General features: G+C 34.5%; 1 protein-coding gene across 1 annotated transcript; it reads right to left on the reverse strand.

Moving 5' to 3' along the window:
- Positions 1–1,996: 1,996 nt before the first annotated feature.
- Positions 1,997–49,183, reverse strand: EXOC5 (exocyst complex component 5; the record flags this gene model as incomplete). Its single annotated transcript, XM_080707154.1, has 18 exons — positions 1,997–2,185; positions 2,770–2,985; positions 3,175–3,283; positions 9,063–9,149; positions 11,114–11,234; positions 12,820–12,928; positions 25,700–25,847; positions 27,970–28,179; positions 29,080–29,162; positions 30,428–30,568; positions 30,662–30,706; positions 32,927–33,036; positions 34,928–34,956; positions 37,656–37,720; positions 43,706–43,900; positions 45,829–45,976; positions 47,145–47,239; positions 49,178–49,183. 18 exons carry the CDS (start codon positions 49,181–49,183, stop codon positions 1,997–1,999), a joined length of 2,106 nt encoding a protein of 701 aa, XP_080563280.1.
- Between the last annotated feature and the right edge of the window lie 8,419 nt (positions 49,184–57,602).

A 57,602-nucleotide genomic window follows, 5' to 3' on the forward strand; every position in this document is an offset into this window, starting at 1 on the left:
TTGTTTATTGAGCATTAATGTTAACACTTCTAAATTAGGTATTCACTTATGAGTTTTCTTTGCCACTGTCCTGTCAATGGACATAATGAAAAATATTGCACAGAACTCAAGCATGGAAATGATAATTAACAAAATATCTAACCAACAAGTATATTCTTTACATTTAAAAAATTAATCCAAACAAAATAATCTGAAGCACTTTTCTGATTTAGAAGTCTTAAAATGTTCTCATGTTTTATTTGAGATTTTTTCTTTTCTTTCTTTCTTTCTTTTTTTTTTTTTTTTTTTTTTTTTTTTTTACAAATTGACACTGTACAAAGAGTTCAAATGGCCAGTAAAACTACTGCCTTAAAATTGTTGGCTTTAAGTAACAGAGGTATAATTTGAATTCACATCAGAGCTTTCTAAAATGGCAATAGTACAAGCATATGATTTCTTCTGATATTCAAAACCTGTTCTAGCTCTCCCTTTGGCTAAATAATACAAATCTGGAAAGCCTTCTAAAGCTGCCACCATGTCCTAAAATGCTTAGACGAGAGCTGACATACTTTGTTTCTCTTGCTTATCTTGATAACACTGGGCTAAAAAGAAAATGAAGAAAATTCAGTCAATAGTAACTATAACCAGTAGTTAGCTTTGGACCTGGAAAGTTTGGTAAAGTTGATGACCATTCAAAATCAGGTTCTCAGAAGAAAAGTAGTTTTCCAAATTAGGCCCAAAAGCCTACATTAAAGAAAAAAAGCCAAGAAGGAATTGAACATTAAATTATATATGTTTTATGGTTCCTACAAGACTATAAACAATATAATAGAAGCTGAAACTCTGTATGTGATTTAGAATGCATTCTCACAGAGCAAGTTTAAAGTAATGGCCTAGATTTTTGCTTGATGCTTAAAATTTTGTAAGTGATTTATTATGTCACCATATTAAGCCAATTCAATTAACTATATTCAAGTAGGATTAACTCCAGAAATGCTTTAAAAAAGGACAATGAAAGAATCTATATATCTGAAAGGTAACCAGATTTTGCAAAGCCTGTCTCCAAATTTAGAATATTTAACATTATCTATCAATTCCCAATTCCTCTTAAAATAGAAAACTACCTGCATGTTAGACATACCATCAAGTTTAGCATTAAGAAAGAAACCTTAAAGAACTGCATTATTGCTAAACATTGCAATTTCTCATATGCACCAGGTACACTATATCTCACTTTTTTTACTTCCCTTATAATATTAAAATAATAAATATGGTCCTTTAGTAAGGTCCTCAACATTATCTTAAGTGAAATATAAAATAAGGTAGTTTTATTAATTCCTTGCTAGAATTGGCTTAAGAGCTAATTTATCAAATAAGAAGTAAACTTTTTTACCCAAAAAGCAGATATATTCTGATCCACTTCTAATATCTAAAACATTTTATAATTTTAGTTTAGTTAATAACATTTTTTAGAATAGTATTGTACCTCAAAAAAAATCCAATTAACCAACTACAGAAATTATGCTCATTAACCTTTTGAAAGAGGAATAAAGTTGTCTAGGAAAGCCTAAAATAATCCAATTAACAATTACCAGTGCTGAAAAGGTCATTAAAAATCAATGAATAATAAAAGTGGTCTGCTGTATTTCACTTATTATTAGTTTAAAATTGGAAGGTAACATTTCCAGGTGGAATACACTACAGAATAGAACACTGGTAAAATTTCATCTGCTTTCTGATACCAACATCTTCCAAGATGAAAAAACAGTGATATGTGGTTTTACGTCATTGTAAATTTATAAGTTCAAGAATGAAATTAAAATTTAACTTAGCAGGAAAATAAAAATAGAGCTAGGATGTCCAAATTTCAACAAAACCCCAAAGGTAAATATGGCTGCTGTTTTCTTCCAAAGAATCATTTTTCCATAAAATGTTGGCTGTGTCATAAGGAATCTCCTGTGCTTTCGATCAATCGAGGCCTGCTGAAGTACAACATATTTCCTTTGTAAATTCAACCTCAGCTGAAGTGTCGAGCAAGGCGGGCAGATCTATAGTCAGCACGAAGTTGTACGAAGGAGTGAAGTATATTCTTGTCCAAATTAGCAAGTTGTTCTCCTGAGCAGACTTGCTTTAAATTATCTGGGGCAACTACCAGAAGATTGCAAAGTGCATGCAAAGTATCAAGAAGATGTAATACCATTGGAATCTAAATGGAGAAAAAGAGAAAAAAAAAACAAAATATTTTTCCATTTTGTAATTAGTTTCGCAAATTTTTACATAGTGCTATTAAGAGTTTACTAGTACGGAAAGAACTCAAAACAGAATATTTTAAAGATTCTAAAGAGTTAAAACTCAAAAGATTTTATTAGTTATAAAAAACTATGAACTTTTAAAAGATTCATATTATGTCAATTTTCTCAATGCTATGTAATTGGTAGACTTGAATCAGTTACCATTAACATAGCACTTTTATTATATAATTTAAAACTTCATAGTGACATAAATGAAGAAAGAATATTATTTTCCTAATGTGTAACATAAAACATTAGCGATGGGTATCAATAAGGCCATTTGGACTGTGCAATATGATCTTGTCTAAAATAAAGCACAAAAAATGTGTTAATGCTGAATATTTCAGAACAATTTTCCAGGCAGGGTGTGATAGATTATCTCATTACAATATCAATAAAAGTCAAACTTTTAAAAATAATTACATATCAATACAGATTTTTAATGGTCTGATTTATGTTCCTAACCTTATCTGCAAGTTTCATATTTATATATACATACCTTGAAGTCATTGGCACACTTCCTATATTCAGCTACATCACAAATTGCTGACATGCCACCCATACAATTGTAGGAATATTGTTGAAGATGCTCATAAATAAGTCGATGAAAACGTACTCCAAGTTCCATCAAAACTGTATCCACATTTTTTCCATCCATGGAATTTTTAATCTTCTCCACTTGTTTTCTTACATATGCACAGACTTTTGCACAGGCCTGTAAAAGTTTGTAAACACTTATTATATAAATATGAATGTCATTTTAGCTAAGGACAAAATGTATGTAGTTTCTCATTAATCTCTATTAAAGAAGAAATGAAGAACATAATAAGTACACTGATGAAAATGTTAATATAGTATTAAAAAGCAGATATGTTTACTAGCAAATTGAATAAGCTTTACTCACATTAGTGTATTGAGACAAAACACTGTTTTCATCTTCTGGCTTAAAATCTGTTTTCTTTTGTTCTGCAGCCAAGATATGCTTCATTTGTCCAATCATACAATTTAGTGTCCTACAGAAATGACAATACAATATTTGATCCACATACATATTCAACATTTACATTATTTGTACTAAGTTAAATTAAAATTATTTTATTTCATATCACCATAAAATTATTTGCTATTGGTAAACTTTGTAGTTTAAGAAAAATTAATTCTGGGTCTTGATATAAAAATCATGGTTTCATTAATTTCCTACTCAAAACAGAGGGCAAATATTCTTTATTTAAGGAAATATTAAAGATATTAGAAGCCTGTCACTTATTTTTCCTTTATAATTAAGCATCTTCAAAAGCAAAACCAGACAAAGAATGTATAGGAGGTGGGGAAATTGGCTTGCGAAGAATAGCTAAGGTGTGAAAGAGCAGGCAGGAACATGAGTCTCATTGTCTTACAGGACAATCAGAAAAATGAAGAAATGAGAGAATGGGTTTGTAATGGTACCAATGATATAGAGGTTAAGTGATCTTCCCCAAAAGCAAGCAGCAATTCAGCTATGGGAATGAAAGAAACTGCAATGATCTAGAGCTTAGGGTCTATAAGATGGAAGAAATTATTTTAGGGTAAATATAAAGCACCAATTCAAGAGATGAACCAAATGATTAAAGCACAGTAATTAATGAAGTGAAGTTAGAAAGTTTTAATAGATAACTTGATAGATATAATACATAGTTTTATTGTATATAAATCTTAATATAATAAGACTGACATAAAATGAAGAGATTAAAGGACAGAGGTCTTATTGAGGTCAGAAAACAGGTACATACAGAATTAAGAAGCTGGAAAAATAAGCTGGACACAGTAGCACATGATTATAATTCCATGCTTGGAAGACTGAGGCAGGATAACTAGGGTTGGAAGCCACCCTTAATAATTTAGTGAAACCCTCAGCAAATTAGTGAGACCCTTTCAAAATAAAAAGATTTTTAAAAGGGCTAGTGTTATAGCTCAAGGTAGAATTTCCCTGGGTTCAATGAAGGAGGAGGAGAAAAAAAAACAAACAAACACAGGAGGTTGTAAGTAAAGAAGAGGACACTCAGGCTTCAGGTTTTTGTTACCAATGGTAACAAGGCCTAGTGGGACAGAGGAGTAGATATTTAAGTGGAGATGATCAATAAAATGAATGACACACATGGACATAGGAAGAACCCAATTTAAAGTTAAAAATTCTGAGACATATGCTAATCCTTAGTAAATGTAGGGCACTAATACAAAAGACTGAAAGGTGGTAACAAAAAAAGCGAAGATGTGAGTTTCAAAGCTAAAAGCCTTTGGGCCTAATGTCTAGACATCTTTCTTTAAAGATATCTTCAGGAATGCTTGTGAATCACGGTCGTGTTCTAAAGATCTCCAGAGACCACAGTACCTTCAATGTAGTAAATAATGTAAAGATCTTATAATTAAGACTTATATGAAAAGAAAACTTATCCAATTTACTAATAATACAGAAAATATACATTTCATATGCTTTGAAAGCTTAACATATATATCTAACTTTCCTACCTCCCAAAAGTGGTTTTTCAGATATTCCAATGTATGTTTTACAGAGACAGAAAAAAAAAAAATCATATGAAACCCACACGAAAAAATCCTGAATGGCCAAAACAATCTTGAGCAAGAAGAAACTGGAAGCATCAATGCTTCCTGATTTTAAAACATATTATAAAGCTACAGAAATTAAAACAGATTCTCTTTTGGTATTGGCGTAAAAACAGACACATGGACCACTGAAACAGACCACTGAGCCCAGAAATAAATACATGAATTTACAACCAACTAATCTTTGACAAAAATGCCAATGACACACAAAAGGGAAAGAACAACTTCTTTGTTCAATGATGCTGTGAAAACTGGTTGTCAACAAAGAGTAAAACCAGATCTTTATCACAGAATATAGACAAAATCAACTCAACACAGATTAAAAGACATTAATGTGAGATCTTAAGCTATAAAACTACTAAAAGAAAACACAAGGAAAAGCTTGAGATTGATCCTAACAATGATTTTTTTGGATATGATCACAGAAGCACAGATAGCAAAAGCAAGAATATATAACTGAGAGTGCATTACTAGGGTTTCTGCCCAACTCAGCAAAGAAATAACCAAGAGGGTTAGGAAGACAACCTAAGAGTAGGAGAAAATATTTGCAAACTACACATTCTCATAAGAGAACATATAAGGAGTTCAAAAAACTCAAATAATACAAATTTATAAAGGGTAAAGGCCAAACGGGTAGTCGCAAACCTGTAATCCTAGTACTTGGGAGGCTGAGACAAGAGAATCAGAGTAGGAGGCCAGACTCAGCAATTTAGTGAGACCCTGTTTTAAAATTAAAAAAAGAGATAGAGCTATAGCTTAGAGGTAAATGAGAAATAAGAAAACACAGCCAGGCGTGGTGGCACACACTTGTAATCCCAGTACTTGGGAGGCTGAGATAGGAGGATCGTGCCAGTTTGAAGCCAGCCTCAGCTACTTAGTGAGGCTCTCAGCAACTTAGTGAGACCCTGTTTCCAAATAAAATATAAAACAGATCTGGGAGTGTAGCCCAGAGGTAGAAAGCCTCTGGGTTCCATCCCCAGCACCACACACAGACACACACACATACACAGTAGAGATATTTCTCTGAAGAAGACATACTAATAGCCAGTAAGAATATAAAAAGGTGTGTAATATCATTAGTCATCAGTGAACTGAAAATCAAAAACATCATGAAATATCATTTTACACACCTGTCAGGATGGCTATTATCAAAAAGACAAGAGTAGTATACTAAATGTGGCTAGGATACAAACAAAATGGAACTCTTGTACACTATGGTGGGAATATAAGTTGATAGAGTCATTATGATATGGCAGTTTTTCAAAACAAACAGAACTACCATATGATCCAGCAAACCTGCTATCAGTATGTACCCAAAATAAATGAAATTAGTATCTCAAAGTGATATCTGCTCTCTTTGGTTCATTGTAACATTATTCACAATAACCAAGATAAAGAAACACATAAACATTTGAAGAAGGATGAATGGATAAAAAAAATGTGGTCTATTTTACACAATGAAGTACTACTGAGCCTTAATAAGCAAGGAAAACCTGCCCTATGTGACAACATAGATGATCCTGGAGGACACTAGTTTAAGTGAAATAAGTCCAAAACAGAAAGACAAACACTACATGATTTCATTCATAGGTATAATCCAAAAAGTCAAACTCAGAGGTACAGAGTAGAATGGTTGGTTGACAAGGGCTAAGGGCAGGAGGTGGTGGAGGAAGTAAGAATACAGGGTACAAAGTTTCAGTTATGTAGGATGGATAAGCTATGGAGATCCAATGCGCAGCATGATGACTATCACTAACCATGCTGCATTCATCCTTTTAGTTTGCTGAGAGAATAGACCACGCATGTTCTCACCACCACGTTTGGTGTCAGAAACACCTAATTTGCTTTATCATGGTGTTCACTTCACAAAGTGAATATACATCAGAACATCATGCTGTATACCTTAAAGACAAACAGATTTTTAACTGTCAATTATACTTCCAAAAAGATGAAAAAAATAAAGGAGACAAGGTTTTAGGATTTTTTTAAACTATTCCTCAGTAAACTAGTTTGAACAATTAATTCTCTATCATACTTACTTTTCAGTTTTATTTTTCTTTCCTTTTACTATCACATAGCATATGGTAGTTCTCAATATTAGTCAAAGGTCAACTGGGAGATGAGTTGAAAGTAATTTCTGTGTGTGTGTGTGGGGGGGGTAATGGGGATGGAACTCTGGGCTTTTTACCTCTGGGCTACACTCTTAGACCAATTTTATGCTTTATTTGGAAACAGGATCTCACTAAGTTGCTGAGAACATCACTAAGTAGCTGAGGCTGTTTTCAAACCTGCGAGATCCTCCTGTCTCAGCCTCTCAAGTACTGGGATTACAAGTGTGCACCACTACACCCAGCTGAGTTGAAAGTAATTTGTTACTATTAATAAAGTACAAATGATTTACACTTTCAAACAGTACTATCAAAAACTTGCATCCAGATATGCTTTCTTGAATAAAAGAAAGTAAAAGTACAGTAAATAAGTCATCTCCAAGCCGGGCATGGTGGTGTACCCTTGTAATCCCAGTACTTGAGAAGCTGAGACAGGAAAATTGCAGGTTCAAGGCCAGCCTCCTGAATGCTGGGATTATGAGCGTGCACCACCATGCCCAGCAGTATTCTAGTTCTATTTTTAATTTTTTTTCCCCTGTGGTACTGAGGAAGGAACCCAGGGGCCTTCTACCTCTGGGCTATAGCCTGAGACCTATTTTATATTTTATTTGGAAACAGGGTCTCACTAAGTTGCTGAGAGCCTCACTAAGTAGCTGAGGCTGGCTTTGAACCTGTGCAATCCTCCTGTCTCAGCCTCCCAAGTAAAGGGATTACAAACATGAGTAAACATACCCGACTTAGCATGGGCTTTAGAATTAAGAGTTCCAGCTCTACCACCAATAACTTTGTGATCTTCAGCAAATTATTTCTGTAAGTCTCTACATTTCCTCATTTGGAAATAAAAATAATAGTTCCTACCTAATACATGAAATAATACAGGTAAAGGTACTTATGTTGTGCCTGGAATATAGCAAATCCTTGATAACTATCATTATCGTCAACAAAGAGAAGACCACTGCCACCTCAAAACCAGAGAGACCCATAGCACTGTACTATACAAAGGTAATTTATTGTCAGGAAACATTAGAAAAGGTTTTTGTGCTCACTTTCAGAAGTTACTTTTAGAGAATTTACATTATTAATTTTAAATATTTCAAACATAAGTCTGGAAATTCTAAATGAAATACAACAAAACCATCATTTTTAAGCAGTTTGCAGTTTTTTTTTTTTTTTCTTTTGGTATACTGGGGTTCCCAGAAGCCCTTCTACCTCTGGGCTACACTCCCAGACCTATTTTATAGTTTTGAAACAGGGTCTCTTAAGCCAGCGCGGCTGACTTTGAACCTGCGAGATCCTCCTGTCTCCGCCTCCCAAGCGAGGGGATTAAAAGCGTGCGCCACCACACCTGGCAGCAGTTTGCAGTTTTTAAGTGTAGTGGAAGAAGGAGGCTTGCAAAGGTTTTTTTTTTTTTTAACTAGTTTAAAAGCACACCTAAAGCTAGGTGTGGTGGTGCATGCTTGTAATCCCAGTACTTGGGAGGCAGAGACAGGAGGATCTGGGTTCATGGCCAGCCTCAGCTACTTAGCAAGGCACTCTGCAACTTAGTGAGACTCTATTTCAAAATAAAAAGAATAAAAAATTGGGCTGGGGGTGTAGCTCAGAGGTAGAATACCCCTGAGTTCAACCCCCAGCACCACAAAACAAAACATAACAAAAGTACATCTAAAGCCAGGAGTAGTGGTACATGCTTGTAATCCCAGTACTTAGGAAGCTGAGACAGAAGTATCACAGGTTCAAGGACAACCTTAGCCAGTAGTGAGACTCTTATCAACCTAGGGAGACGCTGTTTAAAAAGCAAGCAAGCAAACCAGCAAGCAAGCAAGCTAGTTGGGGGGTGTAGCTCAGAGGTAGAGTGCCCGTGGGTTAAATCCCCAGTATTCCCCCACAAAGAAGTACAACTAAACACACAGACTTTGAGAAACAAAAAATTGGGAGATCAATAAAAATAAATTCTAATAAGGATAAAAATAACATAAAATATCAATATTATAGAAAGAAGTGGAATTAAGATAGACTTTGTTCATGTTCATGTAATAGTATTTCTATAGTTTTAAAAAACACAACAGAAAAAAAAGCAACTTGCCTATCAATGCCAGTATCCAATTTCATCTCCATTTGTTCAATGATTTCTTTTTTCTTCTGAAGGCATTCAGATAACTTAGGAGAAGAGCTATAGCATTTAAAAGGGGAAAACTCACATTAATAACTTAATTTCTCTAAGTTTTATATGCACATATATTTACAAATATATAAGATTATTATTAATTTGCTCACAAACCCAAGAAATACAATGAAAGTAATGTAATAATTGACATTTATATGCCCTTACAATTGTTACACTAGGAACAATTAACCCATACAAAGGAAAGAAAGAAAAAGATTTAAATTTGCTATTCTGATCTCTGAGAAGATATCCTTTCATAATATAATTGTATGATTTTGAAAATCTGGGTCTATTTGGTTTTCTTTGTAAGTAAATATCAGATATAATGGTAACAAAAATCACAGGGTATCACCAAACTCTTAAGAATATATTAAATCATACTAATAAAAATTTGGAGGGTAATAGCCAATCCAGTTGTATTTAGCTTCTCAAATTAAAATAACAAAAAACCTTCACAATTATATTTGCCTTTTGAATGTTACCAAAATGCCCCAAACATCCAAAATACTAAGAAATAAGTAACCCTAAAAACTGTAAATTCTCTATGTGGGATAAGAGCTCCATAAAAAGTAAATTTTATTTCAAAGTATGACTCAGGGATCAAAAGTGATTTTACCTTTGCCAGGCATGATGGCGCATGCTTGTAATCCCTGCACTTGGGGAGCTGAGACAGGAAGATCGCACAGGTTCGAAGCCAGCCTCAGCTGGCTTAAGAGACCCTGTTTCCAAATAAAATATAAAATAGGTCTGGGAGTGTAGCCTGGAGGTAGAAGGCCCCTGGGTTCCATCCCCAGTACCACCCCCCAAAAAAAAAGAAAGGAAAAAAAAAAGTGATTTTACCTTTGAGATTGTTTCTGGACTTGGCATACCAATCTTTATAAAAAAAATTCTAAAATTTCCATTATGTGACTATTTTTCCTTGTCAATATTAGTGCTAAAAAGACAATTTTATAAAGCATATTCATATATATAAATCACCTGAATTAATCTAATTCTCATATATTCATATGCTTTAAAATGTATATATGCTTTAAAAGTGCATATAAATGATTTGAAGATAAAAACCAAATATGTCAGCCAGACGTGGTGATGCACGCTTGTAATTCCAACATTCGGGAATAAAATTTTTGTACGGATATATATATATATATGTGTATGTGTATGTGTGTGTATATATATATATTGCGGTACTGAGTAGAACCCAAGGGCATTCTACCTCTGATCTATACCCCAGCCCTATTTCTTTATTCTTTATTTTTTTTATTTTTTACAGTACTGGGGATACCCAGGGGCATTCTACCTCCAAGCTACACTACCAGCCCTATTTTTCTTTTAATTCTTTATTTTGAAAGAGGGTCTGAGTTGCAAAGGGCCTCATTAAGTAGCTGAGGCTGTCCTGTCTGCGAACCAAGATCCTCCTGTCTCAGCCTCCCAAATGCTGGAATTACAAGTGTGAGCCATCATACCCAGCTATTCTTTATTGTGAAAGAGGGTCTCACTAAGTTGCAGATGGCCTCTCTAAAGTAGCTGAGGCTGGTCGCAAACCTGCAATCCTCCAGTCTCAGCTTCCCAAGTACTAGGATTACAAGCATGTGCTGCCATGCCCAGCTTGGTTTTATATTATGACAAGTGGGTACCAGTGGATTGTGTCTATTGGATCATTTTTCCCCCTTTTTTCTTGTTTTGTTGTTGTTGGATCTTTTGAAGGAGTGAATTTGCACTAAACTGGAAGGCCTCTTTTACATTAGATTTCAATTTAAAGTTTATGACTTATTAAGTTTTTTCAAATATACCAAAATTAGTAGCATAGCAGGAAGAGAGAACAAGAAGGCAAGGAAAAAAGAAAATAACTTTTTAATTTCATATCTCCTGTCTTCCTTGATGTTTTCATGAACATGTACTATTTTAAAAATTTAATAATAATAAAATCCTCACTGAAATAACAATGGAAAAATTAAAATGTTACTAACCTTATTAGTGGCATAAGGTGATCATTAAACTGCTTGTCAAAAAGATGAAAACTAGTATTGGCTTGTTGTACAACATCCAAAAAATAGAGATTTGCATTCTTAGAATCTGAGGAAGGAATTCCTAAAATTGAAAGGCATAGCTAAATGAGAATCATCCTTGAAGAAGTTCATGTCCTTTAGAAAAAGGTGGCTACACACACACACACACACACACACACACACACACACACGTCTAACATGAACAAAGATAACTGGTATTTTAGTAAAGCAATTTTTGTGAAGAGAAAAATCCAGCCACTAATAGCTTAAAATTCATCCAAAGTTATTTTTATGCCTAAATTTTCACTATCTTCACATTTGCTTAAACTTAAAAAATAAATCAGTAACAAACCATCTAAGAGTCAAGCTTCCCCCTTCTCTTTAACTTTTTTTTTAAAAATCTCAAATGCCCAAAGAAATAAATTCTTAACATTTTTTTTTGTGTGTGTGTGGCAGAACTAGGGATTGATCCCAGCGTCCCAAGCATGCTAGGCAAGTGTTTGACAGATGACCTACATCTTCAGCCCTTCCTTTAAAAAAAAAGAAAAAAAAAAACTATTTTGAGATTCAATGATGAGATGAGTAACTGGTGAAAAAGGAGCACTACTTCAACTAGAGTGACTAGCAAGGGCCTCTGAGAAGGTGACACCTTAGCTGAGATCAGAAGGTTGAAAAATTGAGCCATGAAATGAGCTGAGAAAAAATTTTGGGCGAGTGGGGACACAACAAGTGCAAAGAGCCCAAGTGAGGAAAAGAATGAAGAGCAGAGTGATGGAACAGTGTGGGGAGGGCAGTGTGGGGTGAGGACAAGTGCAGAGCTGCAGATGAAGTCTCTTTCTTAATGCTTGTCACTATTTTCCCACTAAGAGTAATAAAAAAGCCACTAGAGCCTTAAACAAGATGATCATTTAACTGGCTGTTACATAAAGTCAGTAACTTGGAAAGGCATGGTGACAGTGTTTAAATTCGGTTTGGTTGGCATCAGTGGAGATGGAGAAAAGTGGATGAACTTTTGATATAGATGCTTAGAAGTATACCGACAGAATTTGCTGATGGAATGGCTCTCGGGGTTGATAAAAAGGAAAGCCTAAGGCCACTTGGCAATGCCTCTTAAAGACACACAAGAGGAATAAGTTTAGGAGGAAGATAAATAGTTTCATTTTGGCTATTTTAAGTGTAAGATGCCCACTAAATAGCAGTAAGGTCAAGCAGGCAACTGGATTATAAGACTGGCACTCAGAAGTCAATACTATACTATTCATACCAAAAATTCAAAAGATCAAAGCACAAGAAAAAATTTAAAATCTGTCTATATCCTTTCCAGACTCATTTTTGAATGTTTTTTTTTTCTGAACCTTACATTAGTCAATTTCCTAACCAGAATGGTTCTCACCTTCACTTTTGCACTTAACAGTATTGCAATATATTCTGCCATTCATTCTAGTGACTTAGGTATTGTCTTATTTTACTGGATATAAACACTTGGAGAGAACCATGTCACTGTGTAACTTTTAGTACTTGGCAAATTCTTGCATTACTGAAAGTACAAAATTTATTGCACCAATTGACCCAACATATAGAAATGATTATATATAAAAAAAATACATATAGTTTAACTAGCCAGGACTAAAGACATTTAGCAGAAAGTTTAATACAAATATACTTACCAGCAAGTCCTGTTTCCAAAGCATAATCAATATGCTCAATACATAAAAATTCCACCAGAATGGTAAAAATTCTAAAGGCATTCCTTGGTAAATCAGAAGGATCAGAGAGCTTTAAAACAAAAACAAAAATCACTCAAATCTGCTTTTTTAAAAACCAACATTTTCCTTCAATAATCAGTTTTGTGTAGGACATAGTATTTCATGTATCAAAATAACTCAAATTCTACCTTCCCCTGCTCACACATTATTACAATGTTCCCTTGCACGATAGCTCTCTTGACTTTCTGTTTCACAAACTTGTTTTATAATCCATTAGTAAAATTCAACTGCACTTTCAGGACTCCACCCCCTCCTTACATACAAATATATGTATAAAATGTATATGTTGGGATATCGTGTAAAATGCCTTTTTTATGTGGGTCATGGTTAAAAAGAATTGAGAGCCACTGAATGAACAAGAGCAGTTCTAATAAAACTCAGAACAAAAGAGATTCTTATCTTTTTGTGGAATCAAGATGGGAAATGAATTAAATGATAGGCTTCAAATTCTAAGTTCATCATGTCCTGGTTGAGGAACCTTTAAAATGTTATTTAGCTTTACCAACCCTCAATTTCTTAATTTATAATATGAGGGTAATAGTAACAATACTTTTTAGTCTTGTTAGAATAAAATATGAAAAAAGTAAAGTGTTTTACATAATAAACACCATCTATTTTTATTTCTTTAATATTTATGTTTAATATACAAATAAAATGTCTACATATTTATCATGTACAATATGTTTTAAGTATGCATTCACTGGGGAATGGCTCTGTTGAGCTAGTTAACTTATACCATACCTCACATTTTTATCATTGTTTTTGTAGGCAGTCCTTTGTGTGTGTATGTGTGTGTGTGTGGCGGGGCTACTAGGGATTGAACCCAGGGGCATTCTGCCTCTGAGCTATATCACTAGCCCTATTTTTTATTTCTTATTTTGAAACAGGGTCTCACTAAGTTGCGGAGAGCCTAAGTAGCTGAGGCTAGCCACGTACTTGCGATCCTCCTGTCTCAGCCTCCCAAGTACTGGGATTACAAGTGTGAGCCACCACACCCAACTCCAATCCTTTCTTAAACAAGTTTTTTTTTGTGTGTGTGGGGGGGTCTCAGTTACTTAGTGAGGACCTCTGCAACTTAGTGAGACCCTGTTTCAAAATAAAAAATAAAAAATAGGGCAGGGGGTATAAACTAGAAGATCTTTATGTTCTTTTTAATACCCTAAGCCCAAGTATCATACAATTTAAAAAAATATTCAGCCCCAACCAAAAGTCACATTAGTTTATCATGTTACTAAATATATGCATATTTAGTACATATATATATATACATACACATGTATAAAGAAATACAGTATCATTTATAAAATATAACTCTCATAACTTTCTCATAACTTACAGCCTGTAAGCAAAAATCTAACTGAATGTTGTTTAATTCAATTCTGAGAGATTTTGAAATAACTGTTTATTTTTTATTTTTTATTTTTTTAGTGGCACACTGTAATCATACATCTTAATGGAGTACAAGATGGTAGAGGTATATATGCACACATTCCCCATTTAGCCCTTCCCCAATTCCCACCCCATTCCCTCCTCTCTCTCTCCTTCTCCATAGTAAGCTTATAATTTTAAATCTTTTAACTGCTTTCTTTATTATTCATAAATTAATTTCTGCCTTTGTCAAATTTATTTATAGTTTCCATTCATGTAACTTCTCAGCTTAATACTTATTATGAAAACTTCTTATAAAAAATGCTTGGGAGTAGAATTGCTTGGGATTTTTTTCAGATTTTGGAATATTTGTATATACATAATAAGACATCTTGGGGAAGGAACACAAGTCTAAACATGAAATTCATTTATATTTCACATATACCTTAAACACATGGCCTGAAGGTAACTTTAAACAATATTTTTCATGTGTTTGTATTTTGACTGGGTCTCATCCTATGAAGTCAAGTGTAAATTTTCCATTGTGGTGTCATATTGGTGCTCAAAAAATTTCAAACATAGCCGGGCATGGTGGCGCACGCTTGTAATCCCCGTGCTTGGGAGGTGGAGACAGGAGGATCCCGCAGGTTCAAAGCTAGCCATGCTGGCTTAAGAGATCCTGTTTCCAAATATAAAAAAAGTATAAAATAGGTCTGGGAGTATAGCCCGGAGGTAGAAGGGCTTCCAGGAACCCCAGTACCATCAAAAAATAAATAAATAAATAAAACAAAAATAAAACAAAAAAAATCAAACATTTGAGATTTCAAATTAAGGAGAAATGCTGAATTCTAATGTAATAATATAACTATCATGTATATAAATCCCCACTAATTACATATATCTTAACTAAAGTTCACAAAGATGCGGTACTAATCAATTCCCTTCCTGCTCTTCTTAATAACTACTCCAAAACCTTTACCCCTCATTTTTCTCTCGACTCCAATGCTATTATAATGTAAAGGCAAGTTAGTTAGTTAGTTAATTAATTAATTAATTAATTTAGTGGTACTAGGGATGGAACCCAGGGGCATTCTACTTCCAAGCCATACTCTCAGCCCTATTTTTTATTCTGTATTTTGAAAAAGGGTATCACTGAGTTGGAAAGGGCCTCACTAAGTAGCTGAGGCTATCTGCAAACTGTGATCCTCTTGTCTCAGTCTCCCAAGTACTGAGATTACAAACATGCACCACCACACCTGGCCAAAAAAGTAAGTTTAGATAGGTTGCAGTGAAAAAGATAAATATGTAAAGTCAATTATGTTTCTATATACTAACAGATAATTGTAAGTTAAATATAAATCTTAAAAATACCTTTTATATCACATTATAATAACACAGAAAATATATCAATTCTCCCCAAAGTAGAACTCCCCAAATAAATTCAATGCAAATGCATTTAAAATCTTAAACTTTTATTTTTCTAGAAACTGGCAAGCTCTTTTAAGATTTATACAAAATACAAAATAATTTATATGAAAATATTTAAAGACTTATACTATCTAATTCAAGACCTACAATAATTAAGTTAAAACAATTAAACCAGCATAGCACTGGCATAAAGACAAATGGAACAGAACAGAGTCCTGAAACAGATCCTCAAATTAATGGGCAATTGATTTTTGACAAAAGTTCAAAAGCAATTCAGTGGAAAAGAACAGTCTTTTCAATGAACAATGGTGAAACAACCAAATACCTATTTGTACAAATAAGAACTTCAATCTACATATTATATGGTATATGTAAGTTAACTCAGAACTGATTCTAAACATAAAATCTCAAATAATAAAACTACCAAAAGAATGCCTAAGAGGTAATCTTTGTGATCTTTAGACAAAGATTTATATGATATAAAAATATATAAAAATATAAAAATTTATATAATATTAAAAAATCATTAAATTGGAATTCACCAAAATTAACAATATCTATTCTTTAAAATAATGTTAAATTAAATAGACAAGCCACAGACTGAAGGAAAAAATTTGCAAATCACATCTCTGATAAACAAATTGTAACTAGAATATAAAACTCTCCAAAATAAAAAACAAATTGACTAAAAATACACAAAAGATAATTACAAATACTTTAACAAAGCATATTATATATCGATGGCAGATACACACATGGAAAGATGTTCAGCATCAATCATTATTTCATTAGGAAAATGAAAACTAGAACCCTAAAGACATCATTACATAAGTTTGGCAGTTTATCTTTTTTTCTTTTTTTTTCTTTCTTTCTTTTTCTTTTGCGGTACTGGGGATGGAACCCAGGGGCATGCTAGCTCTGAGCTACACTCCCAGCCCTATTTTTTAGTCTATTTATTTATTTATTTATTTATTTATTTTGGGGGGGATGGAATCCAGGGGCATTTGACCTCCGAGCTACACCCCCTGCCCTATTTTTAATTCTTTATTTGGAAACCAGGTCTCACTGAGTTGCAGAGGGCCTCACTAAGTAGCTGAGGCTGTCCACGAACCGCGATCCTCTGGGTCTCAGCCTCCCGAATGCTAGAGAGATTAAATATCATATCTGGTAATTGATATTTTCTTTCTATAAATCTCATGAGTATACTCTTTCATTTGATTTCTATTCATATGCATAATTTCCATTTGCTGACATTAAACATAAATATATTCATTATATACATCAATAGAGAAAAAAATTAAGTCTTCCTCAACTCTTTTTTTTTTTTTTTTTTTCGTTTTGCAGTATTGGGGATGGAACCCAGGGGCATTCTACTTCTGGGCTACACCCCATCCCTATTTTTTATTCTTTATTTTGAGACAGGGTCTCACTGAGTTGCAAAGAGCCTCACTAAGTAGCTGAGGCTGTCCGTAAACTGCAATCTTCCTCCAGTCTCAGCCTCCCGAATGCTGGGAATACAAGCGTGTTCCACCAGGCCCAGCTTCCTCAACTCTTAATTCCACTACTTAAGAGCTGTGTCTTTCCATTTTTTCATCTTTAAAACATAATACTAGCTGGGCGTGGTGGTGCACGCTTATAATCCCTGTGCTTGGGAGGCGGAGACAGGAGGATCGTGGTGGTTCAAAGTCAGCCTCACTGGCTTAAGAGACCCTGTTTCCAAATAAAATATAAAATAGGTCTGGGAGTGTAGCCTGGAGGTAGAAGGGTTCCATCCCCAGTACCACCAAAAACAAAACAAAACAAACTCCCCCCCAAAATCCCATAATACTAACTTTATTGGGTTATTATAGTTAAGGGAGTTAAAATACAAACTTAAAGTGCTTCAACTAGTGTCTAGAATGTGGAATGAAACCCCCTGGACTTCCTGAGGGCTAGGCAGAAACCTGCAACCTCTGAAAGACAGCCTTGTGCTCAGGCTCACAAGACTGCCAGCTGCAGCTTGGACCTTGTGTGAGTACTCAGAAACTTGTATGGTCCCTGTAGCTGGGAGCCTCAGGTGCACCCCAGTTTAGCTTCGGCCTTAGCAACCAAGGGAATGTTTCCACCATCTCTCTCCCAACCTTAAGCAACATAGTATGAAGAAAGACTTCATCTACTAGAGGGCAGAGCAGGCCACAGCAGTGTGGGCCTTGTCCTGGCCCTGTTCTGTGATGGTCTTGATGGGCTATGGGTTCTGCATGTAACCCAGGCTTATGATGGCCATGATGATTCAAGATTGCCTACCCCAACCCTCACCTAACCCAAAGCAGCACAACAAAGAGAGTCACTGTCTGGAGGAAGAAGAAGGAGGTGGATGTAGTTGTTCCTTTGGAGCCAAAGGCCAAACCCTCCATGGTAAAACTTTGCTCAGAAGAATCCTGAAGTACCTGACCATGGGCCATTAACTGTAGACAAGATATCTGGGCCCATCCTGGCCCCTGGTGGAGACTTACAGAACTAGCAGGGATGGGCTATTTTTAAAAATTATTCTGGAAGTCCACCCTAAACAACATACCAATTGTAGATTTGTGACAAACTTGGGCTTGCGGTGCCCTCTAGTGCTGAAATAGTGGTAGTAACAATAGCCTCACTGCAAATAATAAAAGAGCCTTGCTTAGATATTCTGAAAGAATGGGCACAAAGACAGATTATAAAGATTGGAGTAAATAGTTCTTCAGTGCATACATACTGTTGTATGCCAACAAGAATTAAAAACTGCTGGTCGTGGTGGCGCATGCTTGTAATTCCCGCGTTTGGGAGGAGGAGACAGGAGGATCACGCAGATTTGAAGCCAGCCTCGCTAGCTTAGGAGACCCTGTTTCCAAAAATAAAAAGTATAAAATAGGTCTGGGAGTGTAGCCCGGAGGTAGAAGGACTTCCAGGAACCCCAGTACCATCAAAAAACAACAACAACAAAAAAAAGAATTTAAAACTTTCAAGGAAGCTAGAGGCTGAGACTGGAGGATTGTGGTTCTTGGACAGCCTCAACTACTTAGTGAGGCCCTCCACAACTTAATGAGACTCTGTTTCAAAATAAAGAATAAAAAATAGGGCCAGGAGTGCAGCTTGGAGCTCGAATGTCCCTGGGTTCCATCCCCAGACCCAAAAAAAAAAAAAAAAAAAAAAAAAAAAAAAAAAAAAACTTTCAAGGAACCATGACTCCTCCCCTACTCCAAGGAATAAAGCAAGGCAGTAAGGCACTAGAGCCAGGCATGATGGTGCACTCTTGTAATCCCAGCATTTGGGAGGCTGAGACCGGAGGATCACAGTTTGTGGACAGCCTCAGCTACTTAGTGAGGCCCTCTGCAACTCAGTGAGACCCGGTTTCAAAATAAAGAATAAAAAATAGGGCCGGGGGTGTGGCTCAGAGGTTGAATGCCCCTGGGTTCCATCCCCAGACCTGCCAAAAAAAAAAAAAAAAAAAAAAAGTAAGGTACTAGAAACCACTTAAAAATGACCAATACGTGTGATATCTCAGACAGAAAATCCAAAATAGTTGTTTTAAGGAGACTCTACCAAGATACAAAAAAACAAATTAATGATTTATCAGATAAACTTAACAGAGATACTAACTTTTAAAAATCAAACTGAAATCTTGGAGATGAAAAATATAAACAAAATAAAAAATGTGACTGAAGGCATTAATGACAGAATCAATCGACTGGAAGATCAAAGATAGATCATTTGAAAATACTCGAAGAGGGAGAAAAAATAAAAAAGAATGAAGAGGAATAAAGAAAGCTAACAGGAACTATAGGACAACATTAGAAGAACAAAGAACAAATATTCAGGTTATTAAGGGTACAAGAGGGATTTGAGAATGCCAAAAAAGTAGAAAGTTTGTTCAAATTGATAACAACAGAATATATTCCAAACCTAGAGAAGGATACAAATATCCAGGAAGGGCAAAGGTAAATAATCAGATTCAATTCAATCAAATCCATGTCAAGAGTCACTGAAAAAACTTCAACCAGAAATACTGTACCCAGCAAAATTATAAGTAAATCAGAAGCTGGGTGTGGTGGGGCACAATTTGTAATCCCAGTACTTGGGAGACTGAGAAAGAGGGGTTGCCAGGTGTGATGCCAGCCTCAGTAACTTAGTGAAGCTGTCAGAAATTCAGCAAGATCCTGTGGGGAAACCTCAGCAAAGCCAGAACAGAGGGATGGGGGAGGAAGAAGGCTGAGGTTAATCAATGAAAAGGCTACATTAGAATATGTGTATACACATGAATATAACATTGTTAACCTGACAGGACATTCAGTATTGGGAGGAGGGATAAGAGGAAGCAGGGGATGGGAGAATAGAGGAAGCAGGGGATGGGAGAATGGGAGGCTCGGAAGGGCACCAAGTAGTGTGTGAATATTACCATTGTCAACGCGATCCACATTATAATGTGAGACTACAGTGTACCAATAAAATAAAATTAAAATTAAAAAAGCAAAATAGAAAATAAAATAGGGCTGGGGGTGCAGCTCTAAGGTAGAATGCCTTTGGTACAATCCCCAGTATCACATCCTCCCCAACACACACACACACACACACACACACACACACACACACACACACAAAATGAGAATAATAACATTTCCAAAAAAACTCAGGAATTTATAACTACCAGACCCCTATTATAAAAAAAATGCCACAGAAAATTCTTCAAACTGAAAGAGATGCTAACAAATCAGAAGAAAATACCCAAAAGTACAAAACTCATTGGTAAGAATAACTATATGGATAAATTTACAATGCTCTAGCCAGGCATGGTGGCACACCCTTGTAATCCCAGTACTTGGGAAGCTGAGTCAGAGAGTCACCGGTTCGAGGACAGCCTCAGTAAGTACTGAGACTTTCATTAACCTACTGAGACGCTATTTCAACATAAAAATAAAAAACAGGGCTAGGGGTATCTCAGAGGTAGAATGTCCCTGGGTTCAATCTAAGATATATCCCCCCCCCCGCTCTCTCTCTCTCTCTCTCTCTCTCTCTCTCTCTCTCTCTCTCTCTCTCTCTCTCTCACACACACACACACACACACACACACACACACACACACAAAAATAACTACATTATTTCTATTAAAAGATAGGCAATAAAAATATAAAATGGGTCATCACAATTTTTACATATGGGGAGAAATGAGTGCAAGTATAGAGTTTTACTATTATTATTTCTTTCTTATCTTTAAAATCATAATTAAATTGCTATCAATTTAAAATAACTTGCTATAATGAGATATTTTTTGTAATCCTCATTGTAACTACAAAGCAAAATAAAAATAAGCAAGGAGTCAAACCATTTCATCACAAAGGAAGTCCATAAGACAGGGAGAAAGGAAGAAAGGAAGTTTTGTAAAAAGCTAAAAAGTACATAACAAAATGGCAGTAATAAGACCATAATTTCTCCAACTAAAAGAAAGAGAATGACTGAATAAAAAGAAAACAAGACTCAACTATACACTGTTTATAAAAAAAAAAAAAAACTCACTTCATTTTCAGCAATGGACAGATCATCCAGACAGAAAAATCAACAAAAGGCAGTTAAGCTTTACTCTAAGACCAAATGAACCTAACAGATATCTACAGAACATTCCACTCAAAACCTACAGAATATACATTCTTAACAAGATATGAAACATTCTCCATGGTAGGCTACAAAGCAAGTCTCAAAAATAAAAACAAAGCCGGGCGTGGTGGCACACGCTTGTAATCCCCGCGCTTGGGAGGCAGAGACAGGAGGATCGCGCAGGTTCGAAGCCAGCCACGCGCGCTGGCTTAGGAGACCCTGTTTCCAAATAAAAAAATGTAAAAATAGGTCTGGGAGTATAATAGCCCGGAGGTAGAAGGGCTTCCAGGAACCCCAGTTAAAAATAAATAAATAAATAAATAAATAAATAAATAAATAAATAAATAAATGAAAAACAAAAAAAACCCTAAAATAATTTGATCACAATGCAGTAAAACTAGAAATAACAAGAAAAACTTTGGTATATATAGGAATACATGGAAATTAAACAACTGACTCCAAAATAACTAAAGATTCACAAAAAATTAAATTTAAAAATAAAAGTAACATGTCAACCACAATGGGATACAGGGGAAAGCAGTATTAATAGGGAAATCTGTAGCAATCAATACCTACATCAAAAGTAGAAAGATCTCAATTTCTCCTTGTACTTCAAAGAACTGGAAAAACAGAACAAACCAAACTCAAAATCAGAAGAAGAAACAATCAAGATCAGAGCAGAAATAAAATACAAACTAAAAAAATACAAAGGATTGACAAAATAGTTGGTTTTTCTAAAATATAAATAAAATTAATAAACCCTTACCTACACTAAGAAGTCTCTAATTACAGAGATAAAGAAAAGACAAAAAAGGAGACATTATAATTGACATCACAAAATACAAAGGATTAGAGTTTTACAACTATATGTCAACAAATTTTATAACCTAGAAGATATGAAAAAAATCCCTGAAAGATCAATAATAAACAATGAATTAAATCAGAAATAAAAAGTATTTCACCAAATGAAAGCCCAGTTTTATTATGGAATTCTACAAAACAAACAAAGAAGAATGAATATCAACTTTTATCAAATTATTTCAAAAAACTGAGGGGGAAATTCTTGCAGTCTTTGAAGCTGACATTATTCTGCTATTGACTCTGGAAAGAGATAAAACAACAAAAAAGAAAGCTATAGCCTAATATCCATGGTCAACATAGATACGAAACTCCTCAGCAAAATACTAGAACCCAATAGCACATCAGAATGATTATTTATCATGATTAATTCCAAGGATGGTTCAACATCTCAAATAAATAACTGTGATATACCACATCAACAGAATTAAGGACAAAAAAAGATGATCATCTAAATAGATGCAGAAAAGGCATTTGATAAAGTTCAATATCCCATCAAGATAAAAACTAAACAAATTAGGTATGGACAATGTACCTCAACATAATCAAATAAATATATAACAACTCCATAGGTATATCATGGGGAAAAGATAAAAACTTTCTAAGGCCAGGTGTCGTGGCACAAGCTTGTAATCCCAGCACTTGGGAGGCTGAACCAGGAGGATTGTGGTTCAATGACAGCCTCAGCTTCTTAGTGAGGCCCTTTGCAACTGAGTGAGACCCTGTTTCAAAATAAAGAATAAAAAATAGGGCTGGGGATGTAAGCTCGGAGGTAGAATGGCCCTGGGTTCATTCCCAGTACCACAAGTAAAAAATAAATAAATTTCTAGGATTTGGAACAAGTCATGAATGCCCACTTTTATTACTTTTATCCAACACAATACTTTAAGTTCCAGCCACAACAATGAGGTAAAAGAAATAAAGGGCACCTGAACTGTAAAAGACAAATTTGTACTCTTTGCAAAGAATATGATATTATATATTATAAGCCCCAAAGATTCCACCAAAATACTATTAGTATTAGTTGCAAGATACAAATTCAACATACAAAAATCAGTAGTGTTTTTATATGTCCAATATTGAATTATCTGAAAAAAATTAACAAACAAAACAATTCCACTTATAATACCTATTACATAACAACATACCTAGAAGTAAATTTAACCAGAGATAAAAGATCTTGTCAATGAAAAACACTGCTAAAAGAAACTGAAGACACAACACACAAAAATGGAAAGAATCAGCCGGGCGTGGTGGCGCACGCTTGTAATCCCAGCATTCGGGAGGCTGAAACCGGGGGATGGTGGTTCGCGGACAGCCTCAGCCTCAGCTACTTAGTGAGGCTCTTTGCTACTCAGTGAGACCCGGTTTCAAAATAAAGAATAAAAAATAGGGCAGGGGGTGTAGCTTGGAGATTGAATGCCCCTGGGTTCCATCCCCAGACCTGCAAAAAAAAAAAAAAAAAGCAAAGAATATATATGCATGGATCGAAAAAAATCAATATTGTTAAAATGGTCCTATTATCCAAACCCATCTACCAATTCAATATGGTCACTATTAAAATATTGATGACACTCTTCACAGAGCTAGAAAAACAATACTAAAATTCATATAGAACTACAAAAAAAAAAAAAAAACCCAAAAGACAAAGCAACCTTGAGCAAAAAGTACAAAGCAGGAGGCGTTACATATGACTTCAAAATAAACTACGAAGCTTTAATAATCAGAACAGCATGGTATGGGCATAAAAACAGACAACAGACCAATGAAACAAGAGTCTAGAAGTAAAGCCACATATCTATGGCCAACTGATCTTCAAAAAAGACGTTGAGACGAGACATTAGGAAAAGACAGTCTATATAATAAATGGTGCTGAGAAAACTGAATAACCACAAGTGGAAGAATGCATCTAGACTCTTATCTTTCATCATATACACAAATCAAAATGTATTAAAGTCCTAAATGTAAGATCTGGAACTATAAAACTACTAGAAGAAAACAAGAGAAATACTTTATGGCATTGGAATGGGCAAGAGTTTTTTAGGATAAGACCCTAAAATAAGCATAAGAAACAAAAGTAAAAAGAGATATACAGGATTACATCAGTCTAAAAAGCTCATGTAAGCAAAGGAAATGGTCAAGAGTGAAGAGACAGTCTTGAGAACAGCAGAACATACATGCAAATTATATATCTGCTAAGAGATTAATTCCTAGGATATATAAGGAACTCAATGCTCACATTAACTTAGGCCATTTCCAAATTCAAATTAAAAAAAAAAAAAGGGCTAGAGGTAAAGCTTGGAGGTAAAATGTCCCTAGCAACACACACACACACACACACACACACACACACACACACACACACACAGCATAAGCCAAATATAAACATTTTTCACAAGACATACAAATAATCAGTGGGTATATAAAAAATGATCAACATCACTTATTACCAGAAATGAATATCAAAACCACAATAAAATATCACCTCACTCAATAAGTACAGCTATTATAAAAAGACAAAAGATAACAAGTGTGGTGAAGAAGTAGAAAAAAGGGAGCCTCCAGCAATGCCATACTTGGTATATATACCAAAGAAATGAAATTAGCATTTTTAAGAGATACAGGTAATTCCGTATTTATTACAGCACTATTTATAATGGCTAAGAAATGGATCAATCTAAGTGTCTATCAACTAATGAACACATTAATGGAATACTCTTCAGTCATTAAAAGGTTGAAATTCAAGCCGGGCATCGTGGCTCACGCTTGTAATCACAGTACTTGGGAGGCTGAGACAGAAGGATTCGGGTTTGTGAACAGCTTCAGCTACTTTGTGAGACCGTTTTAAAATAAAGAATAAAAAATAGGGCTGGGGGTGTAACTCGGAGGTAGAAAGCCCCTGGGTTCCATCCCCGGCACCACGGAAAAAAAAAATAAAAAGGTTGAAATTCTGTCATTTGTAGCAAGAGGAGATGGAACAGGAACATATTATGTTAGGTTAAATGAGACAGACACAGAATGACAATAGTGTATGATCACACTCAGATGTAAAATCCCAAAGAGGGGATTTCATAGAAGTTGTAAGTAGAATAGTGTTTACCAGAGGCTGAGGCAAGTGGGAAGAGGGAGCATAGAAATAGGTTTATCAACAGGTACCATGTTACAGTTAGGTAAGATTAGTTCTTGTATGCTATAACACCTGGTAGGGTAACTACAGGTAAAGAATATACTGTATATTTTTTAAAATGGTAGAATGGATTTTGAATGTTTTAACAACAAAGAAACAATAAATGTTTGATAGGATATATATGCTTACTGTAGTTTGAACAGTAATATAAACAGGTATCAAAACATCACATGAAGACTCATACATATGTACAATTTTTATGTCAATTAATAAAAAATGTAAAAAGCAAAGAGAAAAGTTGTTCCTAATAAGAGAGAAGACTTATCTTTGAATAAATATTTGATAAAACTTAAAATATCCAACTTTATATAAATAAAATAAATTTAGAGTCACTCTTACCCTATGACATCTTTCAAAGGCTTGTTTGGTTTCTTGTAAAAGATTAACCACTACTTCTTGGGAGAGGAAAGTTTCCCCATGAGTATCAATACTTGGCCCCAGTGGTAAGTTGGTACGTTGTCTAATTCTCTCTTTCAAATCTTGAATACTAGTACATCATATACACAAAGAAAGAACACTTTATTATACATGGATTTTAACTTCAGGTACTCTCAAATTTAGTATAAATCAAAACCAACATCAGAAAAAGACCAATAAACAAGCTATCTAAGTTCTAATTCCAAAAACTAGGTTTTTTTTGTTTGTTTTTGGTGGTACTGGGGGTGGCACCCAGGGGCTTTCTACCTCCGGGCTATACTCCCAGACCTAGTTTATATTTTATTTGGAAACAGGGTCTCACTAAGTTGCTGAGAGCCTCACTAAGTAGCTGAGGCTGGCTTCAAACCTGTGCTCAGCCTCCCAAGTGTGGGGATTATAAGCGTGCACCACCACGCTCAGCTCTAAGAACTAGTTTTGTAAAGACTTTCATTTGAAAAATGAGATTTGGAATTTTGATCTCCCTTTGTTTTTCTCAGAAAGTGAGCTATTCCAAATAAGTGACCATTACATATAACTAAATAGTCCTGTTTAAGAATAAAACTTCAAAATTTTAAATATATTCAGTCACTGAGACATACTTCATATTTCTTTACTATATTAAAGTACATCTGTAAACATAATTTAACTTTTCTTTGTGACTGAGGACCAATCGGAACATTTATTGTCCGGGGTATCTACAGATGAGACTTTTGCTCTTAGATTATATAGCCCCAACTCTTGTGAACTCACTTTTTACAAGTCTTATGATTGTTCTTTAGGGTTTTTTTTTGTGTGTGTATGTTATTAAGGGTGGAACCCAGTGGCTTTTCTACTTCCAGGCTATACTCCCAGACCTATTTTATACTTTATTTGGAAACAGGGTCTCACTAAGTTGCTGAGAGCCTAAGTAGCTGAGGCTGGCTTCAAACCTGTGTGATCCTCCTGTCTCAGCCTCCCAAGCGCGGGGATTACAAGTGTGTGCCACCACGCCCCTCGTTCTTTAGTTTTTCTCTTCTCTTCTTTGCTACTGCCTTTCAGATCTTATCTCTTACTCCTAATTATAACCTCTCTTATCATTCATTAATACACAAACAAAATGATTTGGGTGTGTAGTGTGGACTCTGACTGTATGGCACCACAGAAGTCATTCTATTTCCTTCTAGAATTGACTAGGTTCCAGGTAGTTAAGGTCTGGATAACTGAGATGCCATTAATTCTTAGAGCAAAATTCTATAGCATTTTCTTCTAGCATGTGAAAGTTGCAGGCTTTAAAGTATTAATAGTTCATGCCGAAAGGATAAAATAAAACAACTCATCAATTCAGGGTCATTTCTCCTTCCTTCCTTCCTTCCTTCCTTCCTTCCTTCCTTCCTTCCTTCCTTCCTTCCTTCCTTCCTTTTTGCCGTACTGAGGATGGAACCCAGGGGCATTCTACCTCCGAACTACACTCCCAGCCCTATTTATTATTCTTTATTTTGAAACAGGGTCTCATTGAATTGCAAAGGACCTCACTAAGTAGCTAAGGCTGTGTGTGAACTGTGATCCTCCTGTCTCAGCCTCCCAAATGCTGGGATTACAAGCATGTGCCACCACACCCAGCTAATTCAGGGTCATTTAAACGGTGTGAACTATTTGTTAGTTTTTTTTTTTTGTTTTTTTTTTGGTGGTACTGGGGATGGAACCCTTCTACCTCTGGACAACACTTTCAGACCTATTTTATATTTTTTTTATTTGGAAACAGAATCTCTTAAGCCAGCAAGGCTGGCTTCGAACCTGCGTGATCCTCCTGCCTCTGCCTGCCAAGCGCGGGGATTACAAGCATATGCCACCACGCCCAGCTATTTGCTAGTTTTTTAATAACTGCAACAACAATGATGAAATGATATGAATCTTTGCCAATAACTTAGAATAATTTACTTTGAGGGAAAAAAGGGAACTACAAAACTATTTCTGGCACTATGTTTTATATTAAAATAATTTTTAACTGAAAAATATCTGCTTTATATTTTAATCATGTTAGGTCATTTCAATATATGGTTCAAGAGCAGGATTTGATCTGGAGTATAAACAATGTGGTTTAACAGTTCTTCACAGAAAATCTTAATGACAATCAATATTTGACAAGCTTGTCCAAATATAATACTGCTCTTAATGCCTTCAATTTTATAGTATTTAATTTTAAAAAAGCTCACCCTCCTGTGCCAATGGATCTCTTCTGATGGTTTTTTGAGTCATAATAGCGTTGCAGAATCATAGCACTTCTGCTTTTCAAATATCCAGTCTCCACCTCAATATAGTTCTCCAAATAGGAAATGAAAATGGATTTGATAAGCTTTGACAAGAAAGTCTGTTTATCAGTACCTAAGTTAAACTCCATCAACTTGCTGGAAAGATTGGTGGTTCTTTTCATGGAAAAGGGGAGAAAAAGATTAACGTATATTTTAGGTAGTAACAATACTAAGAAGTACATATTTTCACATTATGACTTAAACCACCATTTCTTAAATTTAGGAGAGCACTTAAGAGGAAGAGAGCAGTACAAATAACATTAGTTATATACAAATAGTTTCAAGAACTATCATAAACTCCCTAGGGATGACCTAGGATAAGAAATTATGAGGCAGTGAAATGGTCTAAAAATGGCAACAGTGGCAGTATAGTCTCAAATATCCACTTATAACATTCATCATAAAACAGTACCCAAAACAGTACTGGGAGGTACTCTCTCTTCACCCTCTTTTGTCTTTGTCCATGCAGACTTTCTTCTAATTTTTTATTTCCCACTGTTGAAATGGAAGGATAGCAACAGAGCTGGGCAAAGGCAAGGGGAAAAAAACCTCCCATATGAAGCTTCTGTGATGTCTTTAAGAGCAAGGGTGCCATTTTCAAAAGCACAAGACAACTCTGATACCAGACTTAAATCTGGAATTGTCATCTTAAATCTGATATTGTCATGCAACTTCCTGTAATTTCTTAAGTTTAATTACAGATAAATGTAATTATATTAATTGTAAGAAAAAATAAAGTGAACTACCTCACAATTAAAATTAGAAACAATCCCTGAGTTTAAAAACACAAGGTCTTATGGCTTTTAGTATATCAAGATTAAAACATAACATCCAGTTCTCAAGTTAATGTAGTAAGAATGTTGCTCTTTTACAATTCTAGTCTACCATAATCATTTAATGCTAAAAGATACACTGCTATCTAACAGTTACTCAAAATACGTGAATATTCCCATATTTTCTATTAAAAAAGAAAATATGAGATCTATTACTATTTTCCAATAATTAAAAATATACCTTGTATATAGATCATACAGATTTTTGAGATACTGCTCTGCATCTGATTTCCTACATTCTTCTAACTGATCTTTCACAAAACTCTAAAAAAAAAAAAGAAAATCAACACTTTGTTAGATAAGCAAAGTTTAAGTCATATAATTTCTCAAGATATTTTTTCTCTAAGAACTACTTAATTTGTCACTGTTTAAAATTACTTATAGTTTGATTTCAAATACATTTTACTGCAGGTTTGAACTACTATGACTGAAAATAAAATTTTAAAAAAGGCAATCATAGAAAACAGACCAATCATAAAAAAATTTACAAACAGGCTTTTAAATTTTATTAATTATCATATTTTCCTCAGAATATATATATGTACATATATACATACACATATATGTATGTATGTATGTATGTCTTGGGAATAAGTAGGAATTTAGATTATCTTTTCTTTTGAAACACCATTAGAATCTATTTCTTAGAACAGCTTCTCAAACTGTGATCTAGCACTAATATTCTCTGAGACACAAATAGGCATTACTTTATTTATTTTTCTTAATTTTTATTTTGGGGTGTTACTGGGGTTCCTAGAAGCCCTTCTACCTCCGGGCTACACTCCCAGACCTATTTTTATATTTTCATTTGGAAACAGAGTCTCTTAAGCCAGCGAGACTGGCTTCAAACCTGCGTGATCCTCCTGTCTCCGCCTCCCAAATGGGGGGATTACAAGCGTGCGCCACCACGCCTGGCTAGGCATTACTTTAAAACAGAGTTCTTTGTACAGTAAATGTGGGAAATGCTCTCTTACATTTCCACTCTAGAAAATGACAATACATATCAGCACTTTAAAAGGTATCAAAAGTCCTGAATTGTGTTTATAAAACAAACACAGAATGTTACTTAATCAATTGGTAAACAAAGTTTAGGAAATGTTTGAAGTAGAATGCTTTAGTAGTAAAGGTTGTAAATTAAATTCATTTCCCTTTTTCATGATAGTGCTATATCATAAAAAATTCTATAGATTATACTTGTAGTTCTAAAGTTTCACAAATATCATCTACTGGTCAAGGTGACAACCAAAAAATAGAATAAAATCTGAGGCTACCTCACCACAATACATTACGGCTACTACTGCTATAACAAATCTGAAGCATAAACTCTGATGACACTTGACTAGCACCTTTTTCTTGAATAACAAATCATTTTTTAAAAACACGATACTGACATTCCATTCCCCTTACGCAAACAGATTATGATTTCTAAGGTTACAAGTAAATTAAATTACAAAAAAAACCTTCTAGAATAAAGGAAAAAAATCACATATAATCTTAAGAACTATTTAATTTGTCACTTTTAAAATTACCTGTAGTTTGATTTCAAATACATTTTGAATAAGCTTAGCCAGTACTGTTTCTGGATTGCTAAAGATATCTCCAACTTGCTTGTTTACGCGTTGACAGAGTATTGCTGCATCTTCAAATATATCATTTCTCAAGTAAGCACCCTAGATAGCAGAAGCATTTTACATAAATATTTAATGGTTTTAAAATACAAATCAGCATAAGACAAAATTCAATAAAGTATACTGTTAAGTTACCTCCTGGCACTGCTTTATATAAACATCAACACAATGGGAATAACCCTATGAAAAAGAAACACATTGTTATCAATGTTCAGGTTAAATGATAATAATAATAATCTTAATAAAAAGTGTCATGTGTAATAAATAGAGCTATCTTATGTTCCCATAAATGCCCCATAGTTGCTGCAATTAAATAAAATTAATCAAAAAGAACCTAATAACTTAATATGGATGCCTTCTCCTGCCTTCTATGATCAAATTATCAGTTCATTTATAACCTTTTTTTTTCTTTGCAGTGCTGGGGATAGAACCCAGGGCATTGTACCTCTGAGCTACACCCCCAGCCCTATTTTGTAGTCTTTTTATTTTTTGAAACACGGTCTCACTGAGATGTGAAGGGCCTCACTACGTAGCTGAGGCTGTTCGTGAACTGCGATTTTCTGGCCTCCACCTCCCGAAAGCTGGGATTACAAGCTTTTGTCAACACACCCACCCAGGTTTACCATCTTTTTGGACTTTAGATGAAAAAAGAAAGCCAAGATACAACTGAGTTCTTTAAAATGACTTTTGCCTTATGATCATCTAGCCATTTCTTTCAACTCTAGCACCCACCATTTCTCACTCCCCCCACACACACTCAAGGACTTCAGGAGAGGTTTTACATATATACACATAAAACCTATCTTTCCTATCTTGAACTCAGGGCATTTCCTTTCCCAGCAAGGGTCTGGATAGGATTATTTTTAAATAACAGCCTGAAAATTTACTTTTTATACTGAATCTATTTTAATAAAATATGTTTAAAGCAAAATAATTTGTCATATTAAGTGCAATATAATGAGAATTTACCTACTAAAAAATCATACATTAAAAACAAGTAAGGTAGCCAGGTGTGGTGGCACAAGCCTGTAATTCTAGTACTTGGGAGGCTGAGATAAGAGGATGCAAGGTTTGAGACAAGTCTCAGTAACTTAATAAGACCCTGTTTTAAAATTAAAATAAGGGCTGGGAGGTGTAGTATGGAGGTAGAATGGCCCTGGGTTCAATTCCCAGTAATACACACACACATACACACACACACACACACACACACACACACACGAAAAAAAAAAAAAACAAGCAGGGTAAACAATATAAAATACACTACTGTTTCAAAGACTATTCTCAATATTCATTCACCTGTTACCAAAATGAAAAGTTGAACAGCTTTCATTTTCTTAATATAACAGAAATATGAAGAAACAGATTGAAGAACTACTTGTTTAAGCACCTTCTTTGTACAAATATATTCTTACACTCTCTCTCAAATTCAAATTCCAAGAAGACAGTTCCATAATACACTTCTTTGTACTAGCTACCTAAAATTTTCTTGATATAATGATACTAAATATAAAATCTTTGTTCAAATATTAAATATCTAGCCAGTCATGGTGGCACATGCTTGTAAACCCAGCATTCGGGAGGCTGAGACAGGAGGGTCCATCTGGCTTCATGGCCAGCCTCAGCTACTTAGTAAGCCCCTTTGCAACTTAGTGAGACCCTGTTTCAAAATAAAGAATAAAAAATAGGGCTAGGGTGTAGCTCAAAGGTAGAATGCCCCTGAGTTCCATCCCCAGTACTGAAAAAATAAAATAAAATATCTAACGTGTGTGTGTGGGGATATACTAGGGCTTAAATTCAAGGGCTTTTTATTGTTTAGCTATACCCCCAGCCTTATTTTATTTTTAAATAAGATATACAACATGCTGGCCTCAAGCCTGAATCCTCTTATCTCTGCTTCCCTAGTAGTGGGATTACAGTTGTGCATCACCACACCAGCTTAAATACCTAACATTTAACACTAATTACACACACACACACACACACACACACACACACACACACACACACATAGTGTTATTTAAATGTAATTTAAATAAGCCGGGTATGGTGGCACACGCTTGTAATTCCCACACTTGGGAGGCGGAGGATCACGCAGGTTCAAAGCCAGCCTCTCAGGCTTAAGAGACTCTGTTTCCAAAGAAAAAATATAAAATAGGTCTGGGAATGCAGCCCGGAGGTAGAAGGGTTTCCAGGAACCTCAGTACCACAAAAATAAATAAATAAATAAATAAATAAATAAATAAATAAATAAATAAATGTAATTTAAATAAAAATGAAAATTATTACTGTCACACAGTTATACAACTAATGAAGGAAAATCAGACTATAATATCCAGGTATGTGTAAAATGTCCACAACCTTGAAGACTGATCTTCATTTTAAATTTTTATTATTTACCTTAAAATGAAGTAAAACTGCTGCTACTTCCCTCATTCTGGAGATTTCACCTCTTCTTTGTGCACTGGTAAACTCCAGAATTAGTTGGCATTCTAAATCATGATATTTACCTAAAAATAAAGTAATTCAGCTATACTGATGCATTCAAAGTATCCAAGTTATATACAAGCATCTAAATTATTTATAAAATAACTATGGATCTGCCTTCTTTTGGAAGAATTACAAAAACACTTTGAGATTAGATAGTGAATCTAGCTTGTACAATATATTGAGGTATTCAAATCTTTATTTTAAAGACACAAAATTTTCAAACTGGTAAAACAACTAAGCTCTCCAGTATTTGAATGCCATTTAGCACAATTATTTATTAATAGTATATTACTAGCTGGGTGTGGTGGCACACATCTGTAACTCCAGTACTTGGGAGGTTGAGACAGAAGGGGCACAGGTTTGAGGCCATCCTCAGCAACTTAGCAAGACCTTATTTCAAAAGAAAAAATAAAAAAGGCCTGGAGTATACCTCTGAAGTAGAATGCCCCTGAGTTCAATCCTCGATACCCCCCCAAAAAAAAACCCAAACCCCAAACAACAACAACAAAATCGGTAGATTAAATACAAAACTTCATTTTAGGATAAAATGTGGTACTTGATTCACTATATTCATATTAATTTTCTTTCTCTCCCCCTCCCTCCCTCTCCCTCTCCCTCTCCCTTTCCCTTTCTCTCTCTACCTCTACCATTCTTCCTTTCCCCCTGGTGATACTAGGGATTGAACATGATGGTGCTCTATCACTGAGCTATATCTTTAGCCCTTTTGATTTTTTATTTTGAAACAGGGTCTTGCTAAGTTGCTGAGACTGGCCTAGAACTTGGAATCCTACTACCCAAGTACTGGGATTTATAGGCATAACTTCTGTACCCAATTCGATTCACTGTTAATGCTATTATGATTATTTTTTTGTGGTACTGGGGATGGAACCCTGGGGCATTCTACCTTCAAGTTTGCAGAAAGAATAAACCCCTTGCACCCAGAGCAGCTGGAGCCTGTCTGCTCAAGTGTCTCTTGCTTTTCACCTTTCCTGAAGCAGATTAGCTTTATTTTTTACTTTTTATTTTTTTTGCGGTACTGGGGTTGAAACCTAGGGGCACTCTATGTCTGAGCCACCCCCTCCCCCCAGCCCTATTTTGTATTCTTTATTTTGAAAGAGAGTCTCACGGGGTTGCAAAAGGCCTAAATAGCTGAGGTTCTCCTTGAACTGCAATCCTCCCTCCTGTCTCAGTCTCCCAAATGCTGAGATTATAATCATGTGCCACCAAGTTTGGCTAGCTATTAATGGTTCTTAATGAACACCTGAACTTTGGACTAATTTACAGTGAACAAAGATATTCTCAGCAGTCCATTTATCTATGTCATCCTTATTCTAAGACCTTGGAAATAGACAAAGTTATCTGAACCTTCTATAAAGTGACCTACAAAATCATGACCAGGTCACCATACATGAACCCTTCAAATATAGTGATTTTTTTCCCCAAAAAATCTAGAATGATCTAGCCTAAAATTGGCAAAAACTACACTAATCATGTAAGTAAAATAGCTAGTAAAATGCTCATGTCATCGTTAAAAAAACTATTCAACTTATTTAAAGATGTGTATGATTACAATCTCTAAATACATTGTTAAGTTTAAAAATAAGGTATAAAGCTACTTGCTACCAATTATTTAAAAATAAATTGTTTGTGTGTGTGTGTGTGTGTGTGTGTGTGTGTGTGAGAGAGAGAGAGAGAGAGAGAGAGAGAGAGAGATTGATTGATTGATTGATTTATGTCTTATATTGTATATCTATAGAATATCCTGGAAGAAAACCTAAGGAATTGATAATGACTGTTTTCAGGAAAAGAGAATCTCAGGGATGAGGTGGAAGAATGAAAATTTCCTTACTCTTTATACTTTTGCTATTTGTTTTTTTCTTTTACAGAAGTATTTAAATAGATTCTACTTACTTGCAATTTTTGATTTTACTTCTGAAAATCTGAAAGATAAAAACCAATGATAGGTTCATTAATTGTGACACACATATCATAGTAATGTAAGATATTACAAAGGGAGAAATTGGGTACAGGGGTATTATGGGAACCCTCTGCATTATCTTTGTAGTTTTCTGTAAATCTAAGAAAGCCAGGGAATAGATTACTGAAAGGAAGCATGTCAAATGACAAAACTGAATACAGGCAATTTAGATGAACTGGATGGTTCTCATTTAGGAATTCATACTGAATAATCAGTTCCCTGTGAAAGAGGAAAGGGTTCTTCATAAAGCACCAATAACCTAGCCAGTCCCCAAACTAAATTACTGTCCCTATTTGTATTTACTGGCATTTTAAATTCACTTCATTATTGTAATAATAACAATAATCTGTCCCCCATTGAGGTTTTAACAATAAAGTTTAAAATTATTTAAAAGAAAAACAATGATAAAATAACATGCAATATTAATGATATATGATAAAGAATAAAAATAAAATAACTAATGATAAAAACATAAAATTATTTAAAACCATTTTGTCCCATTGTTTCAAATGTATACACTTATAAAACTTTAAATGTAGCTGGGCATGATGGTGCACACCTGTAATCCCAGTACTTGGAAGCCTGAGACAGAGGATCTCAGACTCAAAGCCAGTCTTAGCAACTTAAGTGAGACCCTCAGGAACTTAGACAGTTTTGAAATAAAAAATAAAGTAGGGCTGGGGGTAGCTCAGAGGCAGAATGCCCCTGGGTTCAACCTGCAGTTCCACAAAAGAAAAAAACAAAACTTAAATAAATATAGTATTTAGTAATAAAATTATAAAAAGAATATAATTGTATTTTAATAAAATATTGATTAGTATCAATATGAGAACATATATAAGCTTAGGCTATTATTCCCATATATTTTAATATACTCATGTCACTAGGCATGATGCACATGCCTGTGTCCCAGTACTTGGGAGTCTGAGACAAGATGGCAGGTTCAAGGACCACCTCAGGAATGTAGCAAGACTCTCAGCAACCTAGCAAAACCCTGCTTCAATCCAAAAATAGAAATTAAAAAGGGTTGGGGCTATATCCTGGAGGCAGAAAGCCTCTGGGTTCAATCCCCAGTATCGCACACAAAATATCAATTTTATTGGTAAACTCACACAATTGAAAATTTGGGACTTAATGGGTTAAAACTAGAAAAACAAGAGAGACTATTGGAAGAATTAGGTCTAAGTAAGCAACCATTCCATCTTTACAAATTCATAAACTAAATTATTAAATCTCAAATATCAAAATGGAATGGTGTATAGTAAAAAAATTGATGTTCAGAGAGCCTATGCAATCATTTGAAGAGAGTAGCTGGCAAAAGAAGTGCCAAAGACAGATGAAGTGAATAAAAATTTAGAGTTACCAAAAAAAAAGTATCAAAGTCATAGTAGATTACAGAATATTTATAGGCCATAAAAATATGTATAAAAAATTAAATCTGATTAGGATATATATTCAACTTCAAGACTGGGTAGAAAGGCAAGCTCTGTGGTAGTGGTCTTGCCTAGCTTGTATGAGGCCTTGGCTTTGATTCCCAGTATGGAAAAACAAAACAAAATAACAACAACAAAACTCCAAAAGGAGAATAAAATTGAAGGATGAAAAAGAAGAATATATGTCAGTGAGTTCTGGAGAGGAAGAACACAACTGAAAGAACAGAGAATGTAGCCAGTTAATATGCACCTATTTTGAGGTAGACATGTTACCCATATAAGTAAACGGTTCAACTTTGAAATGAGATAAAAGAAAATTTTGACAGGCGATTTTAAAAAGTATTACTGCTAACTGGGTGATGTGTGCATGTATGTCTACACAAGATTTTTACCCCATTATGATGTATGAATACAATGCACCAATAAAAAGTATTACTGATAATTTGTTATGAGGATACAGAGTTGAAAGTAAAACAGATTTTGGAGGGAGGAGGATAACAGTAAAGTTTTCAGTATATGAAAGTTTTCAGAACATAAATATATTCATATTCTATCTATACTTTAAGATCCTCAAGAATCAACAAAATAATAAGACTTTTACACTGAAAGTCTATTTCTTTCAGATAGTCACATGGAAATACTACCGCCAAGACTTTATTAAAGAGTATGATATTTCAGACTATAGAAAATCATGAAAAAACTTCCTGCTGAGAGACTGTTTATTTTAGTATGAAATCTTAGTGATAGCCCTTTGATCTTCCATTTGAAACAGAGAGTTTTAACTTTTCTCTAGGAAGAATTTTATGGATAGGGTAAAGATTGTTACAATTTGTAAATATTTTAATTTTTGGAAAAAAACTTTATACCTTTTCATAGATGCTCAAGAACTCAAAACCTTCATAAATAGAAAAAAAAAAAAACTGAATAGCCCTATGTTTGAACTGTCTCTTACACCCCAGTTTTCAAAATCTAAAATAAGACAAGTCAAAATTTTACTTCAATTTCTTTTTTCACAAAACAAGGGACTGAAATTATTTCAGAAAATAGCACTGAATTTAGATACTAAGAGTAGACCATAGTTTTTCAATCAACTATTATATACTGTTTCTTGTATGTGGAGAAAATAAATTGTTGTTGACTTAATGGGCAAAAAAAATCATACTGGAAAAACTATAATTTTATTCTATAAATTACACATTTTCAAATAATTTTTGAGAAATAAACTTGCCTATCAAAAGGTAACTCCTGGGCGATTAGGTGCAACTTCTGAATGATGTCTGCTGCCTCCTTTATCTATTAAATAATAAATAAAACCAATAATTAAAAACTCTTATGCACATCAAAATTTATCTGTATATATGGGAATAGTAATAGCTCAATATGCCCAAAGTCCCCTCCCTTAAACAATTTTCTTTAAAAACCCATCACAAATAAAACATTGGGAATAAGAATAATACATGGGGTATCACCACAATAATCTAAAACCCAAGTATATCTATCTTTTTGGCACTGAAATTTTATGATTTCTTTGATGCCACAATATCATCCCAATGAAACCTGTAACTCAAGTTTACTCTAAAGAAGTTAAAATCTTTACTTACTGAAAGGAAAGTATAAGTCTAAGTTTATAAAACCAAAACTGATAAACAAGATGTATGCATACATGCACTTTAAGCTAAATGAATAAAATGCCTGTCATTTAATAACCATGTTTATAACAATAGTTCTAAAAGTGAAGATAAGTTTTAATATAAAATTTTCTGAGTGAAACATATTATAGAAATGTAGTTTTACAAGATGTGAAATAAACTTTGGTAAGAAGTCTATTATTCTTTAAATAAAGATATTATGCTTATTTATGTAAAAGTATAGGGAAGTTATATAATGTTCACTTTTTCAAATTTCAAATTAGTATTAACTTTTATTTTGGTATAACTTTAATAAGTGTTTCATGATTCATTTTCTTACATTAAAAAAGAAAAAGATTAACAAACTTGAAAGAAGAGCTAAGAACATTAGTATAGATTTTTCTTTTTATTTATTCATTTATTTATTTATTATTTATTTATTTTATTGGTACACTATAGTCTCACATCATAATGTGGATCATGTTGACAATGGCATATATTCACACAGTCCTTGATGTCCCCTCCACCCTGCTTCCCTACTTCCCTCTCTCCCGATACTGAATGTCCAGGTTAGTATAGATTTTTCTAAGCACTTAAGTGAACCCTTGCAAGCAACTGTGGATAATAGAAGGGTCCAATCCTGCTTTTTACTCCAAATGACAGCAAATATATAGCATTTCTCTGTCAACTATCTCCTTTCCTATTCAACAGGTCACACTACCATTTTCAACTGCCAAACAGCCATTCTAACCTGCTGCACGTGGGCATAGGTGTCACTGCATTATCAGGCTTCATCATGCCATTGAGTTGTAGTAGCAAAGTCCATCATTTTCTCCTTACCAAACCCCCTTCAGAAACAACATACCCGGCACACAGCCAGCTCTATTTTTCCATCAGGAGTTTGATCTTTTTTTTTTTTTTTTTTTGTGGTGGTACTGGGGTTCCTGGAAGCCCTTCTACCTCCGGGCTACATTCCCAGACCTATTTTATTTTTGGAAACAGGGTCTCTTAAGCCAGCATGGCTGGCTTCGAACCAGCGCAATCCTCCTGTCTCCGCCTCCCAAGCGCGGGGATTACAAGAGTGCACCACCACGCCCGGCTTATTTTTTCTTTTTAAGAAACTGAAGTAAATTGTTAGAAAACTTTAATGTAGTTTAAGTAGTATAGCAATAAATAATACTTGTTTTTATTGAATCTCCACAGCTAATCATTCTGCAAAACTTGTTTAAAGCACAAGTTAGCCCTTAAGATTTTTATATTTACTTAAAATACACTACAATAATAAAAAAGCTATCCAAATTAGGAGTTAATAATTTGCTAAATCTGTTATTGATACTAGAGTCAGCTGAGAGACTACTCAAACAAACAGTTTTAAAGAAAACTGGAACCAGGTGGGTATGGTGGTATACACCTGTAATTCCAGAACTTGGGAGGCTGAGACAGGAGGATCACAGGCTCAAGGATAGCCTCAGCTAGTAGTGAGACTCTTAGCAAACTAGCAAGATCCTATTTCAAAACAAAAAAATAAAATGGACTGGGGTGCACCTCTGAGGTTGCATGCCCCTGAATTTAATCCTTAACATACACACACACACAAAAAGATAACCAGTGCAACGAGGAACTATCCATATACAGAATAAGCTACTATTACTAGGGAAAAAAAAAAACAAAACACAAACAAGCAACATATATATGCAGGGACAAAGGAAAACAAAGTGATTTGGCTATTATTTTGGAAAGAGGATGAGAAAGTTTTGAAATGGCCAATAAATACATAAAAAAATGCTCAACATTGTTAGCAATCAAGGAGATGCAAATCAAAACCAAACCAAAGCCGGGCGTGGTGGCACACGCTTGTAATCCCCGCACTTGGGAGGCGGAGACAGGAGGATCGCACAGGTTTGAAGCCTGCCACCCTGGCTTAAGAGACCCTGTTACCAAATAAAAAAGTATAAAAAATAGGTCTGGAAGTGTAGCCCAGAAGTAGAAGGGTTTCCAGGAACCCCAGTACCACTAAACAAACAAACAATAAATGCTGGCAAGGATGTGGGGAAAGAGGAATTCTTCTACACTGTTAGTGGGATTGCAAATTAGTTACAGCCACTGTGGAGAATAATGTGGAGATTCCTCTGAAAACTGGGAATGGATCCACCATATGATCCAGCTATACCACTCCTGGTATCTTTCCAAAGGGTCTGAAATCAGAGTATTAAAATAATATATGCATATCCATGTTTATAGTAGCACAATTCATACCCAAATTATGGAATCAACCTAGATGTCTATCAATAGGTTAATGGATTACAAAATTATGGGAAATACACACAATGGAATTCTACTCAGCAATAAAGAAAAAAATTACATCATTTATAGGAAAATGGTTGGACCTGGAGAACATTATAGGTGAGATAAGCCAGTCAAAGAAAGTGAAGGGTCATGTTTTCTCTAATACATGGATGCTAGGGAGTAATTTGGATAGAAGAGAGACTTTAGATAGTAGAGAGGAATCCAGGGTAAAGCCCACCAAGCCCTGTGTGCATATATGTCACTCACTGTGAAATGCATTATGATGTGAGACTATAATGCTCCAATAAAGGTGTAAAAAAAATGTCAGGGGCAAGAAGAAAAGTCAGATCTCTTTAGCTAAATGGCTTATATTCCTTTCTTTCCACTGAAAAGGTAACTGGCATAAAATCCATAGCTAGAAGTTTATTGATAATTGACAATCTTATACGATATATGAGTTCATAAGTGTCATTAACTATAATAGTACCCGGTCTGAACTGATTCTTAATTAGCAAACAGTAACCCAGAACTTGTAGGAGAAATGAAAGAAAAACCAGACAACTGAGAGAGGAATGAAGTATAAAAGAAGGAATATAGGGAATAAAAGAAAAAGGTATCAGGAAAAAGTGAAGCAAAGTGAGAGAAAATTTTAAAAATTAATTTATTCTATATATCTCTTTGTTCCTCCAAAATTAAAGATGGCTGAGTAGCCAAGTGAATGAACTAGCGAGAATATAAAGATTTTTCTTTCAATTAAAATGTCAAAAATTAAGAGACAAAGATAACCAAGAACCACCTAATTACCTGAGGGTAATTAGTAAGTTTAAAGAAAAGTGTAAACATATAAATGGTATAAATGAGTTTAAAAATAATATCAGTCAATCTAAAACATATTTTTCTTCAAGATTCTAAATGACTATCTTGGTTCCATTCAAAATAAACAGAATAACTCACTGGGTAAGGCATCTGTATTTTGTTTAGAACAGTACATAGATATGCTATACAATCAACAGGTATAATTCAGAGCAATCCAAGTACCAGACTTCAATTATATCCTATTTTTATATGTAAACAGAATTTGTATGTTACAAATATTTTCATAATATATGATGCTTGTTTATAATTAGAAAACTTATATTTTATAAACTATCCTGAAACCCAGTGCAGTGTTCATGCCTTATATTATTATATATACTGTCAATTTTTTCATTGTCATTTTTCTTGATGTTAATCTTATCAGTATTACTTTATACTTCAAATATAAATTCTTTTTTTCTTTTCTTCATGGTACTAACATTGGACCCAGGGCCATTCTACCTCTGAGCCATACACCTCCATTTTATTTATTTTTTTTTATTTTAAATTTTTTGGTGGTACTGGGGTTCCTGGAAGCCCTTCTACCATCGGGCTACACTCCCAGACCTATTTGATACTTTTTATTTGGAAACAGGGTCTCTTAAAGCCAGCAAGGCTGGCTTCGAACCTACGTGATCCTCCTGTCTCCGCCTACCAAGCACGGGGATTACAAGCATGCACCACCATGCCCGGCTTCCATTTTATTTTGAAACAGGATCTCACTAAGTTGTGGCTGGTCTTGCAGAGTTGCTGAGACCATCTATGAACCTGTGATTCTCCTGTCTCAACCTCCCAAGTGCTGGGATTATAAGCAGTGACCACCACATCCAGCTTCAGATATAATTCTTAAAATTCATTCTTTAAAATAATGTCTTTTGAGGAATTATCTAAGCATATAAAATCATTTTTCAAAGATATTTAAAATTATCCAGACTTGGTGGTGCACCCTTGTAATCTCAGTACTTGGGAGGCTGAGATAGGAGAATTACAGGTTCACAGCCAGCCTCAGCAACTTGTGAGGCCCTCTGCAACTTAATGAGACCCTGTTTCAAAATAAAGAATAAAAAAAAATAGGACTGGAGATATAGCTTAGAGGTAGAATGCTTCTGGGTACTATCCACAGTTTTGAAGGAAAAAAAATATTTAAATTATCATTTCTGTAACCCTATGGTGTCTAACTCAAAAAAAGTACTGCTTAATTCAAAGTGAATCTCGATAATACCTAGCTTTTTTTTTTTTTTTTTTTTTTTTTTTGTTGTTGTTGTTGTTTTTTCGTGGTGGTACTAGCAATGGGACCCAGGAGCATTCTACCTCTGAGCAACATCCCCAGCCCTATTTTTTTTTTATTTTTTATTTTGAAACAGGGTCTTACTGAGTTGCAACGGACCTCACTAAGTTGCTGAAGCTGTGTGAACTGTGATCCTCCTGTCTCAGCCTCCTTAATGCTGGGATTACATGTGTGCACCACCACACCTGGCTAAAATTCAAAGTGAATCTCAATAATACTTAGCTTCTAATATTATGCTTCTAATATTCTAATAATATATTCAATATATTGAATATACTGTATTCAATATGAATGGTCAATGTTATAATGAGAATATACATATGTATGTATGTATGTATGTATACACACACACACACACACACACACACATATATATATGATCCATAAGAATATCCATTTTTTTCATGCATTTGTTCTCCTGAGGGAAAGAAAGCAAGCTAAATTTCCTAATTTCGAGATTATAGAATAGCCCATACCATATATCCTTAGACCAGGATTAGTTCTATGAAAGGGATTAACATAAATAATTCAAACTTTTAAAATTCTCTTTGATCCAAACTGCTTTAATTCTCTACAAGAGATCTTTATTCAAGTAATAAAGACTAGAAGCTCTCAATTCCTTTGTAAAAAGACATTTCAACTTATGAACAATTTAAGTCAGATCACCCTACCCATCACCCAATACTGTATAATTACTTAAGACTATAGAAATTCTATTAATGTTAAAAGTCAAACATGGTAAAGAAATACTTAGGAATATATTTATTTCTTTTTATTTTTTTGGTGGTACTGGGGTTCCTGGAAGCCCTTCTACCTCCGGGCTACACTCCCAGACCCATTTTTACATTTTTATTTGGAAACATAGTCTCCTAAGCCAGCATGCGCGGCTGGCTTTGAACCTGCGCGATCCTCCTGTCTCTGCCTCCCAAGCATGGGGATTACAAGCGTGCGCCACCACGCTTGGCAGGAATATATTTATTTCAACATTTCTAAACCACATATAATTTCATAAACAAAAGTCAATGAACCATTAAAAATTTGAATATCAATACTTTATCAGCAATCCACAGGCAACTGTATTAGATTACATTTCAGAATAAAAACATTTAATAAGTAAACAACTCTGTGATTTGAAGTCTGACTCTGGGAAGTGGTAATTATAGCTCATAATTAGGGCACTGCTATTAATGTAATTTGTTTTTATTCTCTGACAGTGCTTACCTTTTCAGAATTTGTAAAAACATCGGATTTCAATTCTCCATCTAGAAACTCATTAAAGTATTTCATCAACTTCTGAGCCTCTACTGCCCGTTGTCTAGGTGTGTTTACCCCCTCCAACTGGTCTCCAAGGTGACAGACTTTGGTTGCTACATAGCTAATGTGCTCATCTAGTTCTTGGAAATGTTGGAAAGCAACCTAGAAAAAATGTGCACAAGCATAAAATACAATCAGAGAACTAAATTTATAATTTAATACACACAAAAATTACCAGCAAAAGATAATGGTAGAGCACTTGCCTAGATGGAGCAAGGCCCTTGGTATGATCCCCAGGACATAGAAATTATATGAGAGCTACAATAATAATTTATATACATTAGCATGACATGATCTGAAAATCTTTTAACCAAGGTGTAAACTATTATACCTTTAACTATTAAAATGAGCCTATTTATCATGGACATATTTGTTAATCAACAAAACAGCAAGGCTACTACAAATCCTGTTTAACAAAACACCCAGCACGAAAGAGCCCTATGTAATGACTCTGAAAACAATGAACTAAGTATAAAAGGATCAGACATCTGAAGAACCTTCTTGAAAAGACTAAACACTTATTTTAAATATTTAAAAAGAGATGTCAAGGAAGAGGGCACCAAACACAGATTAAATGTATAACATTTACTTTCAATAAAATAAATAAATAAATAAATAAATAAAATAAAAATAGCTGAAACTGAAAATAAATAAAATAAGTTATGAAATAAAATGAAAAAAAGAGATGTCAATACTATATATGGTAATATAGTTCTTTCTAGTCCTAAAAATATAAAAGATTATAGCAATTACTCCAAAAAAAAGACATATTACTTCCTTAAATGTTCTTTGCTTTCTCCCAGGGTACACAGATTGTCAATGGCAGAATTGCTGATAATTCAGTATGCTACTTTTGTTCTAAGTTTAAATTGAAAAAAGAAAATGCCATAAACATTTGTTGAGGATTTCCTCTGAGTTAGATACTATTTTAAGCATACTTAGAATATTATGTATTTATTTATTTAATCCTCACAACAACCCATTTTACAGATGAAAAACGGGGGCACAGAAGGTTAAATTGCTAGAGATTATATATCTAAGTGGCAGAGCTGCAATTCAAACTCAGGCATACTGGCTCTAAAGTCAGCCTGCTTAACTCTGAATACTATTACTGCTGCTACCAAGGGAAAAACTGCATTGTAATAGTTGAAAACCATCACCATAACACATTTTGTGAAAACACAAGAACACATTTTCTATCTTATTTAAATTACTAGTTTCCTTAATTAAATATTTTCCCATAGCCATATATGCGTAAGGGATGGAATCTAAATAAATAAAATTTTACCAGAAACCCGGTTGCTAATCCTAACACTAAAAACAAATGGCCCCTGGGAGGCAGCAAAGTTCAAGAGTATTCTTCAAAGTACACTTGGAAAAGGTAATCACATTTCAGATTAGACTCAGCCTATGAGAGATTCAAAGACTTCAGATTAATTCTAGGGCCTAAGAGTGACTGAGAAGGTTGACCTACTTAGCTCTAGGGCCAGTCCAGTGGTTTGGTTTTACTCCAACATAGACTAAAGCAAAATTCTACATCCACTTTTCCCATGGTTACACTAATGAATTATCATTGAGGCATATATATTTCATGACTTTTGTGAAACTTCCCAGACCAGGTTTCTATAGAGAAAAACCTGATTCAGGTCTGATATAACTTTGTTTTCTGATTAAAAAGAATGCAAATGACAACCTAAATATCTGTTCTAATAGAGTCCCTATAGGTATAGGTCTACTGAGGGCTCATTCTTGAGAGTTTACATTATTAGAGGTAGAACAAGAACCACACTAACCTGGACACCACTCTATCCTATCCTAAAAGGGGACTGTGACCCCAAATCAACACTCAGTAAGAAGCTTATGCCGAGGGTACATGATAATAATTCGTTAATATTTTATCCTGTGGAACTAAGAGAAACCTCAATAGTTACTATAATTTGACTTGACTTTTTTTTTAAGAGCTCAAAGCTGAAAGTAAATAAAGATTTTGTAGCCTATATAAACTGTTTATTGTTTAGCTAAATGTTTACCTGATTGCTTTTCTGGAGCTCTTGTACCTTCTTGGCAAATTCCTTGGCTTCCTTCTGACACTGTTGTTCTAATTTCTCTACTTTCCTCTGAATCCTTTCATCCATTATTTGGAGTTCTTGAATATGATTTACAAATTCTTCTAATAATCTAATAGAAGAAAGTTAGAACATGTATCAATCTATCATTAATCAAAAGGAACTGATTGGTTCATTTTTAATTGTAAATAAGTCTTAATCAGAGTTTATTTACTTATTTATTTTTTGCAGTACTGGGGATTGAACCCAGGGACATTCTACCTCCGAACTATACTCCCAGCCCTGTTTTTCATTCTTTATTTTGAAAGAGGTCTCACTAAGTTGCAAAGGGCCTCACTAAGTAACTGAGGCTGTCTACAAATCTTGTACAATACTCCTGTCTCGGACTTCCAAGTGCTAGAATTATAAGTTTGCACCACCACAGAGTTCTTTGAAATAGAAATAATCAATGGTAATTTTTACTATAGCATCTTGCTAGAAACTCCTTCAATCTATTCACCATGTTTTCTATAATGTCACAATTTCTTCTTTCCTTTGTCAAGGCTGGCTTTCAAAAACACACAACAGTTGTAGCCAGTTTTTATTGGCTTTTCAATGGATTACCTTGGAAGTGAATGAAAATCTTACCAAGATAACCATTTAAACCTCTATAACAGAAACAAATTTTATAGCCTATTTATAACAGTCAAGAAAGTAAATGTACAATATACAAATAATATCACAACTTTGATCCCCCAATTTACTGCTACTGTACCTAGAAAATATGCAACATGTTTTTATTTCAAAAGGATAACCAACCCTTTCTAATTTATTACTATTCAGAGAAAATATTAAAATCTTATTCTCATTAAAATCCCATCCCTTATACCAGTCAAAGTAATTCTTCAAAAGAAAAGTAATATAAAAGAAAAAACACAATTTCATATCTCTGATGCTCTGCTTGCTTATACTGTTTTTTTTCTTTTCAGCCAACTGTAAACTAGTATCTTTTTTTTGCAGGTTTGGGGATAGAACCCAGAGACATTTGACCTCCGAGCTACACCCCCTGCCCAATTTTTTATTCTTTATTTTGAAACAGGGTCTCACTGAGTTGCAGAGGGCCTCACTAAGTAGCTGAGGCTGTCCACGAACTGCAATCCTCCGGTCTCAGCCTCCCAAATGCTGGGATTACTAATATCCCTTTATGAGTGTTGAAGGAATTCTAACAACCATTTCTATTCTAAACATAAATCTAGGACTGGATTGCAGCTATGAAAAAATAAAACAAGTTTGTACTTCACCTTTTAGGATCAAAAGCTTCAGGTCCACCTCTAGAACCTCCTCCTGGAGTTCTCCATACAAGACGTTCAATATACTCATCTGCCACAAAAGGCTCCTGAGTTAATAAAATGAATATGTTTTGGCAAAGTTTCATAGAATATAACAATATTAATTACAAATATTAAAAAGTCTTACTATCTTAGAACCTAAAATGAAATTAAATTTACTAATTAAGTGTTTATATTATTAAAATGCACAAGGGTTTGTCAACTTAAAAGATTCAATAACAAAATAAATTTCTTAATGTAAATTAGGATATTAAAATATTGGAACAGTAATAATAACTATTTGGAACAACTCAATAGAAAATGAGCAAAGGACACAACCAGGCAATTTATAAAAATACAAATGCTCAAAAAACATGTGAAATATACAACCTTACTTGTAATCAGATAAGGTCAAATATCACTGTCTTTGAAACCTGAGAAATCCTTTGTGAGTTGAAATTTGCACACATTACTTTAAGAAACATTAATAGGTATGGGTCTTTTTGGAGGACATGGGTATTTGGTAATATCAAGCGTTACAAATGTTCAGATCAGGAATTCCACTTTTAAAATTCTAAGAGAAGAATATATATGAACATAGAAATTTTGCAAAATACTTATTGTACATTATATGTAATACTAAAAATTGTTTGCATATTCAACAAAATCATAATTGACAAATTATTATAAACTTTTTAGAAGAAAAACTATTAAAAACATGAAAAATAACATTTAGTAAAATGAGAATAAAATGCTAATATACAATATCTGATGAAAAAGGTTACTAAATTTTCTTGAAAAGTGTTATTTTAAGAAAAGGACATAAAAGTCAAATAAAAAAGTAATCATTCAAAATGTTTATTCACTGATAATAAATTTTTAGAACTATTCCTCTTTTATATACCTTTATACTCCTTATTTTATTCAAATAAATACCATATATTGTCTCCCTGCATATAACTTAAACTGGTAGCATTTGCTGTTGATTCCAATTTGAATTTTTGTATCTGTAAAATTTTCATTTAATTATATTTATAAAACATATTTTCACTGACATTCACTGAATAAAAAATATTTCCAGGGCCAAGCACTGTGTTAGGTTTAGAATAAAGACATGTATAAAACACAGGCTGTACCATTAAGAAACTCATAGTCTCATAGGAAAGAGATATAAAGAATGAAATAATGTAAAAATGTGTTCACAAACTGAAGTATTAACATTGCTGAGTGAGTTCTTAACTCAATTAGAAAATTATGGGATAGAAATAAGTTGTCCATTAATTCAGCAAATATTTATGAAACCCTTACTATGTTCTAGTGACTGTGGTAGACACTGAGAATACAGATGTAAATTCAATAGACAGGATTCCCTGCAAAGCCTCATGGAAATGATCTCAGTAGGAATGTCAATTAAAAAAACAATCACAGAAATAACTAATTACAATTTAGATGTATTATGTAATGGTCAGAAAAGTCATAGATGCTTCAATAGAATATAACAGAGAAACAGGTGAGAAGAATAAGGGAATGAATAGAAGAATAGTCAGGATAGGTATTGTGACAGGCAAACTTTTTTTGTGTGTGGTACTGGGGCTTTTCTATCTCCGGGCTATACTCCCAGACCTACTTTATACTTTATTTGGAAACAGGGTCTCACTAAGTTGCTGAGAGCCTCACTCAGTACCTGAGGCTGGCTTCGAACCTGTGTGATCCTCCTGCCTCAGCCTCCCAAGCGTGGGGAATACAAGCGTGCGCCACCACACCTGGCTGTGACAGGCAAACTTTCTGAGGAAATGACATGTAAGCTGAGACCTGAAGGAAGAAGAAAACTCAGCTGGACATAAATGAAACAAATGGTTTTCCAGACCATTAAGGAAAAGGAAAAATAGAACTTAACCCATTAGAGGAACTGAGAAGTAAACAAACAAACTGGATCACAGGAACCACACAGAAAGATCCATAAAGGGATGACAATTAAGACCAACAGATGATAACCATGTCCTTACCATCATCACACTGGAATGTGAAACAATGGTTCACCAGTCCCATGTGGTGAAATGAAGGAATGAGAGGATGAATTTCAGTCAAAATAAAAATAACCATCAGAATAAGATGGGAATACCCTAAGAACAGCAGCACATCACACAGGTTCTTCACATGCACTATCTCATTTACTACTCTCAACAATACCCTAAGGAAGGTCCTATTTTGTCCCCACTTTACAATGAGGAAACACTGAGATACTGAAGCAGTACTGATACTGCTTCACTCAAGAAAGCACAAGCTGTATGTTGTAACTCTGAGACTTAAATCACTGCATTACTAACTGTGAAGTAAACTATATGGCAAGTTTTGCCAACTCCAATTACTTCCTTGTGCTTAGAAAGTTAGGTGAGTGAGGTTAGTGGTATAGCTAAAAAGGTGGAAACTGTCACACAAATGCACATACAAATCACTGATTTTGCCTTTTAAATTTTTACCATATAATATTAATCATATGGGGCAAATCAGTAATGCAAACTAGTAATTTTACTAGATAGCGGATAAACTGGGACAAATTTTATTAGAAAACCATATAGTCTATATGACACTAATCACTAAAAAAGTCAACAACCAGAAAGAACATAAAACAATTTGAGTAGGTATTAAAATTTTTAGACTCTTATACATTTTACTATAAAAGCTTCTTTGAGAGTGGTCAAATAACTGAAAACCAGTAATCTTATTAATCCTAGTTATCTCATAAAACTTGCACTTTAGGACAGTTACCTGATATAATCAAGACATAAAATGTAAACAAGATTGCTATCTACTTTAAAAGTAAAAGTTCAATTTATCCATAAGTGCTGACATGCTCAAGAATTAAATTATAAAGATGGATTAGGTATTCATTTAAAGTAAACATTTGACATTTGCTAGATAAGATGAACTTATCTAGCAAACACCATCATTTAGATAATCATACCTCTAGCCTACTTAATTTCTACTATGGCCAAAGACTTGCTACAAACCTAACAATCCTTAATTAGCATATTTAAATTGAGAAGTACTCTCAGGATAAAGAAATTTATGTTTAGACTATTCAGAACTTTAGAAACTAAGCTATTTAGTAATTTTAGAAAAACCAGCACCTAAATAGTGATAGATGGTGATGATAACTAGCACTCACTACATGTCTAGCTGGATAAGTGTGTAGCACTTTACATATTTTATTGTATTTGATACAATTATAAGCAGTAAGTCCTATTAATATTGATTATTTTATAACTGTAAAACAATATGATGAAAAAAGTTCATCCAAATCAGCAGACTTTCCAGATTTCAAAGGCCAAGTTTTAACTATGGATAAAGTCAAAATTTATTTTCTTGAAAAGAAAGTAGCCCTTCCAAAAGTCTACAATACTTCTATTAAATAACTTCACATAGTAATCATATTCTTTTTCCCTATCTTTTTTCAGGTATATTTTTTGTGTATATATACTTAATAATCTTAGTTATGATACATTAATTTTGTTATTCAGTAGTTGGTTTTCAATCCAATGTTATACTATTCATCAATTTTATCAGTTTTATTAATATACATCCAAAAACTTATAAACCAATATTACTGACATAAAAATAACTGAGCATTTTTATCATATGAAATATTTTCAAAATTATTTCATTGAACTAATATTAACAGCCAACAACATCTAGAGACTATTCTAAATATCCAGAATATCTAGAATATTCTAAAACAAATGGTTTTCCAGACCATAAAGGAAAAATAGAACTTAACCCATCAAAGGAACTGAGAAGTTCCAGAAAACAGACAAACAGGGTAAAATTCTGTTCTAGATCTAGTGGAGAATGACAGCCAATTGAATAGAAAAATGATAAAGCAATACGAACCATGAAGAAAATTTAAATTAACACAGATTGATAGGAAAGAGTAGGATTCTTTTTTTATAGACGTAATCAGAGAAGGCCTTCTAGGAAAATAAATTTTGAACAAAGTTCTATACACAGCCAAAGAAGAACCCATTAGGAGGAGGAATAGTCCATATGTAGGAATATGCAAAAAATGACAAGAAGTCAGTGTGACTGACTAAAATGGAGTGGGTGAAGGGGAAAAGAGATCTGGATGAGGTAAAGAGGTTGATAGCTTCTAACAAGGTCTTATAAGATATCCTATAATGTTGGCTGAAGAAAAGGTTAGGTTACCAAGAAGAATCCTGAAACATACTTCAAATATACACAGTAATGGTTCTTCTCCCAAAAAAGAGATAACCATCTATATTACTACACTTTATGAGATATTTAGCCTACTAAACATATTTTCAGAATATGTTTTGAAGATTAAGTAGTAGTACTTTAGAATTTTATTCCTTTTCTCTTAAGTAAAATATCTTTCCAAGAGAGTATCTATTTCATTTTTAACAATAAGCATCTGGTTTCTATGCCCGAAAAAGAAATGTAACAGAACATTATGGGGTTCCTGGAAACCCTTCTACCTCCAGGCTACACTCCCAGACCTATTTTCATACTTTTTTTTATTTGGAAACAGGGTCTCTTAAGCCAGTGCGGCTGGCTTCGAACCTGCGCGTTCCTCCTGTCTCTGCCTCCCAAGCGCGGGGATTACAAGCGTGCCCACGCCCAGTTTATAGTATCTTTTATATAACAGAATCATAGATTTTAAATTTTAAAGCAGCCGGGCATGGTGGCACACACTTGTAATCTCAGAATTTGGGAAGGCTGAGACAGGAGGATCACGGTTCACAGGCAGCCTCAGCTACTACTTTATGAGGCCCTTTGCAACTCAACTGTGAGATTTTTTTTTTTTTTTTTTTTTTTTTTGCGGGTTTGGGGATAGAAGGCAGGGATATTGACCTCCGAGGTACACCCTCTGCCCTATTTTTTAATCTTTGTATTTGAAACAGGGTCTCACTGAGTTGCAGAGGGCCTCACTACGTAGCTGAGGCTGTCTGCAAACCACGATCCTCCGGTCTCAGCCTCCTGAATGCTGGGATTACAAGCCTGTGCCACCACACCCGGCTTTCAGTGAGATCTTGTTTCAAAATAAAAAATAGGGCTGGGGGTATAGTTTGGAGGTAGAATGCCCCTGGGTTCCATCCCCAGTACCACGAAAAAAAAAATTATTTTAAAGCAAGAATGGTCTTTAAATATCATCTTAGCCCAATTCTTTCATCTCATTTTTACATATAAGAAAACTGAAGAAATGAAATTTAATATTGCCAATGTACTAAACCAGTATTAAAATTCAAGAGATTTTGCTACTCTATTATGGTATCTTTCAAATAAAAAAGCTACTAATGGTTATTTAGACCAGGGAATAGATGATATCTCTCAGCTCTACTCTCCGTAGTTGTATGGTCTTAGGCAAGTTAGCTAACCTCTTTCTGCCTCAGTTTTCTCATCTTTAAAAATGGACAAAAAAGCCGGGTGTGGTGGTGCAAGCCTGTAATCCCAGCGCTTAGGAAGCTGAGACAGGAGGATCACACGGGTTCAAAGCTAGCCTCAGCTACTTAGTGAGACCCTGTTTCCAAATAAAGTATAAAATATGTCTGGGAGTATAGCATGGAAGTAGAAAAGCCCCTGGGCTCCACTCCTAGTACCACCAAAATAAATAAATAAATAAATAAATAAATAAATAAATAAATAAATAAATGAAATGGGAAAAATAATAGTTTCTATCTTAAAAGGTTATTTTAGTAAGATACCTTAAATTGATAAACTGCTTAGAAGAAACCACTAAATCTGTTTTTAAAAATCTGCATTTAAGCCAGGCACGGTGGCACATGCTTGTAATACCAGTATCTGGGAGGCTGAGACAGGAGAATTGCGGTTCATGAACAGCCACAGCTATTATTACTTAGTGAGACCCTGCTAAGAGGCTGAGACGGGAGGATCATGGTTTGCGACAACCTCGGCTACTTAGTGAGGCCCTCCACAACTTAGTGAGACCCTGTTTCAAAATAAAGAATAAAAAATAGGGCAGGGGGTGTAGCTCAGAGGTCAAGTGCCTCTGGGTTCCATCCCCAGACCAGCAAAAAAGAAAGAAAATAGAGGAAGGAAAAGATAGAAAGGAAAGACAGACAGACAGATAGGGCTGGAGTATAGCTCAGAGTTAGAATGCCCCTGGGTTCCATCCCCAGTACCAAAAAAAAAAAAAAAAAAAAAAAGCTGTGACTTAAATTATACTCCACTCAATAAACCAAAATTTTCATTTAATTTGTAGGGTTTTTGTTTGTGTTCAGGGTGAGTTCTAAATATAATCCCGCTAGAGAGACAGAGAAAACAGTATTTGAACTCTTTCTCCATCCCCCACTATCTGTTTTCCTAAGAACATAGGGATTTGATATTTCATATTAATCACACATATATGCATTCTATAAAACTGTCCACAATTTAAAGACTTGATTTTTCCAAAAGTTCACTTGCAAGTTAGTATAAATGGAGAACTTGGGACATAAATATTTAAATCTGCTTCTACTTCTACCACTCTCTCTATTAAGAGTGGTAGAAGCCTATTAGATCTTGGAGTAGGTAAGTCTGGATCAGCCTTTATTCCAGTTATCTGCATAACAACTATCCCAATACTTAGTGGATTAAATAACAATAATCACTATACTGTTATTTTTCTTTTCTTAGCAAGTAAATCTAGTTTCTGCTCCACAGCACACTGACTGGGGCTGCTCAACTTAGAATGGCAAACTAGTGTTCACTGTTAGCTGGGAGTTCAGCCAGAGCTGAGGGCCAAGGACCTTGATTCTTTGAAAGGGCTACCTAGGCTTTTTCTTGGCACAGCTGCTGGATTCCAAGAGAAAGTGTCAAAAGAGGCCCAGGCACATTGCCTTTTATGGCCTAACCTTGGAAATCACTGCATAGCATCACTTCTACCGTAGCTTTGAACCTATTCTGATTCAAGGAATAAGCATATACCTTACTTCTCTATGAGTATCGGTCACATGGTAGGATGGCAAAACTTGTGGACATCCTGAAAAATACAACTTTTCACAGTCCCTTTTGTAACTCTCTTCTATGGTAATCTTTTGGATTATATCTTCTTAGTCTAAACTGATAAGCTTTTTCTTTCTGATAGGAAAAAAATTTTTTTTTTGCTTTTTTCTTAATCCACTTAAATTGAAAGCAGCTAACATTTAATTAAAAAATAACAACCACTCCTTTAATTGCATTCATCTAGAAGTTTATATTTCAGGTGCTCTTCAAAATAATAAGGTAAAAACTATCATTTTCTCCATTTTAAAAATGAGAGAGAAAACTGAAGCCCCAAACCACACAACTATTAGGGTTATGTGATTGACAGCTGAGAAATGTCACTCATTCCCAGGTCCCCAAGTCTAACCAACCATTCACATAAAAGAACTCTTAAACTGCTACCTAGTAGCGGTCCTTGACATATTAATTCATGTTTACAAATGCCTTCTATACTTCACCAAAATATCTTGCTAAAAACTCAAACTTCAGGTGTACTTTTTATAATTGAATATATTATTCCTTCTCCCTGAAAGAGTCCTTCCAATTTTGTGTCACAGTACATCATAACCATCTACTTTCCAAAGTTCACAAACTTGGAGTTAACTTACTCTTTTGAGTCTTCCGCCAAAATGTCTCCCCAAATTTCCTGCCATTAAATTAGGTTAGGGTTTAGTTTGCATAGATTAATCGATCAGTACACAACTCTAGAACCAGAACTATGTCAGATTGCCAATGACCTGTTTCCCCAGCTAAAAATCTATTCCTCATTAAAAGCCATTCTTCATATCAACATTGAAATTACCTATCTCTCCTGATGTCCCCTAAGAAAAACAATCAGATCAACCCTCTAAAACATCATCTACAAAACTTCCTTAAAATCTCATGGTCTCAGTGCCTTACTATGAGCCACCAGTCATGCCACTCCCCATTCTCTAAAACATGCATATATACACCTGCATATATATATCCTGTCTCTTCTCAATATTCCCCACACACATCTCACCTTATAATCTGGAGTTATCGTTCATCTTTGCCTTCTACTGCTTGGAAAGTTTCTACTCATCCATCAACACCCGATTTGTATGTCACTTCTACATGATGCCTTCCCTAATCATCCCAGAGATTCTACACTCCCACTGCACTTTTGCCTCCTGTAACTATAATTTTAATTCACTATTTTTAACTCCAGTACCTGGAATGATATCTGGCAGAGGACAGGTAAGACACTCAAGAAATGTTTGCTGAACATGAGACATATAGCTTTATTAATCTGGGTACTAGGTCTTAAACTTAACAGGTACTAAAAAAAAATTTTGTCAAATGAATGAGTAATTGATCCTAGTTAGTAATCAAAGAACTCTCCCATAAACATAGCCTGCCCAGAGAGAAGGAAAGACTAAAAGGATGATGTAAGAAAAACTTAGCAAATAAGAAAGGAGTGTTTTCATAGTGTATTAAGAGAAAAGAGGAATGGAATACACACACACACACACACACACACACACACACACACACACATCAACAGAAAAAGAATTTACCACACCACCTCTTTTTTTTTTTTTTTTTGGTAGAATATGTGCTTCGCAGCCAGCCTCACCTACTGAGTGAGGTTCTTTGCAACTCAGCGAGACCCTATTTCAAAATAAAGAATAAAAAATAGGGCTGGGGTATAGCTCGGAGGTAGAATGCCCCTAGGTCCCATCCCCAGTACAACCAAATAAATAAATAAATAAATAAATAAATAAATGGAAGAGTCATAGGACCAATAATAAGATTTTAAAAGTAGAATTACTCAATGAAATTTCATGGGCTCAAAGTTTAATTGTGTTTCCATTTAATCTCTTCAATGCAGAAAACGAAAGCACAATTCTCTTTAATAGTGTATTAAAACCAGGATACATAAAAACAAAATATCCTTGACTACATCCTGCCCTGTTTTCCACAGTTCTCCAGCTGTGACTTAGAAAGGAAAGCAGGGGTAAAAGACACTCCCTGATCTATCCTACAGCCTAGATCTGTGGCAGTAGCTGCAGGAAACAGCACCATTGACTGAGGGCTTTTTCTTTCTTTTCCTCCTCTAAATCAAAGAGGCCAACTTTCCACGTGGGGATGAAAATTTATTCAACAGCAGTGCCCACTCATAGCCATCCAGGAAGAGAGAAATATATTCTTAATTACATTTAACTAATAATACTTAATTATAGCTATAATCACAATATGCTTTTGATTTTGATGAAGCAACAGCTATTTATGACCAGGAAAAAGTCACTTAAAACCTATATATAAACGTCTACGTTTGCTCTAAGAACCTTTTGGCCACAGGACTACTCTTTCTATCATCATTGACTCTTACTGGCTTCCATATAACTGGAGTCTAAATTAAAACCTATTTAACTACTTTACTAAATGGCAAGACCCTAAAAAGTAAAATATGTAATTCTCCTCCCTTCTCCTTTCCCAGGGAAAGGACAGTAATCAAATATATTTTCAAGTAAGTTATTGGACTCATGTGGTCATGCATTTAAAGAAAAAATACATAATACAGTCCAAGACACAAGTGAGAATGTTGAGGGCTCATTAATTCAAAAGATAATGTCTTATATGAACTGTATGCCATTATGTGTTCTGTTAATAACTGGCTTGTCATGAACTTCATTAAAGATCTCAAACACTTTCATTAACTTTCTACCTTTATGTGAAAATAAAAGAATTACAGAACTACCTAGTATCTTGCCCAGTGACAAACAGTAAAAGTTTTCCTTGCTCCGGTGTCAATAAACAGATGACACAATTTTCAAATTAGATAAATTGTAATGTACCTCTCAACACTTAAGTCTGAGAAAATGCAACTAACATTTCTTTTTTTTCTTTTTGGGGTACTGAGGATGGGACCCAGGGGTATTCCACCTCCGAGCTACACCCACAACCCTATTTTTTTTTTTATTCTTTATTTTGAAACAAGGTCTCACTAAGTTGCAAAAGGCCTAAGTAGCTGAGGCTGTTCATGAAGGGCGATCCTCCTGTTTCAGCCTCCCAAATGCTGGGATTACAAGTGTGCACCACCACTCTCGACTAACATTTCTTAAGTCTAATTATACCTCTGTACTCACAAATTACTACTTTTTATAACTTATTATAATATTGGCATATGTTATTCCTCTCAAAAAGAGCATTATCTATGTAAGGAACCATTGAAAGCCAAGATGTAGTAGTAACAAAAGTAACAATGAAAAGTTCCAATTGTTACAAAAACTATGGCACTGAAATTTCAAGTCACAAAAAAAGATGAATCTTTTGCAGAAAAGGTATACAATTTTCCCTCAGAAAAATTCTCAATTGTGAACTGCAGTGTTCTCTACTATTTACATCTGTTACTCAATTCCAAAGTAGCACACACACAAAGACCTTTTTTCTTCACATCTCCACTTTCAC

The sequence above is a fragment of the Muscardinus avellanarius genome, assembly GCF_963383645.1.
Source record: "Muscardinus avellanarius genome assembly, chromosome: 12".
NCBI lineage: Eukaryota > Metazoa > Chordata > Mammalia > Rodentia > Gliridae > Muscardinus > Muscardinus avellanarius.